The sequence below is a fragment of the Cibotium barometz genome, chromosome 44 (assembly GCF_041138505.1).
Source record: "Cibotium barometz isolate CiBa-2024 chromosome 44, ASM4113850v1, whole genome shotgun sequence".
Classification (NCBI taxonomy): domain Eukaryota; kingdom Viridiplantae; phylum Streptophyta; class Polypodiopsida; order Cyatheales; family Cibotiaceae; genus Cibotium; species Cibotium barometz.
In genome coordinates, this window is record NC_141089.1 from 39,099,505 (window position 1) to 39,170,329 (window position 70,825).

General features: G+C 42.2%; 1 protein-coding gene across 4 annotated transcripts; it reads left to right on the forward strand.

Moving 5' to 3' along the window:
• The first annotated feature begins 26,704 nt into the window (after window positions 1–26,704).
• Window positions 26,705–59,334, forward strand: LOC147613270 (calcineurin B-like protein 1). 4 transcript variants are annotated; one of them, XM_086782554.1, is made up of 9 exons: window positions 26,724–27,088; window positions 27,505–27,641; window positions 38,442–38,524; window positions 38,672–38,731; window positions 49,418–49,526; window positions 49,663–49,715; window positions 58,496–58,576; window positions 58,782–58,894; window positions 58,986–59,334. In XM_086782554.1, the coding sequence occupies exons 1-9, from the start codon at window positions 26,976–26,978 to the stop codon at window positions 59,044–59,046; spliced, it is 810 nt and encodes a 269-aa protein (XP_086638680.1). In that variant the 5' UTR covers window positions 26,724–26,975; the 3' UTR covers window positions 59,047–59,334. The 4 variants fall into 4 exon arrangements, with proteins under 4 accessions (XP_086638683.1, XP_086638682.1, XP_086638680.1 ...); XM_086782555.1 differs by having other exon boundaries at window positions 26,727–27,368; XM_086782556.1 differs by lacking the exon at window positions 58,782–58,894 and having other exon boundaries at window positions 26,719–27,088.
• The last annotated feature ends 11,491 nt before the right edge of the window (window positions 59,335–70,825 follow it).

Genomic DNA, 70,825 nt, shown 5'->3' on the forward strand with positions numbered 1-70,825 from the left:
CATATATCATCTTTATTTGGAACATAGGTGAAGATGTACTCTTAAGTATCTTAAATGCATCCCAACACTTGCATACCATCTTTGTTTAGAACACAAGTGAAGATGTACTCTTGAAGAGTACCTTGAATTCATCTCAACACCCACATACCATACATGCTCTAGGAGCTTGCTTAAGGTCATATTATAAAGCTTTTCTTAACCTACATACTTTAGAGTCATATCCCTCCTCAACAAACCATGAGGCTGAGATACATAAACCTCCTCGTGCAAAAATCACCATTCAAGAAGGCAATCTTGATACTCCAATTGATGTATATTCTAACCATGATGCACTACTAATGCAATAATACACCTGATCGTATCATACGCGACATGGGTGCAAACGTCTCATCATAATCTATTCCATTCTCTTGAGAATAACCCTTTTCTATAAGCCTTGCCTTGTATCGATGCTACTCGCTTTTTACACTTAAGCTTATAAACTCACTTCGTACCGATGGCCTTTTTACCATGAGGTAAATTTGCTAAATTTCGAGTGTCATTTTTAAGGATTAATTCATATGCATCCTACATGGCATGCATCAACGATCATTTTCTTATGCTTTGTCAAAGAAAATGGGTTCCTCTTCATTGCATGATATAATGTCTAGTAGAAATGAGTGCATGATATAATGTCTAGTAGAAATGAGTGCATGATATCCGCAAAAGAATAAGATACATGATGAGAACTTGTTCATGTCCTCCTAGGTAAAGGAGTAGTTAATTTGCTATCTCACAATGTCTATACCATCCATTTTGGCATACTCTTGGAAGCATGTATGGCTGCCCTTTCCTCATCCACCTACATCATCCACAATTGTCTCATAAATAGGTTGATCTATGGGGTGATGGGGTGAAATTTAAGCTAATTTTGAGCTAGTATGGGTTGATTTACAACACTTTTTGTGTATTCATTTGCTCCACATATGGCTGTCCGACATTGTACAAAGGTAGGGGTTTATCAAAGATGTCTTGTGAGCATTCAAAGATGTCTGGAATTATTTAAAGGTAGGTATCAAAGATGTCTTGTGAGCATTCAAAGATGTCTGGAATTATTTAAAGGTAGGTATCAAAGATGTCTTGCGAGCATTCATTTTCTCCACATATGCCTGGCCAACATTGTACAAAGGTAGGAGTGTATCAAATATGTCTTGTGAGCATATATTTTGTTGTTTTTTACATAAAAAGCTTGGGCTAAATTGACTTCTCAACAAAGACAACATCTTTACTCACCAAAATCTGCCTCTTGTGGCCAGACGATAGAGTATACCCTTTGCTTTCTCAGTTATATCCCACAAAAATACACTTATTAATGTGGCTTGCATGCTCCACCATCTACTTTTCATTATGTTACTAGCAGACTCTTTCTCTATGTGAGGAGAGAGAGCCATAAAGGGCTCCTTGTGCCATTCCAATCTTCATAAAGGGGTAATTGTCTACAAGGCCTTGGTGGGGCACCTGTTTACCACATAAGTGACACCCATAACTATGTTTAACAAAAAAACATGAGGCAAATCCTAGCCTTTAACCACACAATGTGTCATCTCCATAAGAGATCGGAGCCACACCAATTTTGTTGAGGTGTATAAGGTATTGTGCATTGATTTTTTATGCCTCTCTTTTAACTATATATGAAACCCATTTGGCATATGCTCTATCCTTTGATTTATATAAAGGGTGTCAACTTTACATGTAGACACATTTTTAGCCATACAAACAAAGCGTTTAAAGCATACAAAAACCTTTGGCTTTGCCTTCAAACGAGCATACCTAGGTGTGCCTAAAGTAGTCATTAATAAAAGTCACAAGTAGAGATATCCCTCGATTGACGATGTTCTCATACGACCACATACGTCACTACGTATAAGCTATAATTTTTGGATAGCCCTAATTGATCCATCTTTTGAGAATGATGCCCGTTGTATCTTGCCCAAAATCCACCCCTCACATATATGTTTGATAGTGTTCTCGTCAAGTGTGGCAACTCTAACACTATCTCTTGCCTTTCAAGGCACAATAAACTACCAAAATTCAAGTGACCAAAGCAAGCATGCCATAGCTCTATGTCACTCATAGCACACATGTGGCAACAAACATTATATGTCAATCTCTCATACATGTCCAACTAGATGGCTTAGAGTATCGGATACCATATTGGTGTCTCCCCACCACTGCAATTATGAATTGTATACCTGTCTCATCAACAAATTTGACCACTTGGCCTATCCTAGTAATGGGAGAGTGTGACAACAAAAAAGACTTCTGAGAGAGTGATTATCCCACCATTTGCATTGGTGAGAACAAGCTTACTAACCTTTTATTAGATACGATGAGTTATTTGCAGATGTGATTGTGCCTCCTTGAGGAGCAAACACTTAAGGGAGGAAAATAAATCATATTGAGAAGTAATGTGCTTACTAGCACCGGTATTAAAGTACTAAACATGTCTGCCTCATTGACATTCATGCATCATGGCCAGAAGGATCATAATTATAGTGCACAATGAATGCCCCAATCAACGTGCACAATTTACTAACTCCTCTTTTTTAGCACTTGGTGCTGATGCATCAACCACAACCATGCTTGACTCTATCTTCCTTTCCTTCACCACTCTTTTTTTGCATTCATTGATATAATGGCTTGGTTGACAGTAGTTGTATTTGCCTTTCCTCTTAGGCTTGTCACTCCCCTTCTCAGTATCCTTTCTAAAAGACTGGGCTGATTCTACCTTTGGCTTATAGCCACCTTGAGAAAAGGCTTTGAATTTACCTTTTTCACTGTGGTAGCAAATACACAATCTCCCATGCATGAGATCACTACCAACCAACTTATCAAAAGTAAGGGCATTGGGGTTACCCTTCAGCATGAGCCAAAGTCTAGATACAAAACCATAGTATAAATCTAGTAAAGATGTGAGAATAATAGACACCAAAGAACTGTCCAATTAGGCATCATCAATACATGCTAGCTACTCCTTGAGATCTTTTATCTTTGTGAGGAACTCGTCCATTCAATCTCTAAGAGCACTGGCGGCGGAAGCCTCTCGCGCGAGGCAGGGATCCACACTCGGGGACTCGCCCATAGATATCCGGACAAGAGACTAGCCCGACGGTTCCTCCAAAACCAAACCCGGAAAAACTTCCCTCGCCCGAAAGGCACGGGCGATTCCACCAAGAAAATCTTCCAACAGGAAAATTAATCTAACGAGTCAAAGTCTTAACTATTCAAACTGATCCGACCGAACCCGAAGTCACATGGTCATATCAAAGAAGAGACTTGCACTTGGTCCACGGAATCACCGCTTTTTTCCTCCTTTAACAAGGCACAGCCCACTGATTCCCTCCCACAGAACAAGGGTCTTCCTAGGACTTAATCTAACTAACATAACTAATTGTAACTTATTTGTATCACAGGATTCCCCTGATCCGGCAAATGGGTTAGCCAACCGCCCAACCATTGTATTGGTGGGATTCCTTTATAAAAATTTGGTTATGTTTTGCCCGGGTACCGAGGAAAAGAGTCCCCATGCCCCCTAGCCACGGCACTTCAAGCAAAATTTAAGGTAGGCATTCCACTCACACACCCAATATGAAATTGCCATTATAACACATCCGGCTGTCTTTAAAACAATCTTTCAATGAAAATCATAGTATTACTGATCATAATCCTCCAAAATATTGAGTCCATTGTATTACAAGATATATCATCTGGACTCTCCATTCAAGACCAGCTGGTCAACCAACGAGATCCAATATCAAAATTCGATTCATAAAAGTCGTTTCTTTCAGTTCATCCGAATCTTCCTCGATGTACGCATGGGTGTCCTATAGCAACCCACGAGCCCGTGCATCACCAGGTCAGAACCCTCTAGGATCCTACTTAGGTGTCCTAGCACTTCACTCAGGGACCGCTTTGTCGGTCCTTGCCCATCGTACCGGAAGCGTACCATTTTAACCATACCAAGGCTGGTCAAGACCTCGGCAGGCTTTGTCTCGCGAGCGACGTCCCTCGACGACTCCATACCAAGGCTGGTCAAGACCTCGGCAGGCTTTGTCTCGCGAGCAACATCCCTCGACGACTCCCTGCCAGCTGTTGCAACGAGCCTCTTCTTAGTTAAACACATGTCAAATGCTTCCTCCAACATTCTGGCGTAAAACAGTCCTTTAAAGAAAACAGAGGTTCTATGCAAGTAAAATTCCCGGTTTGAGATTGGTTCCACAAAACCCTTTTTCGTTAATCCATATTTTCTTAATGAGAATCATTGATCTCTCATCAGGGTAATCTACCCATCATTCAATTGAATGTCCAACTAGATTCTTGGTGATTTCGATCAAGGAAAAACTAGGTTAATTCAACGGCGGCAGTCTACTCTTTGTATTAAGAACTAGAATTGGTTCACAAAGTTTTTGCTTGATTCAGATCGAGAGATGGTCAAGTAGTTACTGGTCGTCCCTCTCACAATCGTGGTTTAACCAAAATCATTATGTTTATTTCTAACTTTGATTCCAAGGATTTTCTTTAGATAAACATCTACTGAACTTCTAACCATAAGCAAAATTCAAACTTTATGAATTTCATTCTAATAACCATAATAGATTAAGAAATGGTTTTATATGAGAATATCAGCTTTTTATGAAAATACTCTTCTTCCATTTAATCTAATTTTGGGTAAATATTACTTTGGTGATTTATCCACATAAAATATCTAAAGATATTCTTTCTACCAATTTAATTTTTCATCCCTAATTCTCTAGGTGGGATTATGGTGAAAATTCCTCTTTCGTCACCAAAATTTAATTCAAAACTTTCTCTACTTAAATACCATAAAATTTCTTCTTTTAACTAAATACAAATATCCTTTTTTTTAATAAGCTTAAAATTCCTCTCATGGGAATTCCTCTTTTATCATTTAAAAATTTCTCATGCAGATAATAAATTTATCTAAAATTTCTCTTAAAGTTAAATAAAAATATCTATTATTTTAATATACCAAAATTTCTCTTTTTCCATTTAATTACATGGATCTCCATTATCATGGGAATTCCTCTTTTTGCATAAAATAAAATTACCAAAAATTTATCTTTTCTTTAATTAATTATTTATGCATGAACACTAAAATTTTGTTTCCCATGAATTTGATGAAAATCATTCTTTTAGCATAGGATGTCCAATCCTAGAATATGGTAGGAAGTCATCTTTTAGCATTATGCATAAAAATAAGATATGTATTATTTTCTAAAAAAATTTACCATAGTTCGCTGCTATTACTGATAATTTTTAATTTTTCTAAAAAGATAAGACTTTGTAATACAATTATGATAGAAGAACTATCCTTAAACTTAAATTCAAATTATGGAATTAAATCATAAATTTATCATAATTTTATTAACATAAAAGCATAAAAATACTATTTTCTTAACCTCTAGCTTAACAAGCTTAGAGTTTGGTTTTGAATTAAGAATTTATCAATGAGAAGCATTCTTTTTCTAAAGAATTAGCCATAGGAATGACTATTCTTTTGGGAGAGAGAGATATACATAAAAAGCATTCTAAATAAGCATAAAGATTAACTTTTTTGTGATTAATCATTAAAGTTCTTAGAGAAAGCTTGATTTGCATTAAAAATAACTAATTAGAAACTTCTCAAGCTTGAGAGGGGTTGAGAAGTGAAATCATTTGAGAATATTAACAAAAACCATGAAATTCCTTCTTACCTCTATGTTTGGTTTGCTTCTTTATCTAGAAGTGAAGCCCCCAACCAATCAATTGGTTTAGTGAGTTGAGAAGAAAGCTCTAAGAGTTTTTGAAGAGAGAGAGAGAGAGAGAGAGAGAGAGAGAGAGAGAGAGAGAGAGAGAAGCTCCAATCTCTCCAAAAGTAGAGGATTTTTAAGGGATAATAGAAAATATGATTATTTTAATGTAATACTAGCAAGGTATAGCTCAAAGATGAGAATACAAAAGAATGAGGGTCTATTTATAGGTGAGGGAGGCCACTAACTGCGTTCGACTAAGTTCTAGAATTTTCCAGCTTCAGTTTGGCTGAATTTGGACAAGATTTGGACCAGTTTAGCTCCCATTTTGATCCAATTTGATCCAAGAGAGAGAAGAGATAAAATATCTCAATTTTTTTGAATTAAAAAACCTTCCCACACATGTGAAGGAGGCGCCTACCTCAAAGGCCTCCCCTTCTTTACCAAGGTGTCAAAAATTCATCATTCCTTTTTTTAGTAATATCTCTTAATTTTTAACTAATAAACCTTGTACTTAGTCAACTCTTCATCTTATGTGAGCATTTACTCATTTTTGGGTATTTTCTTTTATTCATTGGATTTATCTCATCCCAACACTTGGATTAATCCTATTGGCCCATAGGAACCTTAATTGGACCATAATCCAGAAATTTCTGAAAATCTCGACCCTTAGGCTAAAGTCACTTATATCATTTTTAATTGATTCCTAATGCACCTTGGATAATTTATTTTAAACTTCTGTTTCAGGGAAATATATTTTTGATATTAGGATAATTTTTATATCCAAAAATATCTCAATACTCAATTACCTCTCTTTAGAATTTTTCTTCTCTCTAAACAAAAACAAGGAAAAATAATATTTTCTTATATTCAGAAATAGGGAATGATTACAAGGGATTGAGGTAAAAGCTTTTTCATTATTCAGGCTGGAATCTTACATAGTTGGGTCCCATTGACAAATTTGACCAAACATGATTCTGCATTTGTTTGGAATGAGAAATGTCAAGAAGCTTTTCAAACTATAAAAGAGAAGACGGTTGAAAATCGTATCCTAAAGATCCCCGAGGTTGGAAGGCCATTTGTTTTCGCTTGTGATACAAGTGGGGATAAAAAGGATGCGTGCTTTCTCAAGATGGGAGAGTGCTTGGAGTGCTCACATATTGGTCTCAAAAATTCAACCTTCCACTCATGATCTCTAGTTAGCCGTAGTAGTACATGTCCTTAAACATTGGAGACAATTCCTACTTGGCATGAAGTTTGAGTTACGTACCAATTACATAACCACCACTAAACAATCGATCAAGGAAGTGGATGCAATTTCTATGTGAATATGATTTTAATATCACATACGTTGAAGGGAAAGAGAACAAAAGTGGGTGACCCTAAGAGACTGCCATGACATTCCTCATTTAGGCCATGTTGGGTATAATAATCTTTATACCAAATTCAAAAATCTTTCTTTTGACCGGATTTGAAAAAGTATGTCATTTAGTATATCGAAGGGTGCTTACATTATGAGAGAGTAAAGGCACAATAGAAGATCATGCTTTAGAGAGTTAGAGCCATTAGAAATCCTTTGGAGAGTAAAGGCACAATAGAAGATCATGCTTTGGAGAGTTAGAGCCATTAGAAATCCCTCATAGGGAGTGGGAGTCTATTTATATGGACTTTGTCACAAAAGCTCCTACTTCTAGAGGAGGTTATGACACTATCTATGTGGTAGTTGATGGCCACATGAAGATGGCTCATTTCTTTTCTATGAAGAAGATAGACAGAGCACTAGAGGTTGCAAAACTCTTTGTAAATGAGATGTTTAGGCTTCATGGAATGCCTTAGAACATTATTTCTGATAGAGATGGGATGTTTACCTCATAATTTTAGAGTTTAGAATGTATTTGCACATCTAGGAGCTTACGTGGAAACTTTTTAAAATAATAAGAATTCACATTTTGTTCCCAAGAGATATTTTTGCCTTCTGCTATCTTGAGGGTTGCTCTTGAGTAGTTAGAGATAGAATTAGAAGAAAGTATGTATGAGAGGGTTATAGTTAGTTTAGAGTAAAAACTTTATGCAGAGTTGACTATGAGAGCTGATTCATTTGTTTGTATGCCCAAACCTACCCTCCAAGCTAGCACACATGTCATTTACAACTCATTATTTGCCTAGCTGATTTTCAAGTAAATTTTGGGACCGAAGACTAAGTGTTCTAGTTTAAAGACTTCAAAAGAGAAAATCATGTAGAAGGTTACAGAAGCTGTGTTGAGGGAATTTTTCCAACTCCTCGCGCCGTTTGGGAGATACTGGCACAGGGCCACTTTCCTAGTGTTAAAAAAATACATGTAGATTTTACACAAGCCTCTCGAAAGTGGAATAGTAGACACTCATGCAAGAGCACCCGGCTGATATTGACCATATGTATGATTTTCAATAAAGAAGATCAAAGAAGCCTATTTTGGGTAGAATTTGAGTTCACTCATGCAGATCATCGAGATTAAGCTCTCTTGGGCTTTCTTAATCATAAATTAAAGTATGAGTAGCCAAATTTTCAAATATTTCTATGATTTCGTATAATTTGATCAAACCTCTATAGAGGGGAGACTTATGCGAGTACAAGACCGGCCTTCCTAATAATATTGGCCGTGCGCATGCTTTTCAAAAAAGAAGATCAAAGAAGTCTATTTTGGGTAGAATTCGAGTTCACTCATGTTGATCATGGAGATTGACCTCTCTAGGGATTTCTTAATTATAGATTAGAGTGTGATTTACTTTTACGAGTTCATGTAATTTGATCAAACTTTTGTGCACGGGAGACTTATGCAAGTGTGAGTGCAAGTGAGAAAGGAGGTTCGAGCTCCACCATAGAGCACAATTTCCATCAAACTATACTCATATCCTAATCAAATATTCATGGTGATTCTCTATTAAATGGTGTATTTTATTTAAGATACTATTATTAAATCTCTATTTTTGGTAATTTTTATGAATTCAAGTTATTTGATCATGATGATGAAGTGAAGAGGCCCTGTTGGATGTGAAAACTTTATACCTCAATTCGTTCAAGGCAGATGCATACAACATCACACCTGCTACTTGAACTTTTCGAGGTCATTGTGTAACTCTTTCTTGGCCTTCTTCCAATCGTCCTTGTCAATGTATGGTGGCTTTCCTTTGCTTGGCTACTATTGCTTTGAGAGGCTCCTGCATATATGACGTGATGGCTCATTACCTCTCCTATCATATCCGTAATCCATTTTGGATTGAAACTCACCTAGTTTTATAAGATCTAGGAGCTTGTTGTTTGCAATTTCTCTTGATGATGTAATTTTTCTTGTATTGGGTTTGGTCCCAATCATTTATAAGAATGTCTTTAGACAAGAGTTGGCTCATCCATGATACAATCTTAGAACCCATCACATTCTTGATGATGCTCCCAACAAGGGCACATTTGTACAAGTGGCTACCTGCGCCTAATCTAGATGGGCTAAGGTTAGTGATTAGGGTGTAAGGAGTGAGGGGGTATGAGGTATATTTGGGGTGGCATCTGTAGATCTATCACCAAGTAAAGTACTAGAAACTCTACCACCATTTTATGCATGTTCTACATCTTAGTGACATTATGGTGACTCATGGTCTGTGCATAGTCACCATAATATCACCATAACACCACAATAACAATCTCACCATAATGTCACTATAACAGTCTCACCACAACACCACTATAATGGTCACCATAACATCACCATAATGGTCAACATAACATCACTATAACGATCACTATAAGGGTCACCATAAGGGTCAACATAACATCACTATAACGATCACTATAACGATCACTATAAGGGTCACCATAGCGTTATGACGGTCGATGGAGGGAGCTTCAAACATTCACAAAAACTAATTCTTTTTGGTGTTTGCATCCTATCAACTTATTTGCAATCCAACAATGTGCAACTCTGGCTGGCTTGTACTACCAATGCCACTTCTAAAAAAGTATTGTCATCTTACTAACGGATATATATGGATGATCCTTCTCGTCATACACCTGGGCATTATCATCAGTAAGAAAAGGTTTCATTTACGCAAAGCTGACTATGACAATTTGTGCTAAGACTTTGATGAGTTTTATCGGGTTAAGGCCAACAACATTTATTCTTTTTGCATCCACATGATGTAAATGGAAAATCATTCAACCTATTGAAGGGTGCATATCAACTGCAGAGCAATATATACCTCCATTTTAGGTTGGTTTAGTCTTATAAGATCCATTTTTACATTAGAATAATATAATTTGTGTTATTTGTATTGTTTTCTTTTGTGAAACTCAATTCTAGTTTTATTTAAATACTTTACAATGGTGCCCCCAATAAGATTCACTCCTTCCTCTCAACTTATCAAATAAGGCTTGTGTGTTATTGCTATAAACATAATGATCTCCATTACATCTCCATTCACCAGATTTTGAAAAAGACTAAAAGTTAGCTTCAAGCTCATAAATAATATAAAAAACTAAAAGCTAGCTTCAAGCTGCTAAATAATATAAAAAACTTAAAAGTAATTAAATGACATTGAAATGTCTTACAAAAAGTAGGCTTCAAAAAACGGCCTCTTTCGTAGCTACCAAGATGCAAGGTTCCATTCCTTCAAGGTAGATACATACAGCATCACACTACTAACTTGTTGAGGTTATTGTGTAACTCTTTCTTGGCCTTCTTCCAATCATCCTTGTCAAGATAGGGTGGCTTTCCTTTGCTTGGCTACTATTTCTTTGATAGGCTCTTGCATATATGACTTATGATGGCTTATTACCTCTCCTATCATTTATGTAATGCTATTTTGGATTGAATCTCGCCTGGTTTTATAAGATCTAGGAGTTTGTTGATTGTAGTTGCTCTCAATGATGTAATTTTTCTTGTATTAGTTTTGTGCCAGTCATTTAAGAATGTCTTTACAAAACTATAGAGACAAGAGTTGGCTCATCCATGATACAATCTTAGAACCCATCACGTTCTTCGTGATGCTCCCAACAAAGGCACATTTGTACAAGTAGCTAGGTGCGGCTAATCTAGATGGGCTAAGGGGAGTGATTAGGGTGAAAGGAGTGAGGGGGTGTGAGGTATATTTGGGCAGGCAGGTGTAGATCTACCCCCAAGTGAAGTACTAGCAACTCTACCACCATTTTGTGCATGCTCTACATCTTAGTGAGACGACGTTATGTGGTGACTCATGGTCCTTGCCTAGTCATCTTAGTGACGTTATGGTGACTCATGGTCCCTGCCTAATCATCAGCATAGTCACCATAATATCACCATAACACCACAATAATACTCACCATAATGTCACTATAACGGTCTCACTATAACACCACTATAGAGCGATCACCATAACATCACCATAATGGTCACCATGACATCACTGTAATGATCACTATAAAGGTCACCAATAACGTCACTATGATGGTCACCATATTTCTCCTATTATGTCCAATAGCCCAAAGTATATATCATGCAATAGCCCAAAGCATATATTATGCATTAGCTTTATATATGCAATGACTATATAAGCTAATTCATATATCATGCATTAGCTATATATGTGCAATAACCTATACATGAGGTCAATGCATGCATAGACCTTATGCATACACTAAGCATAAGGTCGTATGTACGAGTCAAAATAATGCATAGAGTCCAAATCACACATCATGTTGCTTTAGTACTAAAATGAAAAAAAAAAGAAAACTTGAGGGATTTATATACAAGAAAGGAATAAGTTACATAGAAACACTTCTCAAAACTACGGGTGCAGAAGTAACCTGCAAACACCACCATGAAACCAAAAAAATTCCACACTCGTTTTATGAAAATATACTAAAAGTGTAAAATTTTAATAAAATAGAGGAAATACTTACATATAACGAGAAATGCTAAGAATGTAGCAATGCCAAGAGTGAGTAGTAGTAGGCACCTACAAACACCACCATCACCTAATAAAAAAATTGGACACACTTCAACAAGAAAAAACATCACTTAGTTGGCAAGGTGTGGAAGGAGTGGAGGGTCGTTGCTAAGATGAAAGGGGGAAGAGGGAGAGAAAGAGACTAGTGCTTCCAAAAGCATTTTCACCCAAGATAAATTTAGGCACACTTCAATAAGGAAAAACATAGATAAGGTAAAAGAAAAAAAAAAGTAGGGAAATCACTTTCTTGGTTTTAAGGGAGGAGAGAGAGAGAGAGAGAGAGAGAGAGAGAGAGAGAGAGAGAGAGAGAGAGAGAGAGAGGCGGTTCTAAAACATTTCCAAATGAAAACTTTTAGGTCTTGGATTTATTTTATCCCATAGAAGCCTCAGTTTTAGGTCTCACATTGTGTAACAACTTTCAATTCAAGTTTAAATGTTTGCCATAAAACCCTTGATTTTCCCTCGACAAAAAAAAGTACTCAACTATTCAAACTTAGACGATCCATAGTGTGAACTTGAGTATATGAGCTAGGGCGCCATAACTCTAGTAAACCAAAGTGGTTGTCATTGAGCCTATAAACTAGTGGGGCGGCATATCAACCATAATCTCACCAACCATGATAGTATGGCATAAGTGTAGAGGTGTCATCGTGGCATGTCATCCATATATGTTGGTTGAGCTCGATATCTTAACACTCCTCCTCGAGCTCAACTCCATACATTACACTTCAAGTAAGTGCGGAGATGTCATCATGGCATGTCATCCATACATGTACTAGTTAAGCTCGTACTCCCTCTTGAGCTCAACTTCATACCCTACAGTCCAAGTAAGCTTCTAAACTTGCAAAGCTTCTCTATACTTAATGCCTTCATGAAGATGTCACCCACCTGATCCTCTATGCTGATATAAACCAAATCTACATCACTTACTAGAACCTTCTTCCTCACAAAATCATAAAGCACCTCAATGTGCTTCATCCTAGCATGTGTCACGGTTTGTCCGTCCATCCTTTTGTGGTTAATTGGGGATGCCTAATTACCACTATGTACGTAGCATGGTACTTGGGTGATTCCGAATATTCCATGTGTAGGACATATGGAATTAGGGATAGATGGAGCTAAGTGTTGGATTTATTACTTATGTGTTGTCGTGGACTTTTAGCATGTGTTGCTAACTTGTAGTGTGTTTGAATGGACAACCATGTAGGTTGGTGAGATTGACAGGCTTTGTGCTCGTAAGCCAAAATGGCTGGGACGTGATGGCGGTGATATGGTGCGAGCTATTACTGGGATGGTTCTCATTTTGGTATTTTTTGTCGTAGTATCTACTACGAGATTTTGTATTGTTATTAGCCGTCCCATTTTGATGTATTCGAGCGTGGATCGATTGAGTTGTCCACTTTTGTTATATTGGCTGTGGACTTGTTTATTTGCACGTGAATTAGCCCTTGGGGTTCTTTTTGTAATTCTCCTTTAGTGGTTAGATAGGAATACTTTACCTAAGCTTGTGTTAAAAGCAACCCCCATTTTTGTAAAGGGCAAGCCCATGCATAAGCGTGCATCTATTTTTGGCTTATGGGCTATTTTTATTAATAAAGCATAAATACTCAAGAGGTGGAAGGAAGCTGACACTTCTTGAGGGGGGAATACACTTCTTGAGGGGGGAATAGATTGCACCCAATGATTCTCTCTTGTGTTTTCATGCTATGCTATGCTTTTATGATTATTTATTAATTTTTCAGTTATGGTAATATGATTGAAGTGATGAACCAGATGGTATTTGGTTGGATGGTGTGTCTCCCCATGATCCGAGTGGTTTCAACACGATACATGGGGTTAGTAGCTAGCTATACATTTCTCATATTGACATAGCAAATGAAAACTTTCATGTCCATAGGCTTACCCATATCTACAAGATAGATACCTCACATGTTGCCATATCATCAACAGTGTAGCCTTTGTACTTGCATTGAAACCATCGGCTACTTCTTGCCACTCTTCAACTAATAGCAATGCATGCTACTTCTTGCCACTCTATAGTTAATAATAGCACTCCTAAACGATAACATAAAGCCGCTAGTAGATATCCTATTTGAGACACTACTAGCCCAATCCGCATATGTGTACCCATGTATGTGTATTTATACTCCAGTCTCAAAGTAAAGTTCATAATGTATTATGGACTTTATGTACCTAAGTATCCTCCTAGTAATATTTAAATGTGGCTTTCTCGGAGCCTACATAAACAAACTCACTAATGAATAGCTTATATCTAGCCGCCCTAGTCCAATGATAGTCATGTAAATCACAAGATACTACCCTCTCTTGTCTGACCATGCTCTAGGTGCGTGCTTCGACCCATACAATACTTTGCGTAACTTGCAAACAAAATCTAGGTGTGCACGATCCTCATATCCTGGTGGTTCCACCATGTAAACTTTCTCTTGTAAGTCACCATGTAAAAATGCACTCTTTATATCCATTTGATATAAAGACCATCCTAGCTGTTGTCATAGTAATGATTCACGATTGCTATCCTAGCAACAGGGCTGAATGCCTCCTGATAGTTAATGTCATATGTCTATGCATATCCCTTTAAACCAATCTCCCTATAACATGCCAATGGAAGAATCTGAAATATGCTTCACTTTATTAACCCACTTACATCCAATAGCCTTCTTTTCTTTAGACAAAGGCACCAAATCCCATGTCTCATTAGCATCTATGCTATCATCTCTTCATCCATGGCATCTTTCCAATGCCTGTGTGTAAGTGCCTCCTCAAAACATGTGAGCTCTACCTCTTGTATGGCTTTGACCAAGTTTGCATGATGATGTGTTGTATACTTATCTTAACCTGTCTACTAGATATCTGATTCTAGTAGAGCCACTAGATATTTGACTCTAGTAGAGCCATGTAAACTTGGATCACGGCCACAAAGGAGTGACCTATTAAACCATTAGACATTATAAAAGGCTGATCCAACTTTTCTTTTTCTTTACATGACACATGTAAAACTAGTTGAAATTTCAACACCTATAGTACCACCACATGACACATCTACCTCAATTGGCATGAACAAGGTCTCACAATAGACCCATTGCCAGAGGAATCTCTCAATCCACTAAGGCATTCCTCTGAGTCTTTGTTTCAACCTCTATAGAATCCTTCATTGTATACTAGCTACTCATCACATTAAACACATCTCTCCTCACTCACATCTCATGCATAGTGGGATTATAGCATTTATAGCCTTTATGCCCAACGAAAAAACCAATGAATATACACCTTATCTAGTACATGTACATAAGCAGTGCACCCAAACATTTTCAAGCATGCCAAATTTGTTTTTTTTCAACTAAATTTTTGTTCAAGTGTCATGTTATTAATAGCTACAGTGGGCATTCTGCACATGATGTAAATTGTAGTTGCTACTACTTTGGCCCAAAAATAATAAGGTATACATATTTTTCCTTTCAATAACCCCATTTTATTGAGGGTTATACCTGCATGTGAGCTGCCTCTTTATCCCATGCTCTCTCAAATAGTTACTAAATTTATTAGAAAAAAATTATTCCCCATAATGTGACCTTAGGCATTTTATATGCATGCCTTGCCTTTCTCTATCATAGCTCTAATGCTCTAAAAGTGAGTAAACACTTCATTTTTCTCCTTCTTGAAATACATCACATCCTTAACTAGTGTCGATGAAAGATAAATAATAATGGTATCCCCTGATTGATGTTGTCTTTGTTAGTCCCCAAACATTAGAATGCACCACATCCAAAGGTCTTGGTTTGTCCAAATCTCTCGATTCTTTGAACCACACACCATGGCTAGTCATGTGTTTAGATGCATGAAAATCAACACACCATACATCACCTTAATTTGATGTATTTGCAGTCATGGAACTAAGCATCGTTGCTTCATAAATAGCCACTCATTTCTATATCTTCAATTTGTTACTTAAAGATGCACACTTTCCTTCTTGTAAATTTTCACTTTTATATCAGTCTGTTTTTTATAATAGTCCTTTACTATGCATGCCCTAGTTTTCTACAATAATAGATGTCTATGTTATTTTCATGCTAGTTTCTTTGCCATTCACCTTGGCCTCTTTGGTTCCCTCTACCTTTAGAGTGGTCTCTTCTACCTACTTGTTGCAAAATGGAAATTTGCTATCCTTTTCCATTATTCTTGTTTCCATATTGGCTTGCACCTCGGCCTCTAGATGAAGATTTGCCTCTGCCTCTACTTGTATCTAAATAGAAGGCCTACTCTTCCATATAATGGGAGGATATTTTACTCTCGACATTTATCTCCTTATAAAAGGGTTATAAGGAAAAAAAACTTAAGAACTTTTTTTCGAGTTTTGATAAATGCTTGAAACCAGTCATAATATTTTCCAAGCCCATTCAAAGTGATTGACACTAAGTCATTGCTCCCTTCGCACCCTTACACAGCGCTTGTTTTAATTATATTTTCCTAGCCTAGGTACTTGTGTTATATAGCTTAACCAAGGTATCCTACGCATCTTTAGGTGTCATTGTATCCTATATATAAGTAATCATAGAATTAAACACACTAATAGAGAGACGATACATAACCTTATTGGTCCTCTCATGCCATATCTTAAAGGCACGTACCTATTGTGGAGTGGGATCCCTGTCAGGAGGCTCTCATCACTTGTAATGAACTCCCAATATCCTTTTTCCATGAGGAATTTTATCATCTTGAACTTCTATGCTTGGAAGTTATTCTTATCTAACTTTCCACTCGTAATTTAGGATAGGGTGTTATATGTTATTACATATAGTAACCCTTGCCTACACCAAATATGGTATTTTATAGGCCAAACAGAACTTGTAATAACTTCTGCACTCATCACAATAATCCTGTAATCTCCAATAATCTATTCGATATATACATATACAAGGCTATACTATAAACTTGTTATGCAACCACTTTATGTGAACTAATTATATTAAGATACATTTAGTATACACGCCCAAATCTCAATATCTCTGTTGGCACTTCAAATCAATTACTATACATAACACTCTATTCAAAACATGCACAAAAATAGTGCAGAGTCAAAAACTCACTATTGACACTTCTGCATGGTGTCTATGAAAAACCTTGTAGGGCAAAAATAGAGTCCAAAATGACTCTAGATGCCCAAAATAATGTTAGCAACCTTGAATACAATATACACTACACTTTTGCTTCACTAAAGAGGGGCTCCCAAGATATGATAGTGCTCTCTTCTGCTTTCCTTAACTGGTAGCTACCTGCATAAATTTGCTTTTGAATCAAAGGGAAAGAGATAAAGTTACCCTTACTTGTGTACCGCTTCCTTTGCTTGTCTCTTGAACTCATTACACAAACTAAAACTCTAATAGGGGAGGGGTGAGCTTGAGCTCCTTGCAAGTAAACTTCTTTAATACAAGTTGCTCCTTGAAGCAAATAGATCTCTAAAGATAAAGGTACTGATGAAGATATGCCTCCAAGCAATTGTGAAAAGTGAAAGATCCAAACAACATTTTCAATGAGGTAGAGATATCTGAAAGGATGTCGATAGAGTTGCACTTGAGAATAACAATTATCAAACAAAAGAGGACGATAAAGAGCGAGGTTTCAATCCAATATTAAAAGATGTTAGAGAGTTGGAATTTGACTTATTTGAAGCCATGTATCTAACATAGAACGAGTAATTAGTTGGTGGATTGGGTCCTTCATAAATATGATGCATCCTATTTTTGTGTATCTTTCTCTATTAGTTGGTGGATTGGGATAAATGTTACACCAGCAACATTTATTATTGTTTATTTGTCTCTATTTGTATCTCTATATTTTATATTACTCTATTTGTATAAATGCATCTCTATTTGTATATTACTCTATTTGTATCTTTCTATATCTTGTGGGCACCAATAATAGTATAAACGTATCTCTATTTTTATATTACTCTATTTGTATCTTTTTAAATGTTGTTGGGCACCAAAAATAGTACATTTTAAATAGAGAACGTAAGCTTTGCTCTTCAAGGTCTTTCTAGATTATTATGGCTGCTAAAGAAAAGCGATGAGAGCATTAATTAATATAGAGTGTGTGCATGTGCTTTGCTCTTCAAGGTCTTCATGGACTACTATAGTTGCCAAAGAATAGAGATGAAAGCATTAAATTATATAGAGAAAGCAACAATCAATGAATCTATTATATAAAATTAGTTTTGCTTTGCTCTTCAAGGTTCATGGACTACTATAGCTGCCAAAGAATAGAGATGAAAGCATTAAATAATATAAATCACTCCATAGTCAAATGTTTTTATTTTGCTATCTATGCACTCCCTACATGAAAGTGACATCATCCATGTGGCCATAATGCACCATACTTATGACACTAAAATTAAGAAGTAAACAAAAGAGTATAATTAGATTAGTATCATTTAAACATATTTCTTAGTTCAAATGATTAATGCACCTTGGTACTACAACCCAATCCCATCTTGTTGCAAATTCCCACTCCTACTCATTTATTGTCTCTCCTTCTATCATTGCGTATGGAAGGATATCTCGAAGCCAAGCAAGTGGCATATCCTTGGGTAGAAGTGCAAACTCAAAAGGGCATGGTAGATGCCTTTGTCTCCTCCTAAAATCTCTTTTAGCATATGATCTTTCTATCTACACCTCTTTGTACCTCTATCAGTTTACTTCAGTGTTTCACCTAAGTGTGAAAATTATTGATCTTCTCTTACGAGTGATACCATTCCCTTCGGGCACCTCACCAACTATTCGTTCATCACCCTTGTGCCAAATGAGTGGCATGTGAGGATTTATTTGAGAAAAATGATGAAATATAAACTAATGATTCTTGCACTAACCATATGCACTGTTAGATATCCGTAACGCCACTACGGGCGTTACCACGAGAGGGGACGGCCTCTGGCTCACCACCCAGCCATAGAGGAAGAATAAGGATTGCCCCTCATCCCCCAGGCTATATAGCGTGTGGCCTGCCGTCCACACTAGCCTGGCCGCCCATGACTCCGCATGGGCGTCCTCTCCCACTGAACCCCGGACATGGCCATCCGGTCTGCCGTCGGTCGTCACAGGCATTACAGCCATAACTCCCAGCTTCTCTCTGCCTCATTAACAGGCAAAAATTCTTTTCGAAACATTGTTTCAAATTCCGTCCAAGTGGCAGGGCGAGTTGTCAAACTCATCCACCACTTGTACGCTTTGCCGGTTAATGAGAGGCTAGCCTCTACGGGCTGTATACGGCTAGGCTGCTATCGCAGCGCGTGCAAATCTGACCACTTCACTAGAAACATATTGACTGAGTCCTTGTTTCTCTCCTTTTCCTCACCACCAAAACTAGGCGGCTTTAAGTCTTTTAACAATGACGAAGCTGTCGCTAACGAACGGCCCCGCAGGCGCATCGGCCTGTACTCCTGCAACCACTAGCGAGGCTACGCTCACCCGTGCTGTAGGAGCTCGGCTACCTCGAGGAGTCGGAGTACTAGCCGAGGCGACTGTCAGTGCATCTAACCGTGTGGAGATGCTCTGTAGCATCGTTACTAAATCAGCTTGGACTTTACCCATAGTGTTCAATTTGGCATTAAGATATTTAAACAGTCCACTAGAGAGCTCCGTCTCTATCAGGACATCAGCAGGGTCCAATAGGTCATAGTCGTCGTTCGTCATAATCCAAGAGGTCCTCCTCGGTCCCCTCGGCGACGTCAGTATTCACGTCCTCTGGCTCATCGGCCAGAAAGGGGTCATCAGCCAATGCGGCCGCCGCTGCGAGCTCGCTAGGTCCTAAGACGGGGTCAATAGACGAGGAGGGCGCTGGCGGATCACGAGTGATCGATAAGCGCGCTCCGGACCGAACAACGGTCGAACAACGGTCGGGCGTATACGGCCTGACAATTCGGTCGGGGTCAAACCCGTGAGACCGAGGACAAGAGACTGGAAAAACCTAGAGAAGTAGAAGGCGGTGGGGACACACTACGCCTAGCAGACATTTTTAATTCTTGCAAAAAATAATGCGAGAACTCGGAAATTACTAAAAAAAACGCTAATAAAAATGAGCAGTGGGTGGTGGAGAGAGAATAATAGTCACCCCCCTTTACGGTCGCCTGTCGAATTGTTGTGCGTTTTGCGGGCCTCTACAAGGATGCTTTCGGGATGCTCCGATCCACGAGAAAAATGCCTGCAACTCATAACAAAAAATTAAATGATCAAGAGGTGCCTTGCCGGGATTATTTCTTGCGGGGATTATTCTCCCCTCCAGCCGAGAGAGAGGGTTTCCTTGAATTTTCTGATTTTTAATTTCATAGAAATGAATAATGAAAATTAATTTTAAAAAAATAAATATCTTTTTTTGGTCTCTGGCCGCTGGTGGGTTGGTTGGCGTTTGCTGGCCGTTGTGGCCCTTGGCCGCCCCCGCCGTTGTGGCTAGCCGGCGCCGCCGCCTGCTGGCCGCCCATGGCTGGCCTGGCTAGCTGGCCGCCGCCGTCGCTGGCCGGCCTGGCTAGCTGGCCGCTTGGCTGGCCTCCTAGGCCTGGCTGGCCTGGGCGCCGCCGTGGGCCTGGCCTGCGTGGGTGCAAGTAGCCCCCCAACGCCGACGCGTTTCTTCGCTCACGCAAGGCGCCCCCAGTTGAACGTATACGAACTTCTTCACTCACGCAAGTCGGCGCTATAGCAGGGCTCTGCGCTGGTTTTTGATTCTCCACGCAGAGTTGTCAGTGTTTCAGCTACTAGTCGGCATTGGGCTTATTCGCTTCAGAAAGGAAAGGCCCCCCCTTGCACAACAGCGCCAAGCCCCCCCTTTGCACAACAGCATTACGAGAGGTAGGGGGCTGCTGTTCGCCCCCCCACACATAGCATTAACGTATCTCGTGGGACTGGCCGGGCTGGTTTTCGCCCCCCCCATCCCACACAGAGTTAACGATTTCAGTTTATTTCGTGTGGTTAGTCTGCGCCCCCCCACCTCGACACACAGGTTTCAAATCCTTTGAAAGCCTTTCAACGCAGAGTTTTTTGCAACATTCGTAGCCATTCAACGCAGAAAACAAACAAAAACAAACAAAATTTTTGCTTACCTGCGATGCTGCTTCCTGTGTGTGACGGGGAGAGAGAGTGAGAGAGAGAGAGAAAGAGTTCTTCCCTTCAAAAAATCTTGGCCCCCCTCCCTCCACACATTCCCTTGTGGAGATAAGGGTGAGAAGATTGTGGATGAAAACCATCGAGTGGGCTCCGGTCCCCCGTTCGCGCGGACTCTCACGATCCCCTCGAACCACGCTCTGATACCAGTGTTAGATATCCGTAACGCCACTACGAGCGTTACCACGAGAGGGGACGGCCTCTGGCTCACCACCCAGCCATAGAGGAAGAATAAGGATTGCCCCTCATCCCCCAGGCTATATAGTGTGTGGCCTGCCGTCCACACTAGCCTGGCCGCCCATGACTCCGCATGGGCGTCCTCTCCCACTGAACCCCAGACATGGCCATCCGGTCCGTCGGTCACAGGCATTACAGCCTACGTGACATGCACCCTTTGACTCACGAACTCCTTCAAGGTCTTCATAATTCTAAAAACATCATTGACTATGAAAAATACCTATAATTGCAACCTTGTTTACTACATGTACAAGGAGATGTATGTAGATGTTAAGAATACTCATGGGGAAGTGTTTCTAATTAAGCACACTGCTTCTAAAGAGTTGATCCTTGTGATTTTAATGGATTGCAAATTGATCTTCTTTGAAGAAATCTACATAAACAAACAACAAGTAAGAGATCAATGTGATAGCACTTACTTTTAAGTCTTGTATGTGCCTATAACCAAAGTAATCAAATCACAAGTGTTACAAGACACCAAGCGAACATAACCAAGCAAGACCCAAACTTGAGCGACTGCAAAAAAACCATATTGTACTTAGGCTCAAGCATCTTGTAGTTAACCTAAGCATTGTACACCCAAAAAATAGAAATCAACAATTTAATTTATATAATATAAGTGTAAAAACATGGGAATAGATTCAATCTTTACTTTAGATGGGAATTCACAGTCAAGATCAAATATGTGACACCCAGGAGTAAATTTCAGGAAGTCGTGTCCAGGTGACGCGGGTAGCAAGCAGACCCAATTCAATAGTAGGTCAAGCCATCAAGTAATCACACAAACTCTCTCTTACATTGGTTTTCTCCACATCTCGAGGCATCCGTGTTTTCTTGCGGCAAAAGTTTATACCATGTGATGGCTTGCAAATCAATGCTCCCCAAGTAAACAACATGCCTACTAGGTCCTTCTTTCGAGAAAAAAGGTTCTATTAAATCACCTACAAATGTAGGTCTAGGGTCAGATGCTAATCCTTTAGAGTGTAGCAAAATTATGGCTTCAACAGTTGCAGGTGTTGGTATTTTTTTCACCCTTTAATATAAGTAGCATATTTGGAAACCGGTGTTGCCCACAAACAGATCATTTGGCGACATGTCATCAGTTTGTCATTTAAGTAAACTGACAATTTAATAATTTCAACTTTGGAATCATGTCTCCCATGATATCTTCCAAATTTTTGTCACCATCAACATGAGTATTCCACAACGATAAAGGCCAAATATATTCTGCTTTCTTTTAGGACACTGATTCTGGAAATTGCGATGGGCACACACTTGACATGGATGTAATTAGTCCCTTATGGGATACATCCTTCTATGAACTGTCCCCTCCTACATTCTCCCATAGTCTGGACTTTTTACATGTAGCCAGAAACGAAGCTTGAGCATGTGTACTTGCGGTAAGTCAGCTTTAATCATAGGCTTGACAAAATTACAAAATGTTCTATGGTCACCCATACTTGGTAGTTTCCACTTCTGCACTAGATTTGGTGCCATGTCCTTCAATTCGTCAGTGATAGATACTACATGCCCTTGTTTTGCAGGAGGGGTGTTCGAGCACAGCTTCGATCACACTATGAAGGAGGCATTTATAGATGAAGGGTTGGGCCTTGTTCGAGTTTTGTGCAGGCCCGCGGTGGTGGTCGTGCTCTATTTGGCCGATGGAAGGCAAGCATCGTAGTCAACAGCCATCAGTATCCATTCTTCACCAAGGTTCCGAAGCGATTGTTAAAGGCACTGAGAGTACCTCAAAGGGCCGTCTTTAAGCGCTGGGATTGCAACGGGTATGTGTCCATGCCATTAGTGTATAAAATTTATAGGGCACTTCTAATTTATTTGGGCTAGTGTGATTGGGTTTGGGTTCTTTGAATGAATAAGCTCACATGCCATTAGTGTATACATGTTGTGGTTATTAAATTATATGGCCACTAGCAATGCATGTACCAACAATGCTCACCATGCACCAGCGCAGATTGCTCTCTAACACCGTCGCTCTCTCAAATACACAATCAATTCTACAGTTTTCTTTTTCAAGAATCTTTAAAGTTTGTGAGATAAGGTATTATATGTACGATAATTATCATGCAATAACAGGTAGTATTAGGTTTTCATCGTTTTGCAGAGATGTAAACAATAGAAAAATGAGGTAGAAAGAGAGAGGGCGGTGGTGAGAGATGCCAAAAGTAACGGTTCGCAAAATCAGATTAATTATGGGCCCCTATTCAATAAGGTTATTAAAAATTTAGAGAAATAATATCTTGTAAGGTTCTCCAACAAACCATCACAAAAGATTTATCTCATTAATTTAATTCATTTTCTTTTTTTAAACTCATTGTAGGCCCCTATTGGCATAGACTCAATAGGGGTCTACAATGAGTAAAAAAATGTGTCGCGTGCTTAGTCTAATTAATAGTTCAACGACCATGTCTTACGATTAACCTTGTCAACCATGCAGAAACATTAGTTGAAGCGCTACAAGGATCACATATAAATCGAGACATTGTGGGTTTAATACACTCATCATTCTTTAAGCACAGTACGCCTTGATAATATGTCATGATGTTGGATGGGACATCATAATCCCTATAGAAAAGGATAATTAGGATAAATGAGTTTTATGTTGGGCAGAAGTAAGTTTTGGGTTCGGGCAGTTTGTTCGATGTTTGTCTTATGCCTAAGATATATTTGTATCTTGCATATGTTAAGGGTGACAATGAAGCTAGAAAGATGATATTTTTTGATGCTAGCTTGATGAGAAATTTGTGCTCAACTGGCTTCTTGATTTTAACATGGAAAATGTATGTTTTGATATTATCATTGCAAAATTTGATTACTGGTTTTTTTGCACTCACTTGGAGATGTTTCCTACTCGATTTCGGTCGCTCTCGGAGTGTGTTCATTCTCATCAATCACCTTACTAATCCATTGATTTGTAAATGACATTCTTGATCATGCTTCCTTTAATTGAAATAGGAAGCATAAACTACATTCACATACTAATTAAATATCAATTAGTGTATTTGAAGCATGTAATATTTATGTTTTTTTAAATTGGCCACACGTACATATGTGTGAGAAGTTATGCCAATCACGAGACTTTAAATCACTTAGCTTGTTCTTTTTTGTAAAGGCACTCTTTAGGTAATGCATGTGACTTGTAGGGGTGCAAAAAGGATGTAATACCATTCTTCACTCTTGTGTCGTCTCTCTTGGATAAAACCCAAGGGGCTTTAGGTAGGACACTAGTCTTGTAATTGAGTCATAAAGGTGGTTAAAGGCTTATGTATAAATTTTATAGAAACAGAAAGGCAAAATAACTTAAAGCTCCATTCATAACACTTGGTTAGGATGCATCTACAAAAGTTTTAAATTTTCTTTTGTATATCTAGTAGATTTAGAATTATCAAAAGTAAAGAAAAAGGAGAAATGTTGTAATAGGCTTCAACATTATAAACAATAGCATAAAAATGGTATAATAGCCTTATCTTCAAGGAGACACACATAGAAAAGTGTGTCTTTAGTTGATAGAAGGCACATATGCCAATGGATAAATACATATAGAAGATTTTTTATATTACATTTATAATATACTTAAAAATTTTATTTAAGGTATTTTTAAATTATAATTAATTTAATTTATATGGGCAAAAAGTGCCTAATGAGATGACCATGGAAGACTACATTTAAAAACTTTGTTGGCACTTGATATTTTTAAGCTTAGCTTAAGAGTATTTTTCTAGAAGGTATTTGTTGAGAACAATATAAGGAATATATAGATAGATTACAAAAGTCTCTAAAAGCTTAAGAGTATTTTTCTAGAAGGTATTTGTTGAGAACAATATAAGGAATATATAGATAGATTACAAAAGTCTCTAAAAGCCACAAAAGTGGTTTCTTTTCTACAAGACTAGTATTAACACTTATAATAAAGCATAAGAGCTCCAACAAAGGTTAATAATGTGACTGGCGAAAGCAGCCACTATCATGAATTAGTAGAGCGAGATAGAAATAAAGCTCCAACAAAAGTTAATAAGCTAAGTGAAAGACACCATCGGATGAAGAGGAAGGTCAAAATACAAGTCCTTCACAATTGAATAGGAGTTTCTATTTTGTTATGCTTTTATTTGACTCTTATTGCTCCAGATTCATCATTTATCTTATAGAAGCACATGCCCTTTGAATACATATGTATGCTCCAAAATACACCATAGTTTACGAGTGAATCAAATTGATAGCAATCCAGTGCGTAGCATGTGTGCTTGGTTTAGCGAGTGTTATAATGCAATGTGGTGGAGTCCAAACTAATTATAAGGAATATAAAGCAATTTGATACTGTGACGTGAAATCTAATATCTAGAGACTTTTGAATAGTAGCATGGAAAGTGTGGGTCGAGTAGGAGATGCACTAACTCATGCTTAAAAGGATGATGGAGACACATGAGAGTAGTGCCTAACAATAATTTGAATCTTTGAAGAATAGTTATGGGGTCTAAAAGGCATGTAAAGTGGGTTTAGTGGTTTTGTGAGGGATAATGGGGTGGTTGTTGATGCACTAACTCATGCTTAAAAGGATGATGGAGACACATGAGAGTAGTGCCTAACAATAATTTGAATCTTTGAAGAATAGTTATGGGGTCTAAAAGGCATGTAAAGTGGGTTTAGTGGTTTTGTGAGGGATAATGGGGTGGTTGTTGATGGAACAAGATGCTAAAGATAGGAACAAGGTTTGCATAAATTTTACAGGTAGAGGTTTTATTTTATATTAATTTTTGCAAAGAAAAAGGCTGGAAGTAGGTGGACCGAGAGACTCCTTGTCCATGAACTTGGGCGGCGAAGATCTCCCCCAAAACATGGGATACATCATACTTGGCACTCTTTTCCTAATTTTATGCTTCCACTCAAAGTTTGGAAAGGCCCTTAGATGCACAATGATGTGGGGGTGGGGATCCGTGGGGTGTGTGTAATATGTATGCGTGTGTTCTGTTACTAGTGGGCTGACGTGCTTCAAACATCTCTTCAAACTTCCACATTCAAATTCTACCCTAACCTCCTCAAACCTATGCCTCTCTTCCCGAACCTCCAAATTGTTGCCATGTGATAGCTTTATGAAACTCTTCCTTTATATAATATAATATAATATAATAATAATAATAATAAATAAATAAATAAAAATATATATATATATAAAAGATAAAATTAGAAAAAAAAACTAAGAACCTTTAACTAATATATTGAGAGATGTTAAAAATTCAAATTGCAGCTGTTTGCCGCCATAGCTCGTACTGACATCAGGGCTTTGCACCCTGACTCCGCCGAGCTCAATTAGGGTTTCCGTCATAGTCAATTCTGTTGTTTCCATAGACATACACTTTTCTGTTCATCGCCACTGTGTTTAATCTTAACTCACATGGCCGATTCGGAGCTTTTTTTGAATGGTGGGTAAGCGCACATTCTGTCAGTCTTTACCGATTGCCTTGTCACTCACTGTGGGGGCCGCTTTCATCTACATCGGTAAGCACCAATGGTACCTTGTCTCCGTGACAGAATTTCAGGATTTCTGCTTTTAAAAAATCGTTTTTATTCCAGAATCCATAACCAATCTAATCTTATCTGCTAAATCCTGCTTTAAATGACATTAATTAAACTATGTCTGCTTAACAAATCTGCATTAAAGCTAGCAACCACCTTTTTGGAGCATTAGGGTTTATTATATTAAAACTAAACTATCGTCCATCCAGCAAGCATCTTCTTTCCCACTTTATGGGTTTAAACTACGGTCTTCGTTTGTTAACCCATCTGCACATTTGTTCTTATTAGGGTTTCACGCATGTGGATGAAACTATGGTCTGGTAACATTGATAAAGCCAAGCGCTCATCTGGGTCTTCATTAGGGTTCATTGTATGGATTCAACTATGGTTGAGTAACCCATCTGCGCACATGTGGGTTCTCATCTAAAGTAGACATATAGGTTCTACTTGATCATAGATAAGCAAAGAGTTAAATCCATAGAAATCCATTTATAATCCAACATAAGGATCCGAGAGTCTTACTTTAAAAATTTACACCATCTTTAGAGGCCTTTTATTATTTAGCAACCTTAGGGTTATTATATAGTACCATGAAGCAGAGAACTAAATCTATAACACCATTAGGGCTCTTAAGAAACACTCAGAAGCACAAAGCTAAACTTAAAGCAACATTAAGCTGCTTAATCCATCGGTGAGTCTCAGAACCTGTCGTGATTGAAAGCTGAAGTCGAAGCTGTCTAGGGTGTAGCTGATTGGACTCCACATTTTTGTATGCTGTGTGACCTTTTAGGGAGGTGCATGTTCATATTTTAATAATTCTTGTGCAGTTTAAGGCGTTGTGGAGGCTGCCATTTTGTAACTTTGGAGCAGGTGCTTGTGCTCTTCTTGCGGTGCTTTGGTTTACAGTATTTGAAACGACCTCAGGGATATGAAGACCCCGCAACCTTAGCAGCAGAGAGCATATGTAAGTCCATTCATACCAAGACTGGAGGGAATGGTTTCCTCTTGAATTTTTCTTTGAAATTCCTTTCTTTCAAATAAGTTCTTGGCCAATGAACAGTAGACAGGAACGGAACCCTCTCCCAGGTTTTGTTAAAGTTCTCATCTTTTGTGTGAACCCTCTCTCAGGTTTTGTTAAACTTCTCATCTTTGTGTGTGTAGTGTTTTGATTTCTAAATAAATTCACTTTACTTGAAGGGTTGATATTGCCACATGCCACATTGTGCCTACAAGTGAGCTTATTGCTGTACAGCATGGATTGTATGGTTGGCCTGATCAATGGCTCTACCTTGAATGATAGGATGATTATCTATTCCCACTGTACTTTGTTGGCATGCTTTTTGATGACATTCTTGTGCTAAGCTTTTAGCAAGGACAATGGAGTACAAATATTTTTGGACTTCTTGGTCTTTAACTTATTGAAGGAGGGATTTTTAGGTCACAGCGTGCTTGAAGGAAGAAAATGAATCTTCAAAAGGTTAAATTTATCTGATAATGGCTTGAACTCAATGAGGTCCATTGAGTAAGATTGTTTTTGGTGCTATGCTATATGGCCAGTTTGATAGGCCCTTTTGTTTATGAATAGTTCAATCATGATAAAGAAAGCTATTTGGAACTTGAAGCATACAATTGCTATGGTCTTAAGGCCGATTGGCCTTTTGAAGGCTGTTGTGGCAGAGGTGAATGTCCAAGATGTAGGGCTATTGAAGTCATGGAGTGAAACGGTCATACCACATGTTTTGTGCTGGAGCTAGATGTTTGGAATGTATGGCTTGGCTGGTGGAGTCATGGGCCAAAAGGGTCCCATCATTAACAGGAGAGGTCATAACTACATATGGATATCTACAGGTAGGAGATGGTGGGCCATGGCTATAACAGTGCCTAGAAAGATATGGATGTATATATAGGATAACAGTGACCCTCAAAGCTTGAAAGAGTTATGATGCAGCCCCAGTCATTGGGAAGCAGATGAGCTGGCACACTATCTCTATTAGCCTGGTAAGCTTAAAAGGTGGCTGATTAGGTGCCCTGTCATTCTCAAATTAGTTCAATCACATACTTGGTGTGCAGTAAACCTCTGCTCAAGCTGAGGCTACACCGACATTTTTGTATTAGAGAAGACCAGACAATCTGGCTATGCATGATGATTTACGAATGGCCATCAACCTACCCTTATATAGGTTACTATAGGGCTGGTCGGCTAGTAGGGTTGGCTAGTCTAATATGGTGCTAAATAAATCGTCCACACTGCCCTTGGCTATGGGCCCCGGGAGGTTATTTTTGGAGCCCACAACCTGCATGGAGCAGCTGATCAGCCCTCGACCTGCAAATTACTGACATTTGTCCTATAAATATGCCCCTCCCCTCCTCTATTCAATCTACCTCCTTTCACTATTAGCACTTTCATAGCACCAATAGGTCTACGACTTCCCCTTTGCCAGCCTGCAGCACCTTTTCAAAGCAGAAATCAGCAGCCAATTCAACTGCGAATTCAGCCCCAAGCACAGTATTCACTAAAGAGAAGACCCTATAGCTTCCAGTTCAGCAAAGGTGCTGACAAGGAGAAACATATTGGCTTTCTCAGTTCCCAGCTTAGTTGCAGTTAATGCACAGTGAGGTGTAAGCTGTACATATTTTCACCCATTCTTGCTTTGTACTTTACTTCTCATTTAAGTAGAACAAATACTCCACAAGGGGTGGGCCCAATGGGATCCATTGTGTAATGCTTTCATACACTTGGTTTTACTGATTTCTTTTTGAAAACCCCAGTTCCATGGCATGAAACACTTCACGAGTGCCTCCACTGACTTCTGCACATGGATACTTGTTTCAACTTTCCATGGCATGAAACACTTCATGAGCGCCTCCACTAACTTCTGCGCGTGGATACTTGTTTCCTAGGTGCTCTATGGGCTGCTCCCTCTCTCTAGGTCACTAGAATGCACTGTCTAGGACCTAGCCTAAATCCACTCCCAAATCAGATTTCCAAGCAAGACGATGATGCATGAGAGAAATCCATTTGTGTGAAGTAATTGTGAAAAGTCACCCCTACTTTCCACAGGTAGTCACTAATTAATTAGACACCTTTCACGATGGATGCATCAGAAGCTGTTCGTGAAAAGTCACCTTTACTTTCCAAGGGTATTTACTTATTAATTAGATGCCTCTAGTCCTATTTGTTAATCTAAGGTTCCTAGCATAAGGGAATTTTCCTATGGATGCCCTATCTAGCTCTTTTCACACTTTTAGAATCCTAACCCCTGTTTGTCTCTAGGGAGAGAACTATAACTTATTAACTTCCCCAACCTCATAATTCAGTCAATATCAATCAATTGTCAGAACCATTTAGACCAGTGCAATTGTGGTACCTGGTACTACACTCAAGACCCATCAATAGCAATTCATGATAATTTCACATTCATGACACAGCGCTGGTGTCTTTTATGGATGATTTTTGTATAATTAGTTTTTAATAGATGTCTAAGATGATTCAGAGCAACAAATCCTTGAGTCACAATACAACATTGGGAGCATCAGGCTGCTGCATTCATGACTGTTTCTCTCATGTGCTATTGGAATACAGCAGCACATTATTTTAATTCATGCTCAACAGTAGAGTTTGCATAGCATGCATTTGCAGATCTGATTCGGATCTTTGATCAACATTATACATCAATGCAATATGCGGAAGTTTAGGTTGCATCGGGTTTTCTCTCTATTGTGTACTTGCGAATTGATTAGCATTAATCTTTGTTTGCTTAGCATCAATCAAGTTTAGCTTTTGCACCCATATTACATTGGTATCAGAGCATCAGGTTAGTGTAGTATGCATGGAAAAGTTTCACTTTTTGAAATTAAAAACCCCTTACGTATATTAAATTTTCTATAACTCCCAAGAAAATAAAACAGCCCTGTACAGACGGGGAAAGTGAAGAATGCACAACTTGATATGAAAAAAGCAGCAGAGGAGTGTCAAGCTAGATGCTGCAAGTCATTGGAGCTGTTGGCAGCTTATGTGAGGCCAAGTACAGTTAACAAAGTAGTGGTGGTACAGGCAGGAGACATTGACAAGAGTGCCGTAGTTGAAGGCCAAGGACAAAGGGATACTAGTGATACATTAAGGACATCTTGGGATTCACAAATCGGGGTCAACCAAGGTGCAAATATCTAAATTTGCAAAGCCAACACTAGTCCCAAAACCAATGGCCGAGGCCCATCAATTTTGGACACATCAACAATTCAAGTATACCTCTTCAAATCCCATACGAAAGAGAATGAAGTAAGTGCTGCAGAAGTATTCGTGGCAACAGTCCCAGTGGAGTTTCCCTTGTCCGCACTTCTAGAGGAGTTCCCATTGGAAACAGAGCTAGAAAGTTAGGAGCAGAGCCTGTATAGTTGGACCGAAATATACCCCAATGCTCCAAGTTTAGTAGGAGGGGATGTCACATGCACACCCCACTATATATCATGTTTTGGTCCAAGAAAAGAGATGGCTTGCAACAAAAGCTAATAAAGTATGGAATGTTGAGAAAACGGCCTCCTAGTGGAAGCGCATCCTATTTTGTGGTTGGCATTCCAAGCTTCCTTTTCAGGGCAAAGTGTTTATTTGGCGAGTCATGGTTGGGGGCCTGCCTTTGGCCAGTGCACTTTGGCGTCGGAGACTTTTGAATGGCAACTGTTTTTTTGCCAGACTTGTCCAGAATCTAGTCGGCACAGGTTTATTTCTTGCCCTGGCTACATGCTCTTCGTACGGTGGGCATGCCTCATGTGGCCTTTTAGTGTGTGCAGTCTGATGGCCTCTATGTACATGTTTGTATAGCTGGTCATGTGACCTTTGCTTTGTATTACATTTTCGTAAATCTAATCAACCAACCATTACGCGAGAGAGAGAGAGAGAGAGAGAGAGAGAGAGAGAGAGAGAGAGAGAGAGAGAGATGGTTACATGACTCAATGACGTTGATTGATGTGACTAATCTTCAGCTCAAGTACAATACCTTTTTTTTTTTTTTCCCCCCGAGAAAAGATCCTTTCATTAGTTATATAAAAACGCCCATAGGGCTACAAAAGATCTCTCCTGCTCCTAAGAGAGATAGAGCAGCGAATACAACATGGCAGCCCGGGAGACTCTCCCTAGGTGCTGCAAAATACAAGCATCAGTACAAAGAACTGAGCGGCTAAATCATACAATAGGGGGGGGAAAAGCCAAACAGGTGGCCTGTAGTGCCAACGGGGGGATCCCGTGTGTAAGGTGTAGAAAGGGCCACAGCGCCAAGTGGTGTGAAAGGCCTGGTGCCGTAAGATCGCCTCATCCGAGTCTCCCCGGATGCGGTCGTACTGTCCTCGCAGGGTGTGGATCAACTCCTGCCAAATCCCCCGTACAGTCTCTGCTGGTGGCTCCAATCTCCCCTCAAAGGCCGTAAAGCACCGGGCCCTTCAGGTGAACCAGATGGTGAGGCTGCTGAGGAGCTCCCATCGTAAATCCCTCTCCTGTGTCCAGCTGGCGGACGAGAAATCCGGTGCCAGAACCAGGCGAGGCTGGCCCCTAATAAATTTGATGGCCTGACTGCCTTGCTCCATCTCATAGCCCATAGCAGGCCCTGACGAAGTCGACCAAGCAGCGGCACCCCACGTAAACATACCCTCTGGAGAGAGGGGGGCTAGAATACGCAGCATCCACAGCCAAATCTGCTGTGCCTGAGGGCAATCCCAAAGGCAATGTCTCTGTGTCTCCATAGGGTGGCCGCATCGGACGCAGGCCGTCGGAAGACCGCTGTAAACAAGCCAAGTGCCAACTGCTGAGCCCCTGTGGGCGACCAGCCACTGAAAGGTCGAGATCCTGCGGGCCTGTCGACTAGCCCAAAGCCGAGCCCAGAAATCCTCCAGGAACTCTTGTGAGAGTCCCTGTAGTCGCCAATGCTCCGCTGCCGCTGGAGAAACCGTCCTCCTCGCCGTCAAAATATGCCGCCCCAGCCGAACAGTATACTGGAAAAAGGTGATCTCTGTGGCCTCAAGGGATGCATAAGGATCATGCCACTCGTACTCCCCGGGGTCCCACTGTAGCCGGGCCAAGGGGCGCGCTGCATATGCCCATATGCGCCAATCCAGGAGCACATCAGCAGGGTCGGGGTCAATATGCCACTTCCGAGAAGCGGCGGCCACTACCCGAATCCTCTGAAAGGTGCACTCTGCAACCAAAGGCGACTCCACCTCCACTCTCTGGAGTCTGCCCTCATCCTGAATCTCATAGTAGAGGCATCTGCCATCCTCAGTGCTAGCTCTGACAGCAATCAGGATCTCCAACTGTGTAAAGGCTCCCATCCACCGTGGGGCCACTGGCTCGAGAGGCGTGAACCACTCCTCTGTGAGTGCCTCCTGAATATCATCCCTCATAATCAACCCCCCTCTGAAGTGACTCAGCCTCTCCACCTGGATCTCCTCTGGTAGACTGCAGAAAGCCTGCCAGTCTCCAAAACTATGAGCTGGGCCTGCCGCTAAAGGTCCCCAGGCTAGACGAGGCCGAGAACCCAGCATATGACCCTGCTCCGTGCGAACCGCTGGGCTCCAGATGAGCGGCTGTCTGGCCCGCTCCTCAACACAAGAAGGAGGTCGTTGAGAGAGCCCCGGTCTCAGCAGCTCCCAAGCTCTCAGGATACTCAAAGCAAATCTGTCCTCCCATCCTCTACTGAGGCCTGTCCTCCTCATCTCAATGAAGATCCAGCGAATCTCTGGTGCCCAAGTACCCCCTGCTGGGGGCGCCCGAGCCTGCAGCCGCTGCAAGAGGAGCTTTTTCCAAGGCTCAGCGCCTGGAAGCAACCCCCGAACAATAAGCTTCCCCAATAAGGCTCTACTCTGATCGACTGGATCTATAAAGCCCAAACCGCCCTGAGCCAGCGGAAGTGTAATAACTGCCATGCAACCTTTGCCCGAGCTAGCTGACCGTCCCGCCCAGACCACAGAAAGTTCCTGATCAGCCTCTGTACCTGGCTGATGCAAGAGCTCGAGAAAATCCAGCAAGACGTAATGAACCACATGGTCGCTAACAGCACCTGATTTGCCACCACCACCCTCCTAGCCAAGGATAGTCGAGCTGTACTCCAATACAATAGCTTCTTCCGAATGCTCAGAAGAAGCGGGGCAATCTGTTGCTCAGGTGACAAATCTAGGCCAATTTGGCATCCCAAATACCGCACTGCTGTGCCTGGAGGAATCCATCTAAAACCGGGGTCCGGGCTCCATGCCGGAGTGGGAGCACTACTGATCCAAAAGGCCACTGTCTTGCGCCAATTGATCAATGCTCCCGAAGCTGCACTAAAAACTTGGAGCTAAGATTGGCCTCATGGCCATGCAAAAATAAGCCCGTGTCGTTTGCAAACTCAGCATCAAGCAGGTCCTCCCCCCGGACTCGGAGCTGCAGTCCTCTCAAACCAACCTCTTCTGCCGTCAAATACATACTCATAGCCTCCGCAAAGAAGAGAAAAAGGAAAGGGGCGAGAGGACACCCCTGACGGACTGATCTGGTCAGCTCAAAACTCGGCCCCCGTCCTCCTGCAATCAGCACCTGGCTGCGAGCTGTGGAATACAGAGCTGCCACCCCTCTGATCCATCCTGGCTCAAAGCCCAGGCGAAGCATAGTGCCCTCTAAGAAACCCCAATCAACTCTATCGTATGCCTTCTCAAAATCGAGAAGCATCACGACCAAGTCCTCGCCAAGAAATCTAGCTCGGGCCGTCGCCTCCCAGAAAGTAAAGATGTTGTCAAGGATACTGCGCTCCTTGACAAATCCTGTCTGAGTAGCATGAATCAACTCCCCCAGGAAGGGCTGGATCCTCAAACTCAAGGCCTTTGCTAAGACCTTGTAGACAGTATTGAGGATCGTAATAGGCCTCCAATGCCGAATGTCATCTGATACTCCCTCCCCCTTGGGGATAAGATAGATCAAGCCCTCTGAAAAGCTCTGCGGCATCACCCCAGTGTCCAAAACATGCTGAAAGTCCCTGCGGAGGCCTGGCCCCAAAAGGTCCCAATAGCGCATAAAAAAGGCCGGCGTCAGACCGTCCTCCCCTGGGCAACTATGTCGCGGCAGGACCCTCAAGGCCTCGGCAAGCTCAATCTCTGACAGAGGCGCACCTAGAATTGTACGCATATGGTCTGTGACCCTCCTCTGCACATGGGCCCACACAGTCTGTCTGCAAACATCTCGATCCTCAGTGGTTGGCTCCGCTGAAAGCAGGTCACTATAAAATGCAGTGGCAATGGCTCTGATATCCCCGAGCTCAGTAGCTACCGATCCATCCGGTCTACCAAGCTGGCGGACTCCTGCTCGCGCATGACGGGGTCCAGTGATCTCAAAAAACTCTCCAGTCACTCTATCACCAAGCTGCGTCCACTGAGAGGCCTGACGACGATAGTAAAACTCATGTCTCTGCTCCTCTACCTCTCTAACCTCCTGGCGTGCCTGGCTCAGCTGGGACGCCACCCACTCACATGCAAGCTGCTGCTCCTGAAGGCGCTGTAGTGAAGCAAGGCTGCGTCTCAGCCGTTGCTCCCGCTCGCGAATCTCTCCCAGTCGTGTCAAAGCTGCAGCGTGTAGAAAAGAGCTAAGATCAATGAGTCCCTGGGCACACTGGCCCGCTGCATCCTGGTCAGAGCACTGACTATCATGCCAGATCCTCTCAATGTCCTCAGCGAGACTGGGATCTGTAAGTACCCTCTCTGGGATCCTCAACTGCAAACTGGGCTCCCGTGTCCCCTCCTCCAAAGTCAATATAACTGGCGCCTCCCTCGCTCCCCTAACCAGTCGCCCACATAAAAGCGATCAATCCGTGATAGATTAGTCCCTCCCTGCCGGCGATCCGACCGAGAGAAACTAAGACTGTCCTGAGACCGGGACAAGTACAATACCTTTATAGGTATAAAGGTTCAACACATGACATCATTGCTTATGTCAAACACATAAATATCAAGATATTATTCTAGCCACTCTAAGAGTGGGTTCACACTTACACACTTAAGGGGTGGTTCACACACAAAAGACGGACACATGTAACTCTGAATCCCAACATCAAGCTCCCAGGAGCAATTGTGAGTGAGCTATGGCTTGAGGGGTCTATGCAGAGTTGCACAAAGGCACGGCAAGCCCATGCTGCATGAGTAGAGGCTTGTGCTGAGAGAAGAGATGGGTGGCCAGCTTTACTATAGATGTAGGTACAAGGTGAGCTCGAAAAGGATGGTGCAGAAGAAGAGGAGTCAAAATCTGAACTCAAAGTCAGGAAAAGCACAATGCATACAGTAGCAAATAGGTGAGGTCAGGTCACAGGGAGAGTGCAGAGAGAAAAGCAAAGAGAGTTGGACTGAAGCAACTCCCTCTCCCTCTCCGCCTCCACCTTTCTCATCATTGTCACCACCTCTTTTGCTGCCATCAATTGCTGGACTTGCAGTAATCCTTAACTTGATGTTTTGATCACCTTAATAAGCTTAGAGGTCGTTCATATGGCCAAGCCCGAAGGTGAATTCCATAAGGATGCTTGAGAATTTAAGGTTGCTTTGAAGGCCATGTTTTGGTCCACTTAGTAGTTTGTAGTATGTACATGAACTCTGCGTGGAAGGGTTGTGCATAGATTCTTTGATTTTATGCAAGAAGCTTGTGTGTGTGTATTAATTTTAAGTTGGAATGACTCTTTGGTGTATGTGTCTAGTATCCCAATCCTCTATGGCTTTTAACCCTCTCACAATTTACCTTGCCTCGAACCACTGTGACTTGTGCTTAAATTTTCCCATCACAGTGGCAACTTGTTTGTCAAAAGCATCTCTGAACATGATCTAATGTTTGTTGTGGTAGGCCACCCCCTTATGATCAAACAGCCAAGGATGGGCCAAAAACTCTTGGCACCCACGCACAAATATTGTCATATAGTCCGAAATGATCACTTGGGTCCTAGGTATGAAATTGTAATGTAACCCAAAACAAATCCATGGGTTGCGTCCTAGGTACAAACCATGATATAGCCTAACACAATCCATTAGTTCCATGGTACAAAACTCGTAAATTTTGGGGCCCATGGTACAAAACCATCATATAATTCTTAAGCAAAAATATGGAAAACATTATGGTAGTGGCATCCCACCGGCTTCTATATAGTTGACCTCAAGTGAAAAGCCTCCAAGCATGCCTTATGGAGTCCAGGCTACTCGATAAAATAGTCGTAATTCAACCACATAACATCAATGGCTAGATAGTTCTTAAACTTCATGAGATACTGTCTTTGCACTCAGCCTTGCGGGAGCCTCTTTTCCTTGTGAAACACAATCTGTTTAGGCTAAAGAATCGCTTCCATTTCATCCATCACCGATTTTATTGGTTCTTGTCCCACATATCTCTTCGATACGCTCGCATGAAAAACGTTGTGGATCTTCCAATGATGTGGCAACCTAAGCCGAAAAGAGACCTTGTTGATCTTCTTGATCACCTAGAAAGGTCCATAAAACCTGTTGTCAAGCTGGGCAAGCTCTTTCCTTGAAGCTCTTTTCCATATTCTTGCCTTTTCAAACTTAAGCAAGACCCAATCACCTTCCTTAAGGTCCAATTGCCTTCTATGCTTGTCTGCAGTTGCGACACATCTCACTTGTAAATACACGTAGACAGAAGCCAGGGTGTTCACAATAGTTGGGCAAAATGCATAGGAGGACATGCAGCCCGGCGAGCACTTGTGCCACGTGGAATCGTCATGTGGTAGTGGGTAGCATTAATTGCTAGTTGTGGGCAATAATAGCAAGCTGACAACATTATTCACTGGCCTATGGCCTACGAGCACAATGGTGCACATATATATGTGCATAAGGAAAGCACTGTTGCTCTTATGACCACCCTTAGGAATGAGGTGGATAAGACCCTTGGTAAGAGTAGAGAACATGGCATAGAGCGCGTGTTACCACTAGCTGCCCAAGGAATTCTGGGCACCCTTTCAGCTGGTATTCCTTGGGCCACTAGCTGCCCATTGTAGGGCGTCCAATTGTGCTACATCAGTCTGCAGGTCTGTTAGCCCTGATTTCCTCCCTTTGGCTGCTCAACCTTTCTTTTAAATTTCCCAGCGTGTCATTCTCATTGATTGGCCTTCACCTCCTGGCAGTAAAGTTTCTCATCAGGAAAGCTCCCTTAACACCACTGTTCTCTTTGGCATCCTTACCTTTATAGAACTATGCTCGCTACTTGCGATCTCATCCTAATCTACCCTGTATCATGTCTCCATAAAGATGGTACATACATCTGGGGCTTGATGGACGATGTGACGACTACGCACAAGGGGATGTGCTCAAAGTATGGTTCGTAGTTTGATGGCTCTTGAAAGGATCTAGTCTACTCTTGGTTGCTAAAGAGACTTGCAACCCGTTTTAGTCATGTTTTCACCTGCCCACCTTTTGGTCAGGCAATATATCCAAAAATGCACTTTATTCAACAAGAATTTGAAGCATAACAATAAGGTCACACTCTTTAGGATCTATGGATAGATCACAGTTCCAACAATGCATTTTATTTGACAAGAATTCGGAGGCATTAATGGTAATATAAGGTCACACTTTTTAGGATGGATAGATCATAGTTTCAATCGTACCATATGCGTTTGATTCGAATGTTTGTATGCCCATCATATGTGTATGATTGGAAGTATGGTGTTGGTCTAGCCTCATGCTCAGGTTTGTTTGCATATGAGAGCTTTCTGACCTTATGCAATTGATGGAAGTTTTTCATTCTGTTTTTATGTGGCAGTCAGTGTTAGCGAAGTGGAAGCTCTCTACGAGCTTTTTAAGAAACTGAGTAATTCCTTGATCACGGATGGGCTGATACATAAAGTAAGAGTGCCTTTATCTTTTCAGGTCATGCACAAAAAGGATTCACTGACGTGAATTTTAACAAATGAAATTATCAATTTATTCATTGCAAGTGGAGGATTGGATTTTTTTTTGATACAATGTTTTTTTTTGGGGGCTGTTTTATAGGAGGAATTTCTACTTGCTTTGTTTCAAAATAGCAAGAGGGAAAATCTCTTTGCGGACAGGGTAAATCTCTTTTAACCTCCTTTTAATGCCAATAACTATGCGAAACAGGCATCTTTACCTATAGCGTACGCGCGCGCGCGCGCGCGCACACACACACACAAAATAGTGTCTATATTAATGTACAGAGTGAAGCCCTTGAAGAGGGATCTTCAGTATGATATACATCCATCCAGAAATAGTGAAAAAAACAATTCAAAATGAGTTTGGTCAATCTACTGTAGCTGATAGTTGTGATTCCAAGATTGTCCTAAAGATCGACGGAAGTAGAAGTACTTGTCAATCCTTGACAAATGGAAAACCATCTGATTGTGCCATATAGTCCATAGTGCCCAAAAACGTAGCCAGGCAATAAAGAGAGCATATTTATCCATTCGTTTCCAAACATCCAAAAGTTCTTGGAAAAAGTGATCCCCGGAAATCTTACCACAAGTAATCCAGAAAGTCTTTGCAAAAAAGATCTACTGTCTCTGAACAATACCAAAATAAATGCCGCACTGTTTCTTTTTGATTCCAACAAGAAGGGCATACGTAATATGCCTATTTTCAAAAAATTCTCCAACAGGGAATACTCAAGCAATACATCTCCACATGAAAACTTTTTGCTTCAGAGGTAAATTGATGTCCTAGGTCTTATGCAAATTTTACTTCCACCATTTTGCGGTTTGATGGATTCCCCAAATATGATTAGCATAATCAAAAAACCATGGTTCTGGGAGAATCAATCGATATAATCTAGAAGCAGTGAGTTGTGATAAAGGGACTTAGGGAATGGTCCATGTTCCATTCTTTGCAAAGTCCAATATTGCTTCAAGCTGTGCTTCAATAGGGTCATCCAGTAACTCACCAAATGGCTGTTGTTCCTGTCCAAGTTGGTTTGCAATGCATGCCCAAATGCCAATGTTGCTGTGCTTCTAGAAAAGACATAACTCTTCCTTCATTGGTGATGACATCTTGACACAAGTAGATTCCCTTAGTGGACAGGAAGTATGCCTTTCTTGGAGAGCAAAAAGCAAGTGGACAATCAAATGCTCGACTACAATGTAGACTTTCTTGTTGTAGAGAATTTCCTATTTTTGGCGGTCTGCCCGACCAATGAAGATATTGTAGAATTTTTTTAGGCTACTTTATTCCCTTTTTATAGGCTCCCTAAATACCCCTATATACAATCTATATGACAAGCATAAAATGCAATATAATGCCAAACTACCTGGAAATTCCCTCGATCTCTTTCTAACTACCTTGGGTAAAATACCTAGCTTTAAATTGGGATATTTATTGGTGTAAAAGGTTCTTAATCATAGCATGTGATGCCCCCTCCTGCTAAGCTTGATGACAAGAATCTAATTGATCTTGGATGACTAACATCATCCCCTTAACTCCATGTGGACTCCATCCTTGGTATCCTTCTTCCAAAACTTGAGGCACTCTTGACCACTTAGATCTTGGCTTGGAAACCTTCTACTGTAACCTTGGATCGCTCCAATCTCTAATACCATGTTCTACATTGAGAAACATGCTTCGGTTCTTCTTGTCCCCTCCTTCGGCTAAAGCCATGTACCTTTCTTAGAGACTAAGAGTTTGTTTCCTTCTTGAAAACCTACAACCCATGTTCCTGCGCTCATCCTTGTACCATGGTTGGGAGGCTGAGCATCCAGGGGCTTCATGCCCCATGATCCCCACTTGGGGGATGGCCACCCTCATTCTAGCTCATCCAGGATACTTGATGTTGAATGACCATTTGGTTGCATTTTCTTGTTTGTACCAAAAAACATGTACCTTCGTATTGTTTGTTTTCCTCACGCACCAATTCAGCACCTCTGGTATCAGCCATGCCACCACTTGGTCCACACCACTGCAAGATCAAGACACTAGTGAGGGTTTCGTACCTGTGCGATGAAGTAAAGATGGGTGGGACATGGGAAGCAATAGTACCCTTGGATCATCCAAGCTTAGATACCAATCTCACATGTGAAAGAGCAACTTGTATTAAGAAGTGTGTAAAATGTAGAGATGGACATAGAGAATTTCCTATTTTTGGTGGTTTGCCCGAGCAATGAAGATATTGTAGAATCTTTTGCCAATCTTTAATTAGCATGCACGCACGCACACACACACATACATCTTTTTTAGTGAAACCATTGTCTCATTAGGAAAAAAGAAATATACATTCATAGTTGTCCCAAATCAGGACAACTACTACTCAGATCAGAAACAGTGGGAAAACACTTCTAATTGTTGGAAGGTTAGTCTCCGATTTCATGAGAATCTCGGAGGGATTGGAAAAGGGCTCTTCGGAAATTAAAAAACAATTGGATGAAATCTCCAGAGAAGAGCAATTGATTCCGAGCATAATAGATAGTCCATAAAGCCCAGAATCTGGTCCAGTCAAGGAAGTCTATATAGTCTGGTAGGGGAGGAGAAAGGCAACTAAAAAGCCAGAACGTTCGATCGAAATGCCTCCCTAGAAAACGAGCCCAAAGATGTGCAGACAAATCATCAAGAAAATCACGAGAACGAACAATACCACAGAAGGTGAGGCACTGTCTCTATAGGACGAGAGCATCGCCTACAAGAAGCCGTGGCAATTTGCCTTCGTGCCAAAAGAGATCCAATTGGGAATACTCCAATCAACCATCTCCACAGAAACAATTGTTGCTTGAGGGGAAATCCACTCTTCCAGATTCTTTTCAATGTAGCTTTCCACCAAGCAAGAGATTTTGACATATGCCATAGGCGATTTGCATGATCCTCAATCCATGGAGGTGGTAAGAGTAGCCTATAAGCATTAGCTCTCCAAACAAATTGCAAAATGATACAGGAGTGTATCTTGAAGTGAAGTTGCCTATCAAAACGCCAATCTTGAATTCTTTGTGTATCCTCAAGCATTGGGATTGGGTGAAAGGGTTGCATTATTTCCGAAATGAGTCTCCAGATAAGCCTGTGGTGCATTCCCAAATTGCATTGTTTGAGTGCACGTGGAAAGGCAAGCACATAACCATTTTCATCCACAACATCGCATACGTGACGAATTCCCAATGTAGAAAGATTGTAGGCCTTCCTTGGTTGAGACAAAGCAAGTGGTGAATCAAACACCCTGCTCCAATGAACTTTGTAAGAGTAGTGAGTTTCCTTGATTTGGAGGCCTACCTGACCATTGCAAGTGACACAATATAGCTTTCCAATCTTGAATGAGAGCAGTCGAATATGGAGAGCTTGAAATATGACCATGAAAATGCCCAAAGATTATATCATCATAATCGATGATCCAATGTCCATATGCATATGTTTGCATGTTAGAGCACAGAGCTCCCAGCATGCGTGCCCTTGGCTTGACTTGCTCTATAAATGCAAGTAGAAGAGTGGCTTCCTTGCCAGTATATGATAATGAATGTTAAGAACATTGAGCCCACCATGCATTTTGGGCGAACAGATAAGGCCCCGCCTTAACAAACGTAAACCTTTTTTATCTGCCTTGGTTTTCCACAGGCATTCCATTGCTTTAAACATGAAATTATCAATCTGTTTGCTCGACCAAGGTAAGAGAGGAAGATAGAATTGGACATATGCTATGATTATCAATTGTACTATGTAATTGCACATGTAGAGGCCATGTAGATACTTTCCAGTATTCGATTTTAGATTGCAATTTTGCCATCACCCATTTGCCATTATCCATTGAGTTTCATCTTTCAAAGACAATTCCCAACCAATGGGATTACCAAGATGCTTGACTATCTCTCTAGGTGGGATGATCTGACCCGGCCACAAAAGCTGATGCCAATCATAATCTTTTAGAGGAAGCAACTTTGATTTTTGAAAGTTTACATGTAATCGTGCAACCAGACCATATAGGGACAGTGCTTTCATGAGAGTTTTAACATCCGCCTTTGTATTCTTGGGACAAAAGAAAGAGTCATCAATATATGCTTGTGCCACAAATTGTGTACCATCAACCATGGAAAGACCATGCAGTTGTCCATCTCGTGTTAGTCTGTCCATGTAAAGGAGCATTGGATGAGTTGCAATGGCATACAAAAGTGCACTAAGCGGACAACCTTGCCGAATAGATTTCCCAAGATACCACAAGGCTGAAAGTTCTCTGCCCAAAATGCATTTAGTTGATTCCTCTTGATAAAGCCAAAAGATAACATTTTTCATTTTAGGCCGGAATCCCATTCTATCCATAACTTGAGCTATGAACTCCCATTGTACCGTATCAAAAGCCTTAGCTATGTCCACTTGCATGACAAGAACATCTTGATCCGTATACTTGGCATATTCAATGTGAAAGAAAGAGCAAACACAGGTTGTACTGAAGGTTGTGAAGAGTCGATTATTATTGGAAATGAGCACGAGGGAAGCTCGTAGGTGAGAGTAGCTTCTTCACATACTTTTGTTGAGAAATGAAGATACAATTATCTTTTTGCCTAACCTCCAGTCCAAGAAAATAATGAAGAAGGCCAAGATTAGTCATCTCAAATGTCTCTGAAAGCTTGGACTGAACTTGTGTGACTAACTCAGTACATCTGAGCCAGAAAGGATGAGGTCATCAACATACAAAACAATGACACAAATATCCCCATCAAAAAGAAGCACATAGAGATTTCTGTTTGCATATGCCCTCTCAAGCCAAGAGATAAGAAGAAGGCATCAATCTTTTGATACCAGGCATGTGGTGCCTGCTTGAGACCATAGAGCCTTCTTCAAAAGATACACATGGGTGTCCAATCCCTGAATCTCAAAATCAGGAGGTTGCTCAACATAAACTTCCTCCTCTAAATCTCTATTCAGAAAAGCGGATTTGATAGCCATCTGAAACACGGGCCATCTGAAGTGTGCATCCAGAGCCAAAACAATCATGATGTATCATGATGGTATACGTGGCTGTAGGAGCAAATGTCTCATCAAAGTCTTCACTTGCCTTCTGAGCATATCCTCGAGCAACAAGGCTGACTTTGTACTTGTCCAAAGTACCATCTGCATGAAACTTGACTTTGAAAAACCATTTCACACCAATCACACGACAATGCAAAGGCCATGGCACCAAAGACCAAGTGTGATTCCTCTCAATAGATGACATCTTTGCTTCCATGGTTGCGACTGTGAAAGAGCCTTCTCTTGACCTTCAGGCTCATTGATCTCCTTGAGAGAACTCATAAGAGCATAATTCACTCTATGATGAGATGTGGAGGCTCGAGATGAACGGTGAGGTCTAGGGGTGGTGGTAGAGATCTGGTTATGGAGTTGTGCATTAGTGAGACCAGAATCTCTAAAGAGTTGCTGAACCCACCGAGGTAAGCCAGCCTTCTTGTCAAAGTGTGAAGAAGAAGAAGATCCAGTTGCTGCAGTAGAGGACTCATCCCGATGTTGTTGGGAGAGGTGATGAAGTAAGCACTGGTGGGGGTAATCTCGGAGGAGTCAAAGCAAGACTCGTAGAGGGATTGGGAGCTGCAGAAGTTTGTGCAACAGGAACTGGTGGTTGTAAAGTAGCAACTGTTACAGGAGTTGCAATAGGAGGAGGAGGAGGAGCTGGACGTGGAAGAGGTATAAGATCACTAATATCCGTCGTGAATGGATCATCTGGAAAATTTGTAGATGTATCAGGCGGAGAGGAGTCGATGCCAAACAAGCTCTCATCAACCCGAGCATCACGGGAAATGATAATGTCATCAACCTTCCGATCCCAGCGGGTGTGGTCCTCTTTTGATCTGGGACATGCACATAAGCAACACAATCGAAGACACGTAGGTGAGATACAAAAGGCTTGTGTCCTATAAAAGCCTCCTCCGGAGTCATCGCCTCAATTGCTTTTGTGATCGAGCGGTTAATGAGATAAACTGAGGTAACCATAGGTTCATCCCATAAAGCAGGAGGGAGACTTGCATGATGCAACAAAGCATGAGCCATCTCTTTTACGGTCTGGTTCTTCCGTTCCACAACTCCATTCTGTTGAGGAGTGTAAGGAACTGTGGTTTGTCGGTGAATGCCCTTTGATGCTAGGAAGTCATCAAACAATACAAACTCGCCACCATTATCAGTTCGGAGAAGAACCCCCAAATTGATTTTCCACCATCGCGATCCAAGTCTTGAAACTGGCAAAAGCATCTGACTTGCAAGCCAAAAAACATACTCAGACTTTGCAAGCGAAATCATCCACAAGAAGAAGAAAATATTGAGCCTCGCCAAGAGACTCAACCTCCATAGGTCCAGTAGGATCTGCATGTATAAGCTCTGGTCTTCGGGTTGCTCGATGGCCTCCTTTGGAAATGCATCTCAATGATGCTTGCCCATCATGCAGGATGAGCAAATGTGTGAAAGAGACCTGAGCTAAGGTAGTCCGTTGATAACCTACTGAGAATGGAACTTCTGTAAGGCAGCAATGGGTACATGACCGAAGCGAGAATGCCATAGAGAAGTATTTGCCTCAGAAACCAAAGCCATCAAGGGGGAGAAAAGCTGATGAATATGCGAGTTAGTGCGAGGGATCTTGGAAGAAAAGTTGGTGATCTTGTAGAGACCCCATCATGGACTCCATTGGCAACAACCGAGTCTTCTTGTCGATCACTTCAATGACCTCATCATCAAAGTACACACCAAGTCCATTTTGAGAAGCTTTGTACACTGAAAACAAATTTTTGGAAATCCGTGGTACATATAAAACATATGTAAGGTGGTAGAGGAACCCAAAGAAACATTACCAACACCGGTGACAAGAAGCGAGGAGTTGTCGCCGATGCAAACTGAAGAAGAGAGCGTCTGATAGTCCTCCAAGATATGGGCTTGATTGGTCATGTGGGCAAAAGCACCACTATCACCAACCCATTCTAGCGCTTCAGGTGTGTCACTGCCTCTTCTGGAGAAGTCATCTCTGTGATCACGAGGAGTGAATCCTGTGAAGAAGTGGTTGAATCTGTGATTGCCATGTATGTTACTTTGGTAGATCCCTCCTTTTAAACTTTGTCCTTGCCCTTGTCTTTGGTGTTGTCCTTGTCAGATGCTTTGGAAGCATCTTGGGCTTTATACTTGGCTTTGGCTGCTCGAGAGCTATCGCAAACAAGCAAAGTAGCGAGCCTCAGTATGACTTGTCCTGCCACAGTAATCACATTCATTGCTTTTGTCGTTGGATTCCTTTGAATCTTGTTTACCCTTGCCCTTGCCTTTGTTGTTGTTGTTGTTGTTGCCTTTTCTGCCTTTACCTTTGCCCTTGTTAGAGGCAACAAAAGCAGACTCCGACTTGCCTTTTTTGTGAAGCATGCACTTGTCGTGGAGATAACTTACGACTTCCTCAAAAGGGGGAAGAGGGTCACGATATTATCCCTAAAAGAATCAAAGGAAGCAGACAATTTACCAAGAAGTTTATGGATAGGATTGTGATCTCGTACTCCTCAAGCTATAGTTTGATATGGGTGAACTCTCCAATCTTCTCAACCATGTTATCGGACTCCTTGATTGTAAGCTTCTCCAGATTTGACTCCAGTTTGGCAATCTTCACTGTCGAAACTCTCCCATACGTCCTTTGGATCTCCATCCACATCTCATGAGCATTACTCCGAGTAGAGATAAACTGTTCTTGTATATGCTTCTCAAAGCAGGGTCCACCAAGTGAGGTGTGGACATGGACATCCACACCTGCTCCTTCGGGTAGGGGTGGGAGCAAGACCTGGATGAGAGAAACTCAGAGAAGAAAGATTGGGAAAAGGAACCACCTAGGGAGCGAGAGCAGGGGATCCAGCCAATGAAGGTGCTGGAGTATCAACTGGAGAAGGCAACTGGAGAAGGAGGAGCAATAGAGAAATCTCCTGAAGCTATGTCCTCTTACAAGAAACCTTCTCTGAATCAAGAGGGCTGTAAAAAACAGCAAATAGCCTCCTCTCAAGCTGTGCACAGCAAGAGGAGAGAAAGAAGAAAGGGAGGGAGGTGGGAAAAGAGAAATAGAGAAAGCAAATCTCTCAAGAACCTTGTCCTTAGCACAAGAGAGCTTTAGCCTCCAATAGCAAAAACGCAGTCGTCCTTAGGTACAGATGCAGAAAACGCTGCAAAGTTGATGAAGCCTATGCTCCAATCAGAAAAAGGTAGCACTTTAATGCCCATAGATCAGTGTTTGGCTCTGATAGCATGAAAAAAAGAGCAAACACAGGTTGTAGGCAAAAGCACAAACTGTAGAAGGTTGTGAACAGTTGATTATTGTTGAATATGAGCACGAGGGGAGCCCGTAGGTGCTTACAAGCATAAGAGGCTGTTGCTACAGCCAATGACCTCCAGCAAATATGCAGAATAAGATGAAAAATGAGGAGAAGGGTGTGCTCCCTTATATATCCCTCATGTGAGCTGGTCGGCCAGCTATAGCAAGCCAATAGCAGTCGTGGAGCATAAATAGCCTAAAAAAGGCTCATAAAATGTTGGAAAAATCCCAAATAATGTCTGCTAAATATGCTAATGCAGGGCCTCATAAAAATGACCAGTACAAGCATGCAAAGGTACATGCGGACCCTCTGGAGATGATATATATTCCAACACAATGCCAATATATACATTTGCTATATTGTCAGTGATTTGTCTTTGAGGGACAAATCCATACTGCGCATGATGCAAACCTGCATGTAGGACACCTTTTATTCTATTAACAAGCATCTTGGTAACCAATTTATATATGACTAGCATTAGAGAGATAGGACGCCAATCTGATATGGTTTCACAAAGCTGATTTTTGGGCAGTAATTTCATCAAGCCTTCTTTCCATCCTAATTCATACTAATCCAAAGCATCCATAATGGATCACAAGTCCGACTCAGTATTTCGGGGAAAGAAAAAAGAGTTATCCGCATACGCTTGAGTAACAAAATGCTTTCCATCCGGTAGTTTGCAACCGTCCCACAACAGTGAGTTTATCCATATACAATAGCAATGGATGTGTGGCAATGGCATAAAGCAATGCTTGAGCGGGCAGCCTTGCCGTACTGATCTACCAAGTATCCAGGAGCTGGAGAGATCACCACCAAGAATGCATCTAGCAGTGCTATCCTTATACAACCGATATATAACATTGCTCATCTTAGGACCAAACCCCATTTTTCTCATTACTTGAGCAATGTATTCCCAATGCACCGTATCAAAAGCCTTGGCAATATCTACTTGCATGATTAGCACATCTTGTTTGGTGTACTTGGCATATTCAATGCCAATGTGGGCATTTGCAATATTATCATTAATCTACCTAAGCGGTACAAAATCATACTAAGCCAGATGGAGACTGCATAAAGGACACCTTTCAACCGATTGACCAGCATTTTATTTTGAGCTTATATATAATAGGCATCAATGTTGTCAGATGCCAATCAGCAAGAGACTCACACAACTGCTTTTTCGGGGCCAACTTAACCAAGCCTTCCTTCCACGAGGACGGGAGTAGGTGAATCTCCCAACAGTGATTAACCATGTGAAGGATCGTATCCTTGAGTTGATCCCAATAGGTATGAAAGAATTCCATTGTGAGTCCATCCCATCTTAGGGATTTCCATGTGTCAAGAGATTTTAATGCATCATCAAGTTCCCCTTGCAAGAAAGGCATGTCCATGCTGAGAGCATCTTCAGGCAACACTATAGTAGTCACTTCATCCAACAACACATTTCTGGTTGCAACCTCATGTTGAGAAAGTGACAGTGGGGCTGTAAACAAATGTCGGAAATGGTTCAAACACTCACTTTCTAATTCAAAGCTATCCATGGTCCAACTCCCATCCAGTTTCTTAACCCGAGCAATAGATTGCTTTTGTCTGGTTGCACGCAAACCTTTGAAGAAACCTTTGGATGAGCAGCCCTTAAGGATTTTTGAAGCGCATGGATTTGCCATTTCTGTAGTTTTCTTTGGTCATTTTTAGTGATGCAATTTCGGGCTGCCAAAAGATCAAGCATCTCAGATTCTTGCAATGGTCTTCACTGACATAATTGCGAGTACTCATGAATTTTTTCTTTTGCATTTGCTACTTGTTGTCTTTGCTCACCTAGATAGTGTCGGCCATTCCATGCAATAGCCTGTTGCATTCGCATTACAAAAGAATGCCATGCTACATCCATATCTTCACATGCTTGAGGGAGCAAAGGGTGGATTGCATGCTTTACCATGTCAGCAAACTGTTGGTGCTCCAGGGAGCTTTTATTAGCAATAAGAAGTTTTTGCATAGGCAGTCTACATGCATACGTACTCATACCAAAATAGTCTCCCAACCAAAGGGGTGCATGATCCGAAAGGGTCATCGAGTGGTCCACCCACCAATTCACATGTGAAGTTATCATGCGTGTCAACATTTACCACCGGTCTAATCTCCTCCAATAGTGAGAATGCGCATTATGATGGAAAGTATAGCCTTTGTCATGAGGTTTGGACAATACCCAGATATCAGAAGCATTGATGCAAGATAGCATATCAGCCCATGAGCTGTGTTCCATATTCAGCATGCCTGATCTATGTGTCGTGTTATCATCAACACACACACACATGCACGCACGCACGCACGCACGCACACTTTTTTTTTTGGTGAAAACCACTATTTTATCTTATATTGGAGGAACCCTCAAAACGAGAGAGGCACACACACACACACATACAGACACACAATGGATGTATGTGTATGTGTGACAATGTTTTATTGATCCATTTTGATGTCTTTTGACATTGTATACATACAGGTCTTTGCATTATTTGATGTGAAGAAAAATGGAGTGATTGAGTTTGGGGAGTTTGTCTGTTCACTGAGTGTCTTTCATCCCAATACTTCACTCGAACGAAAAATTGATTGTAAGTAATCAAGGTTCAAAGAAAAGCATTAATTTGGCACATGGGTTTTCTAGAGTTTCTCTTTTATTCGAAGTCTTTGTAGGAAGTGTTTGAATGGAAAGTCGTGGATCCTAACCTGGTGGATCCCATTTTTCAGTTGCATTCAAGTTGTACGACTTGAGACAAACTGGCTTTATTGAACGTGAGGAGGTGAGAATGATCTGTGCAGGAGTTTCTAGATGCATTCTTCATTTGTAGTAAAATCATCATTGCCTACCCAAACAAAGTTAAGGATCTTACTAATTTTGAGATGGCATTTATCTGTTTAGTGTATACCTAAACCAAGCTAAGGATTTTGCATTTGCTAGTCCTATGGGTTCTAGGCCCCCCTTTGCAAACGACCATGGATACTGGATGGAAAAATCCAAGGTGGTGGTGGATGTTTTCCCCATCTGCTTTTACTTTCTGATCCTTCACATTGGCTGGAAGCAGGCAAACATTTTCTCTTTTGTGCCAGCCCACAATAAAAGCTTCTAGTGAAACAGTTGGTTAGTAATTGATTTGTATGGTTGAATTTGCAAACTCTAATTTTGTTGGACTCACAAAATTCAATTCCTGTCTAAAGATTCTGCTGTCATGCTGAATGACATTTTGTAAAAACTTTCCGTGACTTGGAATGTGGTGGGGCTGCAATGTTGTTTCTGTGGATTCTATGGAGTCAGCAAACGGCTGTAGTCACGAAGGGTGCCCACACTGTACTGTTCTGGCCAGACCATCTCAGGGCGTCACACCACCACATCGTCACACTGCCGAATCAACCCTAGAGGAACCATTCCGGAGCATTTGGTGGACTATCCAGAAACAGAGGTGCATGCGTCAGCATTAAAGGCACCACACTGACAATCCAATGGGCATTGGCTGGAGAGGCTTGTCACTCCGATCGCATCTACATCCACCCACTACACGGAGGCATTCCATTGCTTCTGCACAGGCTGCCCATTTCCTTTCCGCCATCTCCTCTACGAATCTTTCTGCCTCCATTGCCGCTGATTTCGGACTCTGCTTTATAAGCCCAAAATCACCTCCTTCACTTGGCCCTCTGCACGCTTCCTCACCTACCTTCTGCATCAGCCTCCTATTCCGCTTACCTCTCTGCCACCCTGCCACCCTCGCCAGTCAACCCCCTGGTGGCGTCCTGCATCCGACCTCGGGTGCAAAGGGATCTCCCCACCTCATCCCGTTGGCGCACTACCCCTCCTGCCACCCCTACAGTCATGCCTTATTCTATGAGCGGTGTGGCGTCATACGGCTGCGACTTATCCTTGACAGTAGCAGTCTCCTCCCTCTCCACCTCGCCTCCTTCCTCGACAACAGCAAGTTCCATCCACCTCACCACCTCGCCAACCATCCACTGGGCCCCTCCCCACCTTTCCACCTCTATCAGTGTGGCCAGATCCCCTCCCGACACTCCTACGACCATGGTGAGCACTACCATCTGACCTTCTGTGTAGATCGGGAGGACGGCACAGAGCGCATCAAGCTTTCCGACTCTCCATTTTCTACAACACTCTGGACATCTGTGTGGGTGGTCTTCCTTGCTTGCGGTCCCCGGATCGCCCAGAGCAGCCTCATCCTTGTCGAGCTCATCGCATAGTTTGGGTTCTGGACAATCTCTCTGCTGATCCCCGCATCTACTCCACCCTACCTCATTGACTACATCTTTGAGCTCTCCCGTGATTGCCGTCGCTAGAGAGATCACACTCGTCAAGTTGCGGAAACCATTTGAGGTCTTCAAGCTCAGGTGTCTACACTGGAGCGGCGCTTGCAGGAAGCGGAATCAGAGCTCTCACACCTCCCTACCTCATCTTCCCACAGTACAGAGGAGGTGATAGAGTTACGTGACCAGGTGGCACAGCAGACCAGGGAGCTCATTTCTTTACGGGCTCAAGCAGCGGACCTGGATGCCCTTCGACAGTCTCTCCGTCCTCCTCACTGGCTCCCAGACTTGTTCATCCACTGGGGTAACTGGGTAGCACTCAGAGCTTTCCCCCATCATGAGGAGAATCTTTAGTTTTTATTATATCATTGTATATACCATCTTTTCATGATGTGAATAATATATTTTTTGTACCCATCATCTTTTATGAGTATAAACAGCATAGGGCTGAGCATCACGGGGCTTCATGCCCCATGATACCCACTTGGGGGCTCTATACCCCATGGCTGCCATGTGCTCCCACCCACAAGCTGTTTGGGGTCTGCTCTTGGAGGCTTTGAAGGGAGGCCATGCATCGTTATTAGCTCCTCTCTTGCTCCCTAAAAGTGGCCAGTCTCTCTTGTGCTGTCAATTGGAAAAAAGTGCTGATCTCGAGGAGGGTTCTATCCAGTGTGAGGTGGCGGTACCCGTGCGGAAAGAGAAGAAAGAGAAGGCTTCTCAGGTCTCAATGTGGGAATAGAGCTCTAGTGCATGATCCAAGAAAGTGAAGCACTACCAGTGCACATGATCAGAGGAAGCGGTGCAGGCAAGGATGCCTGCCCATGGTGCCGGTCCTATCATACACCCAATTATCAACATAGGACCTGTCAAGCCAGGTCAAATTCGGAGCATTGGTGTGGCGATCCAACCTGGAGAAAGGAACTCCCCGGGGGCCCGATTGGGGGGGGGGGGGGTTGTTTGGCAAACTCGCCTGATCCCTGCTATAGCGGTGTTAGAGCTGCCACCACAATGGTCCTCGGCTTGTCGTATCCCGTCCCAGGGCGTAATCGCTCCAAGTGAGCTTGAAGGTCCACTTTACTCTTGTGTGTTCGAGCCGATATAGGGTGTCATGTGCACAGCGTGTATCTATCGTGTGCTACACGCACGCAAGACTAGCTTCGAGGTTTGGGGAAGCTTGGGGAAGCTGATTGGCGAGCTGAGTTAGGGATAGACTAACGGGCGGGCGCCCAAGTGTGGACGCCCGATGACCGGCCAAGAACCTATAAAGGGGTGGCCAAGGTTAGTCATTAGTTATATAGAGAGTCTCGCGAGTTTGTGAGAGCTCTATGGTCTTGGAGCCTGGATCTAGTGCAGACGTGCACCTGCTTTACGCAGCTGAGGCCGGCAGCAATCTCGAGGCCCGCGAGGGTAGCTTCGTGGCGGTATGGGACGTCACACGAGGAGGAGATTGGTCGGTACGTCAACCTAGTTAGCTCAGCTCGTGGCTCGGTGGGGACAGCCAAGACTGTGGGCTTGCCCACGGTTGTCATGGTTGGGAGGTGAGTCAAGCCTGCACCCCCTTGTTGTTTGTTTGTTTGCAGGTTTCGAGTCTCGTATGAGGAACGATCACGAGGAGATCTGGTGGGGATTTGATAGTGGTATCAGAGCATGCCTAGTGAACAAGCAAGTCGGTAGGTAGAGAAGATGAGGCCAAAGAAAGGTATGTGTTCAAGAAGCTTGCTGTTTTGTTATACATGCTGCTGATTTTTCAGAAAGTATGTGCTTTTTCCGTCAAAGAAACCCAGGATGATGGAGATGGTGGTCTAGATAGGGTTGATTGCTTTGCAAGAAGTAGGTTGAAGACTCTTGTGCAGTAGTATGCATGAGTCGGGTGAGAAAAACAGAAAAAGCACGTAGCTTTTTGTTGAAGGCGAGAGAGACTGAGAGAAGAGAGATGCGATTGTTTTGGAGCTGATGGTCGTGAAGTGTTGCAGGCGGGTAGACATGCGGGTAGGAGACTATGCAGTCGGCCAGGCCTACATAGGCCGACGCTCAGGCCTACGAAGGCATGCGCCTTGGCCAGGCAGGCCGGTGTCCAGGCTACGTACACGACAGAAGGAAAGTCTTCGGACCAACCTTCGAAGAATTCAAGTTCGACACCAGCGAAGAAGAAACGACTCCTTAGGGCTTTAAAGCTCAAGAAGGAAGGACGTTGTATTATCTGCGAAGAAAAAGGACACATGCGTAACGAGTGCCCAAAGCAAAAGGGTGCAAAGACCAACGCAGGACCCAAGCCAAAGGCAGCTAACCAGTTGTCTTTGACAGGTACGTCAATTACTGTACTTTCTCGTCCTAGTACATGTTCTGATTATCTGTTCAACTCTAAAGTATTTGGCTTGCATGATCTTCTTCGCGTTTATGGAGAAGTGAATGACCATAAGATTCACATTCTTCTAGACCCTGACAACTCACACAACTTTGTTAACTACAAACTTGTGCAGAAATTGAGTCTTGATCCGACACCCAGCGATCATACCTATGAGGTACGCCTATGTGCGGGAAGGCAAGTATGGGATCGAAAGGTGGAGATGCTTCCAATCCAGATTCAGGACTTACAAAGATACTCTAGAATGCTATGTTATGCACCTAGAAAATGTAGACTTGTTATTAGGGATTGAGTGGTTTAAGACTCTTGAAGTCCAGATAGATTGGTCTAGTCATATTTTTTCTTTTCAGCATAGGGACACCCAGTATAGTATTTTAGGTGATTGTATACATCCCTTTCAGGGACCTCTTGTAAATACAGTTGATTTTGAAAATATAATGGATTCTTCTTTGTATACCGCTTTCCATTGTGTATTGATTCCACTTTCTTCCTTTCTCATTCCTTCCATGGATGTAAATGAATTAAGTGTGTTTGAAAGCAAAGAATTACAGAAGATACTTGCTTCGTTTCAAGATGTATTTCCTAAGGAATTGCCATCGGGTTTACCACCTGAACGGGCCGTAGATCATCGTATTGACTTGATCCCTGGTGCCCATCCTGTCAGTATTCCGCCTTACAGGATGAGCCAAGTTGAGGAAGATGAGTTGGCTAAACAACTCGAAGATTATTTGAGGGTGGGCGAGATCCGTCCAAGTAAATCACCTTGGGGTGCACCTGTGTTGCTTAGGAGAAAGAAGGACAACACCTGGAGAATGTGTATAGATTACAAGAGATTGAACAAGCTGACCATTAAGAATCGTTATCCTCTCCCTAGATCAGATGACCTGATTAGATTTACGTACTGGCTATCACCAGATACGTATTCATGAAAGTCATGTCGAAAGAACCGCCTTTCGGACTAGGTATGGCCATTACGAGTTTCTCGTATTAGCTTTTGGGTTAACCAATGCTCCGGCCACTTTCCAGCAAATGATGAACGATCTTTTTCGTGAACATTTGGGAAAATTTGTGGTGGTGTTCCTGGATGATATTTTGATATATAGTTGTACTCTTGAGGATCATGTTAGACACCTCACGATTGTCTTATCTATTTTAAGACAGAATCAACTATATGCTAAGTTAAGTAAATGTGAGTTTTTTATGACAGACATCATTTTCTTGGGACACAAGATCACTAGAGATGGATTGAGCATTGACTATGACCGAGTTCAGAAGGTTCTGGACTGGTCTATACCACGAACAGTTAAATAACTTCGTTCTTTTCTCGGTTTTGTTGTTTTTCTTCGGAAATCTGTACGGTAGTACTCTCAGCTCACACTACCAATGACCGACTTATTGAAAGGTCGTGGACGTAAGTCAAATGAGCCTATCACTTGGAATAACGATTTAGATATGGCCTTCAGACTTTTGAAAGATAAAGTCAAGGAAGCACCTATCTTAGCCTTACACCCGATCCTAGTTGGCCTTATGTTCTTGAAACTGATGCCAGTGACTATGCCATCGGGGCTGCTCTATTTCAAGATGGTAGACCGGTTGCTTTTGAAAGTAAAAAGCTAGACGACACTCAATCTCGTTGGCCAATCCTTGAGAAGGAGCTTTATGCTGTGATTCATGCTCTCAAGGTTTGGAGACATTATTTATATGGCTCCAAGTTTGTGGTATTGACTGATCATCAGTCAATCAAGTATGTGTGTGATGCGGATGATTTGAGAGGAAGAAAAGCTCGTTGGGCTGAGTTAATGCAAGATTTTGATTTTGAGATCCGTTATCGGAAAGGGTCCATGAATAGTGTTGCAGATGCGCTTAGTCGAATTCGAGAGGTGAATACTTTGTCGTTCACCGAGATTTCTACTGACTTTTTTCAGTCACTTGAGAGGGCTTTGCAGGACTGAAGTTATTTTGGTCCATTTTGGCAGAAGATCCAGGATGGGAGCTCATTGATTGACCAAGACTCAATGACCGAGCAGTCTAGTATTCAGGCTGCAGGAGGCCAGTGGATGATTCGGAATGGTTTACTATTTCGTAATGACAAAATTTGTGTACCACAGATCTCGGACATTAGGCCCAAGATTCTTAAGGAGTGTCATGACGCCCCTTCTGCTGGACACCCTGGGGTACATAGGACGCTATCGTTAGTGAAACACACTTTTTATTGGCCCAAGATGAAAGGGTATGTAGAAGATTATGTTCTCAAGTGTCAAATTTGTCAGGCAAATAAAGCTGAACGCTTTAGACAGGCTGGGTTGTTGCATCCTTTGCAAATCTCAGGTAATAAATGGGAAAGTATTTCCATGGATTTTATTACCGGATTGCTACGAACACATCAAGGATACGATTCTATTTGGGTTGTGGTAGATCGCTTGACAAAAATGGCTAGATTTTTATCGACTCGGAAGACTATACGGCTACGCAATTAGCACAGCAGTTTATCGAGCAATTGTTTAGACTGCACGGGTTACCGCAGGACATAGTCAGTGATGGGGACTCTAAGTTTACGAGTGATTTTTGGAAACTTGTTTTTGAGAAGTTGGAAACAACTTTGAATTTGAGTTTCTCTGATCATCCTCAATCTGATGGCCAGATTGAAAGAGTGAATCGGATTTTGGAGGATATGCTTCGAGCATATGTATCCAAAAGACAGAGTTCATGGGAGGATTATCTTCCTATGTTAGAATTTGCATATAACAGTACTAAGCATATGAGTACAGGGTTTAGTCCTTTCACGCTTATGTATGGTTTTCAACCTAGATCACCTATTACAGTAGGATTCTTAGGACTTCAACATGATGCAGCACGTAATTTTTTGCAAGATATGTAGGAAATGTTACAAGTTGCGAAGGAATCTATTAGAAGTGCTCAAGACCGAGACAGATTTTATTCTAATAGACATCATTCATCCAGAGAGTTCTCTGAAGGAACGATGGTGTATTTGTGAATTCCGAAAGATTCCGAGACTTTACGGACAGGTCGATCTCCGAAATTATCCCCTAGATACTTTGGACCATTTCGTATTACACGACGGATTGGTTCCGTTGCATATGAATTGGATTTGCCTTCTCATGTGAAAGTTCATCCTGTATTTCATGTCAGTAGACTTAAGGAAGTACTGGGTGGAACAGACCAGTTAGTTACTCCTCAAGAAATAATAGATGTCGAGGACATGACATTTGTTTCGCACGAACCTGAAAAGATTCTTGGATTTCGTGAAAGAAGATTGCGTAATACGCTTATCACGGAATACAAGATCAAGTGGAAGGATCGTGTTGAGGAGGACGCTACATGGGAGACATTGACTACTTTTCAGAGATTCTCTTAGAGGAAGGGGAGTATGTCATGTGCACAGTGTGTATCTATCGTGTGCTACACGCACGCAAGACTAGCTTTGAGGTTTGGGGAAGCTTGGAGCTAGGCAAGCTGATTGGCGAGCTGAGTTAGGGATAGACTAACGGGCGGGCGCCCAAGTATGGATGCCCGATGAACGGCCAAGAGCCTATAAAAGGGTGGCCAAGGTTAGTCATTAGTTATATAGAGAGTCTCGCGAGTTTGTGAGAGCTCTATGGTCTTGGAGCCTGGATCTAGTGCAGACGTGCACCTGCTTTACGCAGCCGAGGCCGGCAGCAATCTCAGGGTAGCTTCGTGGCAGTATGGGACGTCACGAGGAGGAGATTGGTCAGTATGTCAACCTAGTTAGCTCAGCTCGTGGCTTGGTGGGGACAGCCAAGACTGTGGGCTTGCCCACGGCTGTCATGGTTGGGAGGTGAGTCAGGCCTGCACCCCCTTGTTGTTTGTTTGTTTGCAGGTTTCGAGTCTTGTACGAGGAACGATCACGAGGAGATCCGGTGGGGATTTGATATAGGGTGACACTTGTCGTTGTGTATGTACCTAAAGACCTCCCTCTTGGTCTGAGGTGGAAAAATGAACAAGCGGGGCTCGAGTTCCATGCGGCATGTTGACCATACCAGAGACCCCATCAAATGATCCACTGTACTAGAACATCCACTAAGTGGGAAGCAAGCGACCGCCTGAAAAGTGCAATCTGTCCATCCCGTTATATATAATGAGTACGTGGGCAGCTCTTCCATGTCAAGAAAGTACCTGCCAAAATTCGTGGCATGTTCCAAGTCCTATGATGTCCTCTCATACCTCTATCCCAAGGGTCTGGCTCTTACATCTAAATGAGTCTTCAAGATTTAGTAAGTGAACTTGATGGTTCTCTGTTTGTGCAACATTAAGATCCCCTAGTAGGAGAATGTCCCTTGATCTATAGTACTCCATGATGTACTCATATAGGGGCATGTATGGTGACCATCGGGTTGTGCATACATAGATGTCTTGGGTGGAAAATATCAAGCTTCAATGTGTACTAGCCTGTCCCTTGGGAAGGTAGTTGTAGTATTGGGCTGCCTCATCCTTTGTCACAACTATAAGGATCTTTTGTAGATGTGTCCTGAGACTCCTCTAGATCCCCGTACGCCTTTGATGGCCTAGTCTTTGCTCTGTACATTTGTCATTGATTCCCACTCATATCTAGCGACTTGTGGCTAACCCTCTCTCAGGGCTCTCACGTGTCTTTGTACATAAGAGATTCTCTCCCAGTGAAGGTATTTGCAACCTGTAGGATCTGACCATAGTGTTTAAGGTGAACATTTTTAGTCCTGTGATGGTCTCAAGATAGGATGTTAAGATAACATGAAAAAGAAAAACTAGCTGCCAAAAGAAAAAGTATCACGTGGATTCTGTGTATACAGTGGAGTAGGTAGAAAACATCACACGTCATCCTTCTGAGAGAGAGAGAGAGAGAGAGAGAGAGAGAGATCTTGAAACTTTTGTGCTTTTGTACAAGTAAAGGTTGAGCAAATGCTCATAGCTTTGTTATCTGAGTCAGAAATCCAGCTATCAGACGAAGGTATTTCAGCCATTTTGGACAAGGTATATGTAGTTATGGTTTCTCTTGTAAGCATGGAATATGGTATCTTCTATTAATCTTATTCGTAGAGACATTATATAAGTTAATGAAGAGTATAAAAACCGTAGAAGCTTAGGGAGTTTGCATTGCAATAAAATGTTCAATTTTACAATTTTGGGAAACATAAGCTGCTTTTCTTTTTTTGGGGCGGGGGGGGGGGTGGTCCAGACTTTCGCTGAGGCAGATACAAATAAGGATGAAAGAATTGATCAAGATGAATGGAAGATCTTTGTATCAAAGCACCCATCACTAATGAAGATCATGACTCTCCCATTTTTGAAGTAATGTGTGTGTGTGTGTGTATTTTCTTGTAAAGACCAATTTTCATCTAATTGATCAAAATTTTTGTTGCTTATATTTACTACTTGGCAGGGATGTTACAACATCATTTCCAAGCTTTGTCTTCAACTCGGTGGTGGAAGATATTGGCTAGGTTTCGAATGTACTAAGAAATGCCAATTAGCAGGGAGCCAAAAGTTGCCAATTAAGTTCTACTGTAATTATTTGTTGTCTGAGATTGGGAAATAGGATGCCAACCCATAGGAAAACACCCTCAAATCAATCAAACTATATGGACTTTGAGCAAGTCAACACAGTGCAAAATGTTGGTTGAGATTGTCTTAATTTGGCCTTAATTGAAACAGTGATGGGATGGAAGGAGGAGATTCAAAAAATCTTCTTTATTGCTGGCAGCCTTAAATGAAAACTGTGTTTTTAGTTATAGACGCAATGATGTTACCCTTAAAAGTAGAGTACAAACACCACACAACGGCTTAATGATTGCGAGCACACAACCAATTCGCCTATGCGGTGGTGCTTAAGGTTCAACTTTAGCCTACTGTAATCCCCACGAAAACCTATGAATGAATCCCAGTACTTGTTAAACCCCCACATTTCTGTGAGCAACCGATAGTACTATCTTTCTTGTCTTGTATGGTTATGAAGACAAACATCAATGCATCTTTATGCATGGAAGGCATCGATGCATCTTTATGAAGACAAACATCAATGCATCTTCTTGTCTTCCACATGATACCTACACACAAGGAACCATTTAATGAGAACAAACATGTACAATGCCTATCCATTACAGCTCAGAGTGTATGGTGCAACAGTCAAATGCAAGCCATTGACAGGTTATTGAATTCATCGCAAGCTTACCTGTGTTTCAGATTTGAAAGCAGCATTCACAAGAGCATGAGCATAGAGCAAATCTGTCAAGCTCTAAAGAGACTTAGAAATGTCAACCGGCAAACAGAGCAATGCAAGTTGATTTTAGAAAAAGAGCACTTCACGATCCGATGTCCTAATGACACCTTAATGTCTCTTTCCTATTTGAAAGGAGTTGCATTACTGTTGGGTGGCTGCTGTAAAACCAGTATATATTGATATAGATACCTTGGCTAGAAAATTTGTTGCAAACTAAAGAATTGTGGTATATAAGACACATAGCCAAAGAAGGGAGGGATTGCTTCGGACAAGGCCAAGCTTGAGGAAATTCCATAAGACAGATGACGGTTTGGATTTGAATGAGGACTCAAGACTCAACAGATGGTGTAGCACACTTCTTTGCCTGGCGCGTTGAACTAGGACGGTGTAAACCAAGAGTGAAAGGCCAAACAGTGATCAACATATAGTGGGCAGTTGGGGCAGCTACAGATTGTCCACCACTAATCGATTCATTGTCCTCGATGAATTGTAGAGAGGATGGAGAGGTTTCCATGGACATTGGAGGGGGATTTCTATGAGTTCAAAATAGATATTACAAGAGAGATAATATGAACAACATGTTCAAGTATATGTACAATGAAATAAAATGAAATCCAACAGACTAAATTTGTGAAATGTATTAGTAACAAAACTGAATTAGAGACCTTTAGTTTTAGGAGAATTGATGGAGCCATTCTGCCTTGTAGATGGTGATCCACTAGTAGTTGCACTATGACATTGGGCCGGATTGGCAATACGGATAGCCAGGAGGCCTCCAAATGCAAACTGTAGAGTTTGCCTCACCCTTAAATTAGGCAACTTGCTCCCAAAGAGGGGACTTGTGCAAGATTCATATCAACTCTAGCAAGGTGTGCCCTAGTAGACTAAAGCTCTACCTCCTTTATGGCGACATGATTTTGTGGTGCTGTGAGTACTTGAGAGCAGCAACTTCATCACGAAGTTGCGTCACAGTGCATTTACTTGAAGTTGTGTCATTGCACAGAGAAAAAATTTGGAGATTTGTTAGATTTTGGGGATTTTTTAAAATTTGGGATTTTTTTTAGAATTGCACAATTGCATTTATAGGACGCTGATAATTAAGGCTTTCGTGAAATCATTGCTTAATCGCAAAGGTTAAGCTCATTGATACCCAGATTTTTTGGGCTTTTGTCAATTAATTGACACATAAATTAGTCCATTGGTGCCCAAAAATTTGGGGATTTTTAGCATTGCAACCTAAAATTTGGGGCAGAACATTTGCACAAGACATTGTGGTTGCCGGGCATTGCACTCCGATGCATTTTGGATTTTACCTGCAGGTGTCTTTTACAACATATTTGGTTGCATGTGTTTGCATATCTCTTGGTGAAGAGATTTGAGCAAATGGCTGAAAATACGACCGAGATATTCGAGGTTTTGTCCCATGAGGACAAATTGGATGGCAATAATTACTCCCTTTAGAGTTTCATGGTCCGAAACCTTCTTGTGGCCAAAGGATTATGGGGTTGTGTTAGGTGAAGATGTACGCCTTGTTGACATAGCACCTAACACGCCTGGCTGTGGTGCTCAACAAGCAGCAGTATCCACTCCTCCCTCACAGGAGCTGAAAAGATGGGATACTCGAGATGCCCAAGCGATGGCTTTGATTGCTTTGTCAATAAAGCGATCAATCATACCGCGTATTCGGTCTTGCAGGACCTCACGATGAGCTTGGGATGTACTTGCAACCATGTATCAGGCAAAGAATGAGGCCACGGTTGCATTTCTCAAGAACGAGCTTGAGAACTTGGACATGAATGAAGGTGATAGTATGGCTGATCATCTTACGAAGATCCAGGATCTTCGAGAGCAGCTGCTCAACATTGATGAGGTCATTTCCGAAAAGGGGTTGGTTTCTAGGACACTATCATCTTTGCCAAAAACCTACTTGAATTTCCACACATTGCTCACTCTGTCTATGTGGGGTGACCCTGAACCAACCTTGTTTGAAGAGTTGCTTGGTTTTGTAGCTACAGGAGGAGCAAAATCGGAAGAACAAATCTTCCAGCATGCGTGGTGATGGTGCTTTTGCTACCCAAGACAAGGGCAAGGGAAAAGCCAAACACAGTTTTTAGCCAAAGGCTGATTCGGGACAGCCTTCACAAAAGGCTAAAAATGATGCAAGCAAGCCCAAAAAGAAGGGCAAATGTGCAAATAATTCTTCTTATCCAGTTCAGGGTGTCTTTCTCCTCTTTTGCTAAAAGAGGATATGCAGTGAACTTTGAGGACGATAGATGCACAGTGAAAGACCATGCAGATGGCTATGCATTGGTCACTTCCAGCACAATGTACCATGGGTTATATCAGCTTGACAAGTTTGACAGGAGAGAGCATGATGCTCATGTGGTTACCACTCTTACACCAGCCATGCACAAGGCAAAATTGTGGCATGCCAGGTTTGGGCATGTGAATTATGGCAGTTTGATGCTATTGCAAAGGCACGATATGGTACAGGATATGCCTCATGTAGAGTTGTCACCAAAACATGTATGTGAAGGGTGCATATTGGGTAAGATGCACATAAATGCATTCCCAAAAGATGGAACAAGGGCTGTCCGAAAATTACAGCTTGTGCACAATGATGTGTGTGGTCCTATGCGGACACCATCTTTTGGAAAGCATCTATACTTTGTAACCTTTATCGATGACTACTCCAGATTTGCATGGGTGTATCCCTTGAAGGCCAAATCTGATGTATTTGCATGTTTTTAGCATTTTGTGGCACAAGCTGAAAATCAAATAGGTTGCAAAGTGCAAACCCTCCGTAGAGATTGAGGGGGGAATACATGTCCATTGCTTTCAAAGCATTTTATGGTAGAGAAAGGCATAAAGCATCAATGTATGATGCCATATTCTCCTCAGCAAAATGGTGTTGCTGAGAGAAAGAACAGGTCTTTGATGGAAATGGCTAGATGCATGGTTAAATTCCTCAACTTTCTTGTCCACCGAAGTCGAGACGAAACGAGCTCGCCAAGCGGCCTTTTTCGTGACCACATCCTCCATGTTGTCGCTGTCAAACAAGACAACGACTCTCTGGTCACCCATGTAGCCAAAGGTCTTGAGCAATTCGTTGTTTCCAAATACCAACTAGTCAAGATCATTCTGTCAGTATCACTTTTTCTAATTGCGGCAAAGTAAGCTTCAAACTGATGCAACCAGGAATACAGAGTTGTGGGGTCGAGTTTACGTTACAGTTACTGAAGTTCATTTTCTCGGGAAAATGACTTGAGGAAGCCGTTGCCTCCAAAGCCGCAAGGTATCTTTCGTGTTCCACGTGTCGCCTGGTGTCGTCTTGTGCAGCAACACGGGCTACTGCCGCACGGTCTTCCATCTGTCGAATCTCCAATGCACGCATCTGCAACTCGAGCATAGAACTCAGCTGTGGTCGTGACCCTTCAAAAGGGTCATTTTGTAGAGGATCTGGAATCTAGGAAACGGAAGGAGAGGGAGGAGGAGACAGAAAATAGGAGCTGGAGAATGGGTGCGCTCTTCCAGGGTAAGGATCTGCACCTTCTGCTCTTCCAATTTGGTACCATGTTCTACGATTGCTCGCATCATCTGATGCTCTATATGGACTGCCTGGTGCACTTTGGTCCCAAGGTTGTCGTTCTCTCTTTTCGTCGTAGCTCGCCATAGCAGGAATATGCACTTCCTTTCTGGAGCACAATTTGACCATCCACGATGCGTGTGGGAGACTTCCAGAGGCTAAAAACCAACCATCCTTCGAGGGACAGGAGTCACCCCGAAAGGGGTGGTCCACCGGAGTTTAGAAACCAAGCACACAATCGAGAAAAAAAAATTCTTTCTTTTTTTTTTTGCTTTTTTTGGTTTAATCTTCACACTTGAAGAAGGCTCTAATACCAATGTAACATGTGGAAGCTTTGTGGTCGAATCAATAACTTCAACGCTCAGAATTCAGCAATCTTTCACAACGAATATAACGCACAAAACTGAAGATGATGTGCAAAAAATAGGGAGAGAGAGAGAGAGAGAGAGAGAGAGAGAGAGAGAGAGAGAGGGAGAAGAGGACCCACTATTGGGTCCCAAATACCCTCTGTAGGGTCCCCACCACGAATGGTGTATTTGCTTTATTAGAATGATGCAAATCAGAAAATAAAGATTGAATCTTGACCACCTTGACTGGATTTGTCCCCTTGGGCTGTCCTGGCGCTTGGAAGCATCAATCCTTGTACTGAGATGCTGGACTGAATACATGGCTAGGCTTTTTATACTTTCTCATGTTCCTAGTTGGCCAGCACAAAGAAGTCTGGTGGCAGCAGTTCTCTCCACGACCTGAATAATAAGGCATTTAATGCCTATTAAACCATTGTTTCACACCTTTATCTAGGCTGGCCATCCACGCATTCTTGCTGGGCTGCTGGGCAGCCTGTGTGGGCTGTCCCACACCTGGTTGACAGGCAGCATAGGGCCTAGTGCCCTGTCGGCTGCCTGGCCAGAGCCCCTAGGGCTGGCCGACAGCCCTCCCAGCCCAAGCCATGGCTGGTGGGCACAACGTGGGGCCTTCCTGGCCCCTTCGGGTGGCTCTAAGCTGCCCCTTGCCTACTGCTAAAGCTCTAAGCTCTGATCTGGGGTAGCCCCTATGGGCTGGCCCCTTTTCTACATGCAAACCGGGCTCACATGGGACTAGTTTCCACTCCAGGTCTTGCACCTTCTTGTTCAGATATGTCCACGTGGCATCCAAGTGCGGGATGCACGTGACACTTGCACCCCTCAGGTACCGTAGCACCCTTGTCACCAGAGCATGCACCACTTCACCTTCCGTTGCCCACTATAGACATCTACCACCTCACGGAGTGCCTTTGCCTCACATTGACGCGAGCCTTCGTCACATTGACCTCATCTTTGCTTCTCTGACAGTCTACTACTCAAAGTCTCCTCACATCAGAGGGCCTCTTGTACTGGATTTCATTCACCATCATACATACACCCATTCATCATTTCATGCTCTGTTGATTTGCTCTGATCTCCCGTACATCTGGTCCTTTCGTCCTTTTCCCGTCACATGGTATCAGAGCTATCGTGAACAAAGGGATTGAAGACCTTTAGAGCACACAGCATGCGCGATTCCGGAGGACTGTTAGCATTATTCATCTCCTGGTAGTGTGCCCAAGTTGTGTATCAAGGGTGCCCAGATTTATCCCGGGCAGCACCTTATTTTTCCCTGATGTTCAGGCCCTTGGTTGTAGGGTTGGCCACCCATTTCTCACATGTTTATTTATCCTAGTCGTCGGTCTTTTTCTAGAGCCAGTCGGCCAGCTCCAGTAGGAGCTATATAAGGCCAGGCTCTTTCTCACTTGTAGATATCTTGACAGGGGCTTCCAGGCCCGGGTCCTCCCTCAGGGGAGTAGCTCATCATGCCCTCACTTACGGGGACCATCCCTTGCACAGGGCTGTTTGTATCATTGCTTCTTCATCATTATGCAAATTCGTTTTCTTTCTCTCTGTGCCTGTGTCTCACACTTTCCGCTGTGCATTTTTGACAGACCAACCTTTCTCACCAGATGTTGATTCTCCTTACTTTGATATGGGCCACACAGGGGATGGGACTTCTTACTCATTGGAGAGCCCCGTTTGAGGTCTTACATTGGGAGACGATCAACCTGTCTACACCTACTCACCCTCAACACCTTTGCCATCACGTTCTTCCTCTTGGAACTTATCAGACTTCGCTTCCAGAGGCCAGTGTGCTAGTGTGGGACCCTCATATCCTTCATCTTCTCTCATGGTCCCCTTTTGGCCTGAGAGGGGGTGTGTGAAAATGGTATTTTTCCCAGCCCTAAAAGGGGTTTTTGTCTTCTGCTGTTGGCCGACAGCCCACTCTCGGCCGACCAGCAGCCCAACCCATATATATATATACATATATATATACATATATATACATATATATATACATATATATACATATATATATATATATGCATCGTTTCATATTCAGCAGCAGCAGCACATCATATCGTCAACATCACTATCTACTGCTGCCGGCCTACCTCTGCAGCAACCTGGACCTCTTCCTTGATCTGCAGCACACCTTGGGACAGCAGCCTGATCTCCATCTGATCTGCGTTTTCTCATACAGCTCACATCCTTGGGACATCAGCCCTCTCTGCATCCATCAGATCTAAGTTTTCTCCTACAGCTCACATCCTTGGGACAGCAGCCCTCTCAGCATCCATCAGATCTGCGTTTTCTCCTACAGCTCACATCCTTGGGATAGCAGCCCTCTCTGCTCATCAGCTCACATCGTTGGGACAGCAACCCTCTCTGCTCATCATCATGACATCACATTGTTGGGACAACATCCCTCTCTGCTCATCATCATCATTCGACATTGGGACAGTAGCCTACTCTGCTCATTCGAAATCGACTTGGGACAGCAGCCCTCTCTACTCTTCACCACCCCTCAGGTACTGCAGCACCCTCGTCACCAAAGCCTGCACCCCTCAGGTACTGCAGCACCCTCCCCAAGTATCACAACACCCTTGTCACCAGAGCCTGCACCACTTCACTTTCCGCTGCCCACTACAGACATCTACCACCTCACAGAGTGCCTTTGCCTCACATCGACGCGAGCCTTCATCACTGACCCTGCTTCAGCTCCGACCTCGTCTTTGCTTCTTTGATGGTCTACTACTCAGAGTCTCCTCACATCAGAGGGCCTCTTGTACTGGATTTCATTCACCATCATACATACACTCATTCATCCATTTCATGCTGTGTTGATTTGCTCTGATCTCTCGTACATCTGGTCCTTTCATCCTTTTGTCAGAATACGCAACGGAGATGATGACCAGATTTGGGAACACGAGCAAACGCAATGCAGAAAACAACAGCACAAGAGAGAGAGAGATAGAGGCGTGTAACTCTGCTCTATATACACAAAGAAGATCCCGAAGTGATACCCAAATGACAAGGGGCTGTGGGGCCATTTTATATGGCCCCCAAACAGCAGTCGGCCTGCTGTAGGGCAGCCGACAGGACCAAATACTCCACGACCTGCTGAAGTGTACAGTCGGCTAGTAGCAGGGGGTGTCGGCCAGCATCAAGAACGTCCACGACCTGTGCAAAACAGTCGGCCACCTCCAGTGTATACACAGATGTAGTCGGCCAAGATCAAGGTCCTCCTGCCACTACAAGACTGCCTCCCATACCATAGAAAAAACAGGAAAAATGGGGAAAAAAATACGGGGAGTGAGGAAAAATGATAAAACACCTACAAAGGGTGGGCACACCCACAACAAAGGCCCTGATGTCTGGTAAAGACAGGAGATGACTTCTAACACCCCCTCTCAGCTCCTGGCTGTGAAACCAACCACAGGGAGCAGGGGTGCCGCCTGAGCAAATCCTGAGATAGCGACTTCGTGAAGAGGTTCACCGTACTGTCCTCCGTCGAACAGAACTCTAGCAAGATGTCATCAGCAACGAACTGTTCACGAACAAAGTGCCTCTAGATGACCATGGGTTCCTCCAGTGGAAGCTCAATCCTGCAATGCAACCTCTGCAACCTCACCACCTCACAAGCAGCATCACAAGTAGCCCGATACTCTGCCTCTGTCGACGACAAGGCAAAAGATGATTGCCTCTTACTGCTCTTGGGCATGAAGTAGATCTCCTTGTGTCCGGATCTCCTCCCCAAACCGAGTAACTCCAACCGTGGAGTCGGACTCCATCAATCAATCCCCCTCCTGTGTAAATGAGTCCATGATCCTTCGCATGCCGCAGAAACCACAAGATAAGTACATGTTCTGATTGTCTGTTCAACTCTAAAGTTTTTGGCTTGCATGATCTTCTAGAGTTTATGGAGAAGTGAATAGCCATAGAATCCACATTCTTCTAGACCCTGGCAGCTCACACAACTTTGTTAACTACAAACTTGTGCAGAAATTGAGTCTTGATACGACACCCAGTGATCATACCTATGAGGTACGCCTACTTGCGGGTCGGCAAGTATGGGATCGAAAGGTGGAGATGCTACCAATCTGGATTGAGGACTACAAAGATACTCTGGAATGCTATATTATGTACCTAGAACATGTAAACTTGTTATTAGGGATTGAGTGGTTTAAGACTCTTCAAGTCCAGATAGATTAGTCTAGTCATATTTTTTCTTTTCAGCATAGGAACACCCAGTATAGTATTTTAGATGATTGTATACATCCCTCTCAGGGACCTCTTGTAAATACAGTTGATTTTGAAAATATAATGGATTCTTCTTTGTATATTGCTTTCCATTGTGTATTGATTTCACTTTCTTCATTTCTCATACCTTCTATGGATGTCAATGAATTAAGTGTATTTGAAAGCAAAGAATTACAGAAGATATTTGATTCGTTTGAAGATGTATTTCCTAAGGAACTGCCATCGGGCTTACCACCTGAAAGGGCAATAGATCATCGTATTGACTTGATCCCTAGTGCTCATCGTGTCAGTATTCCACCTTACAGGATGAGCCAAGCTGAGGAAGATGAGTTGGCTAAACAACTCGAAGATTATTTGAGGATGGGCCAGATCCGTCCAAGTAAATCACCTTGGGATGCACCTGTGTTGCTTAGAAGAAAGAAGGACAACACCTGGAGAATGTGTATAGATTACAAGAGATTGAACAAGCTGACAATTAAGAACCGTTATTCTCTCCCTAGATCAGATGACGTGATTGACCGGTTAGCAGGAGCGAAATATTTCACGAAGATAGATTTACGTACTGGCTATCACCAGATACATATTCATGAAAGGCATGTCGAAAGAACCGCCTTTCGGAGTAGGTATGGCCATTACGAGTTTCTCGTATTACCTTTTGGGTTAACCAATGCTCCAGTCACTTTCCACCAGCAAAACGATCTTTTTCGTGAACATTTGGGGAAATTTGTGGTGGTGTTCCTGGATGATATTTTGATATATAGTCGTACTCTTGAGGATCATGTTACACCTCATGATTGTCTTATCTATTTTAAGACAGAATCGACTATATGCTAAGTTAAGTAAATGCGAGTTTTTTATGACAGACATCATTTACTTGGGACACAAGATTACTAGAGATGGATTGAGTATTGACTATGACCAAGTTCAGAAGGTTCTGGACTGGCCTATACCAAGAACAGTGAAACAACTTCGGAAATCTGTACGGGAGTACTCTCAGCTCACACTACCGATGACCAACTTGTTGAAAGGTCGTGGACGTAAGTCAAATCAGCCTATCACTTGGAATAACGATCTGGATATGGCCTTTAGACTTTTGAAAGATAAAGTCAAGGAAGTACCTATCTTGGCATTACTTGATCCTAGTCGGGCCTTATGTTCTTGAAACTGATGCCAGTGAGTATGCCATCGGGGCTGCTTTATTTCAAGATAGTAGACCTGTTGCTTTTGAAAGTAAAAAGCTAGATGACACTCAATCTCGTTGGCTAACCCTTGAGAAGGAGCTTTATGCTGTGATTCACGCTCTCAAGGTTTGGAGACATTATTTATATGGCTCCAAGTTTGTGATATTGATTGATCACATCAGTCAATCAAGTATGTGTGTGATGCGGATTATTTGAGAGGAAGGAAAGCTCGTTGGGTTGAGTTAATGCAAGATTTTGATTTTGAGATTCGTTATCGTAAAGGGTCCATGAATAGTGTTGCAAATGCGCTTAGTCGAATTAGAGAGGTGAATACTTTGTCGTTCACCGAGATTTCTACTGACTTATTTCAGTCATTGAGAGGGCTTTGCAGGACTGATAGTTATTTTGGTCCATTTTGACAGAAGATCCAGGACGGGAGCTCATTGATTGACCAAGACTCAATGATTGAACAGCCTTCCATTTTGGCTGCAGGAGGCCAGTGGATGCTTCGGAATGGTTTACTATTCCGTAATGACAAAATTTGTTTACCACAGATCCCGGACATTAGGTCCAAGATTATTAAGGAGTGTCACGACGCCCCTTCTGCTGGACATCCTGGGGTACACCAAACACTATCGTTAGTGAAACACACTTTTTATTGGCCAAAGATGAAAGGGTATGTAGAAGTTTATGTTCTCAAGTGTCAAGTTTGTAAAGCTAATAAAGCTGAACGCTTTAGACAGGCTGAGTTGTTGCATCCTTTGTAAATCCCAGGTAATAAATCCATGGATTTTATTACCGGATTGCCAAGCACACATCAAGGCCACAATTCTATTTGGGTTGTTGACAAAAATGGCCTGTATGGGTTACCGCAAGACATAGTCAGTGATAGGGACTCTGGAAGTTTACGAGTGATTTTTGGAAATTTGTTTTTGAGAAGTTGGAAATAACTTTGAATTTGAGTTCCTCATATCATCCTCAATCTGATGGCCAGATTGAAAGAGTGAATCAGATTTTGGAGCATATGCTTCGAGCATATGTATCCAAAAGACAGAGTTCATGGGAGGATTATCTTTCTATGTTAGAATTTGCATATAACAGTACTAAGCATACGAGTACAGGTTTTAGTTCTTTCATGCGTGTGTATGGTTTTCAACCTAGATCACCTTACAGTAGGATTCTCAGGACTTCAGCATGATGCAGCATGTAATTTTTTGCAAGATATGCAAGAAATGTTACAAGTTGTGAAGAAATCTATTAGAAGTGCACGACTGAGACAGATTTTATTCTAATAGACATCGTTCACCCCAGAGAGTTCTCTGAAGGAACGATGGTGTATTTGCGAGTTCCAAAAGATTGCGAGACTTTACGAACAGGTCGATCTCCGAAACTATCCCCTAGATACTGTGGACCATTTCGTATTACACGACGGATTGGTTCAATTGCATATAAATTGGATTTGCCGTCTCATGTGAAAGTTCATTTTGTATTTCATGTTAGTAGACTTAAGGAAGTACTGGGTGGAACAGGGTTAATAGAACTTTTGCTATCTTCTCCACCTCTGCTCATCCATTCCTTTGTGGAGTCATTCAACTTATCATAGCCATATTTAGCCTCCTGAAGCTC

Bases quoted from the DNA above. Each gene is read 5' to 3' on its own strand.
- LOC147613270 (XM_086782554.1), top strand. From the start codon at position 26,976: ATGTGGATGAAACTATGGTCTGGTAACATTGATAAAGCCAAGCGCTCA. The intron at 49,527-49,662 runs GTAAGTAATCAA...CCCATTTTTCAG, and splicing joins ACTCGAACGAAAAATTGATT to TTGCATTCAAGTTGTACGAC. The intron at 58,577-58,781 runs GTATATGTAGTT...GGGGTGGTCCAG, and splicing joins TTTCAGCCATTTTGGACAAG to ACTTTCGCTGAGGCAGATAC.